At 41.0% G+C, this 72,089-nt stretch overlaps 1 protein-coding gene across 2 annotated transcripts; it reads left to right on the top strand.

The window, feature by feature from the left end:
* The first annotated feature begins 8,797 nt into the window (after positions 1-8,797).
* wnt5a (wingless-type MMTV integration site family, member 5a) lies at positions 8,798-49,200 on the top strand. 2 transcript variants are annotated; one of them, XM_070895294.1, is made up of 6 exons: positions 8,798-9,231; positions 15,670-15,784; positions 19,013-19,143; positions 20,599-20,846; positions 24,127-24,419; positions 46,855-49,200. In XM_070895294.1, the coding sequence occupies exons 2-6, from the start codon at positions 15,716-15,718 to the stop codon at positions 47,311-47,313; spliced, it is 1,200 nt and encodes a 399-aa protein (XP_070751395.1). In that variant the 5' UTR covers positions 8,798-9,231; positions 15,670-15,715; the 3' UTR covers positions 47,314-49,200. The 2 variants fall into 2 exon arrangements, with proteins under 2 accessions (XP_070751395.1, XP_070751396.1); XM_070895295.1 differs by lacking the exon at positions 15,670-15,784.
* Positions 49,201-72,089: the final 22,889 nt, after the last annotated feature.

Raw genomic sequence — 72,089 nt, forward strand, 5'->3', positions numbered from 1 at the left:
ATGGTGGAGCAGGCTCGAGGGGCCATATGGCCTCCTCCTGTTCCTATTTCTTGTGTTCTTATGTTCTTATGTATGACTCGTTCAACTATTTTGGTGGTTGTAGTTAAGGAATTCTGGCCAGGACACTGAGAGAACTTCCTGCTCTTCTTTGAATAGCACCATGGATCCTCAATGTATGATAAGAGTTGCACATTGCCCATTGAACCCATGGCTTTCAAACTGTCAGTAACAATGGACAATTGTTCTCTGTCCTTTTTGGAAAGTATACTTCCCAGATAGGAGGAGAGTTTTGAATCTGCAGCATTCTATTTACAAATGACAATTGGTTATTGAAAAAGAAACGATGTTTTCTAAATGGTAAGCTCATTATTGTTATAAGCAATGTCTTCCATGGCAGCTGGAGTGTGTATCAGTCAGAAAGAATATAACAGTAAATGAAGATGTTTAGGGAGAAGAATTCATTGGCAGGATGTAACTAGTGGTGTCCCCCAGGGATCTGTTCAGGGATCTATAGCTTATCACTATATTCAGAAATGATTTGGATAAAAGTCATATCATTTCAGCCATGGCTCAGTTGGTAGCACCCTTGCCTTTGAGAAGGTTGTGAGTTCAAGTTCCACTCCAGGGACTTGACCACAAAAATTTCAGCTGACACTCCATTGCAGTACTGAGGGAGCGCTGCACTGTCTGAGGTGCCGTCTTTCAGATGAGATGTCTGTCCTCTCAGGTGGGCGTAAAATATGCTATGGTACTATTTTGAAGAGTGGAGTTATCCCCGGTGTCCTAGCCAATATTTATCCCTCAATCAACATCACTAAAACCAATTATCTGATCATTATTACATTGCTGTTTGTGGGAGCTTGCTGTATGCAAATTGGCAGCCACGTTTCCTACATTACAACAGTGACTACATTTCAAAAGTACTTCATTGGACGTAAAATGCTTTGGGACGTCCGGAGATCGTGAATGGCGCTATATAAATGCAAGTCTTTCTTTCTTTTAGAGAGTCATATATCTATGTTTGCTGACAACACCTTGTTAGGTGGCATATTAAATTGCATAAATGGAAGCAGAAAGATGCAAAGGGACATTGATAGATTAAATGAGTGGGCAAAACTGTGGCACATGGAGTTCAATATGGGAAAGCGTGAGGTCATCTACTTTTGACCTAAGAAATATAGATCAGAATATTTTCTAATGGTGATAAGTTAGGTACTGTGGATGAGCAGAGAGAATTAGGGGTCCAAGAACAACAATCACTAAAAGCTACTGGAAAGGTACAAAATATGTAATGTTGGTCTTTATCTCAAGAGGACTGGAATACAAAGGGGTGGAAGTTATGTTACAGCTGTACAGAGCTCTGGTTAGACTTCATCTGGAGCACTGCGTTCAGTTCTGAGCACGCTACCTCAGGAAGGATATATTGGCCTTGGAGGGCATATGGTGCAGATTCGCCAGAAGGTTACCAGAGCTACAAGGGTTAAATTATGATGACAGGTTGCATAGACTTGGCTTGTAGTCTCTTGAATATAAAAGATTAAGGATTGATCCAATTGAAATGTTTAAGATGATTAAAGGATTTGATAGGGTAGATAGAGAGAAACTATGTCCTCTGGTGGGAGAGTCCAAAACAAGGAGCCAGAACTTTATAATTAGAACTCGGCTGTTCAGGGGTGATGTCAGAACGCACGTCTTCAAGCACTATCTACAAGGCACAAGTCAGGAGTATGATAGAATACTCTCCACTTGCCTGAAAAGAGTAATGGAAATCTGGAACTCTCCCCCCCCACCCCCCAAAATCTATTGAGGCTAGGTCAATTGAAAATGTCAAAACTGAGATTGATAGATTTTGTTAGGCAAGGGTATTAAGGATTACGGAGCCAAGACGGATAGATGGAGCTTTTATTCATTTAGGGGATGTGGGTTTCACTGGCAAGGCCAGCATTTATTGCCCATTCCTAATTGCTCTTTACAAGGTGGTGGTGAGCCAACATCTTGAACCACTGCAGGTACTCCCACCGTGTTGTTGACCCAGCGACAATGAAGGAACGGTGATATATTTCCAAGTCAGGATGGCGTATGACTTGGAGGGGAACTTGAAGATGATGATGTTCCCATGTGCCTGCTGCATTTGTCCTTCTAGGTGGTAGAGGTTGCAGGTTTGGTCGAAGAAGCCTTGGTGAGTTGCTGCAGTGCATCTTATAGATGGTACACACTGCAGCCACGTTGTGTCGGTGGTGGAGGGAGTGAATGTTTAAGGTGGTGGATAGGATGCCAATCAAGCGGGCTGTTTTGTCCTGGATGGTGTCGAGCTTCTTGAGTGTTGTTGGAGCTACACTTTTCCAGGCAAATGGAGAGTATTCTATCACACTCCTGACTTGTGCCTTGTAGATAGTGGAAAGGCTTTAGGGAGTCGGGAAGTAACTCATTGCAGAATACCCAGCCTCTGCCCTGCTCTTGTAGCTACAGTATTTATATGGCTGGTCCAGTTAAGTGTCTGGACCAGCTCCAGGATATTGATGGTGATGCCATTGAATGTCGAGGGGAGGTGGTTCGACGCTCTCTTGTTGGAGATGGTCATTGCCTGGTACTTGTGTGGTGCAAATGTTACTTGTCATTTATCAGCTCAAGCCTGAATGTGGTCCAAGTCTTGCTGCATGTGGCCACGGATTGCTTCATTAACTGAGGAACTGTGAATGGCACTGAACACTGTGAAATCATCAGCAAACATCTCCACTCTGGTCTTATGATGGAGGGAAGGTTACTGATGAAGCAGCTGAAGATGGTTGGGCCTAGAACACTGCCCTGAGAATCTCCTGCAGTGATATCCTAGGGCTGGGATGATTGGCCTCCAACAACACAACCACCTTCCTGTGTACTAAGAGTTACTCCAGCCAGTGGAGAGATTCCCTCTGATTCCCATTGACTTCAATTTTACTAGGGCTCCTTGATGCCACACTTGGTCAAATGCTACCTTGATGCCAAGGGCAGTCACTCTCACCTCACCTCTGGAATTCAGCTCTTTTGGCCATGTTTGGACCAAGGCTGTAATGAGGTCTGGAACTGAATGGTCCTGGAGGTACCCAAACTGGGCATCGGTGAGTAGGTTATTGGTGAGTACATATCGCTTGATAGCACTTTCAATTACACCTTCCATCACGTTGTTGATGATGGAGAATAGATTGATGGGGCGGTAATTGACCGGATTGGATTTGTCCTGCTTTCTGTGGACAGGACATACCTGGGCAGTTTTCCACATCGTTGGGTAGATGCCAGTGTTGTAGTTATACTGGAACAGCTTGGCTAGAAGCGCAGCTAGTTCTGGAGCACAAGTGCTTCAGCACAACAGTCGGATGTTGTCTGGCCCATGGCCTTTGCTGCATCCAGTGCTCTCAGCCGTTTCTTGATATCATGTGACGTGAATCAAATTGGATGAAGACTGACCTCTGTGATGGTGGGGACCTCAGGAGGAGGCCAATATGGATCATCCACTCAGCATTTCTGGCTGAAAATGGTTATAAATGCTTTAACCTTGTCTTTTGCACTCACATGCTAGGCTCCGCCATCATTGAGGATGGGGATGTTCATGGAGCCTCCTCTTCCCGTTAGTTGTTTAATTGTCCACCAGCATTCGAATGGATGTGACAGGACTGCAGAGCTTTGATCCGATCCGTTGATTGTAGTATCACTTAGCTCTGTCTATAGCATGCTGATTTTGTTGTTTAGTATGCATGTAGTCCTATTTTGTAGCTTCACCAGCTTGGCACCTCAGTGTTAGGCAGGCTGGGTGCTGCTCCTGTCATGCACTTCTACACTATTCCTTAAACCAGGGTTGGTGGTAATGGTAGAGTGAGGGATAGGCCGGGCCATGAGGTTACAGATTGTGGTGGAATAAAATTCTGCTGCTGCTGATGGCTCATAACATCTTGTAGATGCCTAGTTTTGGGCTGCTAGATCTGTTCTGAATCTATCCCATTTAGCACGGTGGTAGTGCCACACAACATGATGGAGAGTGGTCTCTGTGTGAAGACGAGACTTTGTTTCCACTTTGTGCAGTGGTCACTCCTACCAATGCTGTCATGGACAGATGGATTGGTGAGAACGAGGTCAAGTAGTTTTTTCCCTCATGTTGGTTTTCTGACCACCTGTCATAGGCCCAGTCTGGCTGTCTTTCAGGACTTGGCCAGCTCAGTCAGTAGTGGTGCTACCAAACCACACTTGGTGACAGACATTGAAGTCTTCCACCCAGAGTACATTCTGTGCCCTTGCTACCCTCAGTGCTTGTTCCAAGTGGTGTTTCACATGGAGGAGTACTGATACATCAGCTGAAGGAGGGCAGTAAGTGTTAATACAGCAGGAGGTTTCCTTGTTTGACCTGAAGCATGAGACGTCATAGGGTCCAGTGTTAATGTTGATGGCTCCCAGGACCAACCCTTCCCAATTGTATACCACTGTGCTGACACCTCTGGACATACCCAGAGATGGTGATGGAGGAGTCTGGGTCTGGGACGTTGGCTGAAAGGTATGATTCTGTGAGTATGACTATGTTAGGATGTTGCTTCACTAGTCTTTGGGACAGCTTGCCCAATTTTGCCACAAGTCCCCAGGTGTTAGTGAGGAGGACTGGGTGTGACTTTGCCATGTCCGAATCCGGTACCTAGGTTGATGGCAGATGATCTGTCGGGTTTATTCTTATTAGTAGCGGTTTGTTAGCTTGCTGGGCCATTTCAGAGGGCAGATTTCCTTCCCTACAGGACATTAATTAAACAGATGTTTTTTTATGACAATCCGGAAATTTCACAGTCACCATTACTGATACTAGCTTTATTTAATTAACGGAATTTAAATTCCCCAGCTGCTGTGGTAGGATTTGAACTCATGTCTCTGGACCATTAGTCTGGACCTCTGGATTACTAGTCCAGTAACATAACCATTATGCTACCCAACCCTTAATATTAAGATAAAGATCAGTCATGATCTAATAGAATAGCAGAACTGGCTGGAAGGGTTGAATGGCCTATTCCTGTTCCAATCTTAATTTCAGCAAATTATGTGTAGCATTTATATATGTATATTTTATTCTCCCTCATTTGCAAATATATATTTGTACCCTGAAAAGGTGCCACTGCTACTGTCCAGATAGAATGGGAAGTGTCAGAGCATCCACTCAACACTTTGGATCCTATGAAAGGAAAACATTGGACAAACCTAGCACCAGGTGAAGAATTGCTGGGTCGGCAGTGAAATATTTTCCCCACGTCTCCCAGTTAGCACTGTGAAACTGATGATAAAGTAGAATGCCACTCCACTACCAATCCATTAGCCACTTCAAAGCTTAAACTAAAATAAGTTAAAATAGAGAGGATTTGTGGGATTGTACCTGGCCTGATCTCACATTTTAGGTGAACATTATTTTTGTGTTCTTTTTCCGTCTGTGAATTTTTGAATAAAAATTGAAGGTTTAGTGGTTTCCATTCTATCTCTGATTTGACACAAAAGCAAAATACTGCCAATGCTGGAATCTGAAATTAAAACAGAGAATGCTGGAAATCTCAGCGGGTCAGGCAACATCTGTGGAGAGAAAAACAGAGTTAACATTTCGGGTCGACGACCCTTTGTCAGAACACTATCTCTGATTTGAATGGATTTAACACAGTTTGAATGCACAACTGAAAATATTAGAATAAGTAACATAGTATTATAATATTTTATGGACATTTGTCTTTTTGCAGTTCTTGCTTCTATATCATTCCAATGTAGTGTTCCTTGCACATCCTATTGTGTAGAAATTGATTTATAAACACCAAGATACCATTGTTTTTTTCACACCGTCCGAAAAGGCCTCAAGCCTTTTATTGGTTAATGCAGGTATTGTATTACTGGTTTGCACTGTGATTCGCCTCCCTTAGAATTATGCCACAGTCTTCTGATGGAACACTTTGGTAACCTTGTCCCACCCTGTATTCCGATTGAAGAGTGATTAGTAAACAGGCTATTGGAAATAATGTACTTCCCAACAATAAGTATATGAGGCGATTCATTATTTTATCCTATAGAGAATCCAGTTTCTAAGATGAGTAATAAAGTGATCCTCTATAACAAGGTTACACTGTATCATGAACGGCGTAATATTCGTGTTACTATTCATAGCAATAAACACATATGAGGTCAGCGATTAAAAACACAAATGCTGCACAGCCCTTTGACGACGATTTCATTCAATTCCTTAGTTACAAAGATAAAGACAAATGCAATTGGTTGTTTTGCGAGCCAAATAATAATGACTTAAAGAACCGTTTTTTTCTTCATTACATATAATGCTGGTGATTAGGTAAATTGTCTAGCAGCAACTGAAGGGTTTAATATTTATTACGCGTTTCCCTTGAGAAATATTTTTTGAAGTGCTGACTGATTATGTGGATTTCAATCCCACGAGGTTAGGCAACGAGAAATGCCTTGATCGCTCTATCCGCGCCTTAATGCTAACACAGCGACATCTCTGCAATTGTGAACGTTTTGTTTCGAACATTACACGCAGTTTATAGAAATTTAGGTAGATTTCGCCTGGTTTCAGTGTATCCATTAGAAGAATCAAACCTCACGAAAGCTCGCATTCACAAACAAATAATTGCAAGGGTTTACATCCTGTTTAGAGATACGACTATCAACTGAGCAGACTGTGTCTTCCTGAAGGCTTCCAACAACCATTAAACCCGTTAGTTTCATTGGAAACGTCTGTTTAATGTAACATATCATCCTTCTAATATTCTGTTGCTGTGAACCCGAAAGTGTTAGCTTCAGGGGAGAAGATACCACAACGCTCTCTCCCTCCCTCCCTCTCCCTCTCCCACCCTTTCCGGACGCAAAACCGTCAGTAATTACAGCACTGTAGTTGCATTCGGAACTGAATGACACTGAGAGAGACCAGAGTGTGATAGTTGGACTCTTGTAAATGAAAGAGGATAAGAGATCCAGCGATTCCTTGGCTGCAATGCTGAAGTGGGTTATATGAAACGATTGTAATCTGAATTCAATCTAGCGGTTGTGTATTGAAACTGCCGGCTTGTCCTTGTTGCGGTTTCATAAATAACAAAGCGGCGCTTCCCTGGAAGCCACGGAGGCCCGATTTCCATTATTTCCTATTAATCTCATTTGCTTCTTATAAAACTTCCTGGATGTTGGGAAAAAACTATCAGTGGTCAGAGTCGCTGGCTATCGGGCAGCAGCTTTCGCTTGTTCTCTCATGCAGTGTTAACCGTGAAATGGAGCTGTTTTGCTGCTCTCTAACATAAGATGCTGACCGAGAATAAACACGGGGGTGCTTTTGTTGTATTGTTTATTCCCGACTAAAATCGAACCAGTCACGGGGGCGGCGGGGAGACAGCATGTTTTAGCAAGTGGCAAACACTTTAACATGCTAATCGGTTATGAGCCTTGATCTAGGTTTGATATGGGATGACATTTGAAGCCAAGGATGTCCAGCGTGCGGCCCACACGCTCTTGCCCTCCAAGCCCAGGCAATGCAGTCTGACTTGGATTTACATTTCTTGCTTGCTGTTGTTTGTTAGAATTTTGTGCGCCCGGAGCTTTGGAAAACCATTCCTTATTGACGCAATTGCCATCACGGTAGATAAATCTTAAATCAGATCACCATTTTCTCTCATTATCAGCAACTTGATATATATATGCAAATGAATGATTTCAAACTTGATATATGTCCCCAAACTCCGGGTTTACAGGCGTGTGCAGCGGGATCAAAGCTTCGACCCCTATAGTCTAAAGTGCCCTTTCACTTTCGCATGCTTTGCCTGTGGATTTACATTGCAATGGGTTTCATTCCACTGTATTATACCAGAAATATAAACCGATGGTTCCATTATATTTTAAATCAGCAATAGCACGCATTCCTCCCCAGGCCAATTCGTAATAAACACTATAATTATCTTTTCATAGATTACACCTAATTGTAATTGAGTGAACCTGTAAGCTCCCTTCAGTATTGTTGTGGTTTTCATTGTTCATTTTTAATGAGCTTTATTTGAAAATGCTGAATCATTGATAATCGATTGCTATTCTTCGGCAGATGTAAAATGACAATTTGTGTCGATGCCTGGTTTTTATTTGGGGTGGGGGGGGGGGCGGTGGGACAGGACATCCAGCTTTAAATGTAGGTCTGCCCAAACTTGGGTCGCGGAGTGAGCGACGCATGCGCGAGTTGCAGAGTCGGTTGCCCGCGGGAGGAGTCAACGCTTCGAGTTCAGGAGAAGAGCCAGAGTGAGAATCCGAGCGGACAGGTGAGACCGAGGGACCCCAGTGACGAGAAGTGAGAAGGAAGGCTCTGCTGTGGATAGTGCTTCTCTCCGAATCCTCAGCTGCCGCGTCCAGGCTGTCCTCGCTGCAGACGCCAGTGGATTGTATGTGAAGGGTTCGGGGGGTTCCTGGTGCAAGTCTGAAGGGTGAGCCGCAGAGTGGAGCTCAGGAAATACTTAGCGGCTGCAATCAGGGAGAGATCTCCCAACTCTTCAGCACAGGCTTCTGACCACAGCCTCAGAATGCCAGAAAGGACTTTTGAACCATGTCTGCAAGACACTTCGCTGCCAGCGACTTCGATTTTCTGAACGCTCAGAAGACTGTGGAAAATAGGGCTGCAAAATCCCAACCAAAGTTCGAAGCAAAAACTTTTATTTGGACTTGAAAAAGGAAACCTTCCCGAAGTTTGCCTATTTGAAAGCGGTGCCAGTGGAGATCAGAAGTGTGTGTGTTGGGGGGGGGGGGGGGGGGGGTGTTGAAGCACTAGAAGTTTATTGCTGACGATCTGGCCAAAGGCATTTTGTTCCTGAATATTTTATTTCTTCCAAAGTGTTTCCGCACATCACGCCCACAGTTTGTTAGGAGCACTAATTATTTCTATTGCAGATGGACATTGTTGTAAATAGCCTTCATTCCTTGGAAGAGAATTAGTGCCGTTATCCTTTGCTTGGATCAGTTAACGAGGGAATGCGGCTGAGACGATTAATTCATTGATCTGGGTTTAAATAATTCGATCTGAAAGCCAATTTTCATCGTGTTGATCCTCGGAACCCTTACTCCAAGGACATCTCGTGCTTAACCCGTTTCATGCTTTGATGGTAGGGATCAAGACGTTAAGCACAAGATCACCGCAGAGGAATTACCTGCTTGATGCTGTAATCTTGGATTACTTGGTGACTGCTTTGCCAAAGAAATATGGGGGTAGGTCTGCAATGAGACTGCAGCATCGTTCGTGACTTTTTTTTAGGCGGAGATATACGTTTTGTTATTGTTCCCTTATAAAGGAACCCCGCAAGTATACTGTGCGCAACATTTTGTAGCTGTGCCAATAGTGACCATTTCTAAATTCGGATACGTTAGTAAACTAATGTTAGGTTCCACAAGTGTGTGTGTCTGTGCGCGCGCGTGTGCGTGTGTTGTCTTTAAGTTCAGTCGGGAACCTTGCTTCTTCAGTAAAAACTGCAGAGCCTATTACTGACACAAAGTGGCTTTTATAACTTGCCCACAGGCAGATTGCGACAGATAGGCCATCTAAGACAGCTTGATATAACTTTGATGCGTTACTAAAACCATCTCAAGGGATGCAAAGAGTAAACTATTTTACTGTAAACTATAGACGCGTACTTTTATACGGCAGGATATATGACTGAAGTCCAGTGCGTATCGGAACTAGTTTCGACGTGGATAACATGCATATTGTGTCAAATGGTAGTGCAGGCACTGCTCTGTTCGCAGCGTGTAAATATTGGATGTACAGTGACGTGAAAACACAAGAGTATGTGCTTAATTACATTTCTAATATTTTAAATGTTACAAATATAATTTTAAATCCGTGTGGTGGAAACCTAACTAGACGTTCCAAAGCGATGTGTAGCGCCATCTAGCGGAGTTGCCTTCGTTTGACTCCAAAAATCTAATTTTAAGCATGCATGATTCAAAAGCATGAAAGCCAACAAAAGCTCTTATTAAAATGTTACTCTTTAAAACGATTTAAAAATATTACCGTTAACATCCTAACGCCAAGGTATTGTATGCCAACAACGCGAATCTAATGCAGACAAGTTTTAATTTTCCATTCGAGACCACATTTATACCACGTTGAAATTCAATAGTGATCAGAGTGGTGCATTTTAAATCACATTTAAGCAACCCGTGTCAGTTTGGTGGAATGACGCCTGGAGAATGTGGAAAAGTACAACTCCAGGAAGTATGTTGAGCTGCTCCCATGTAAGGATTCCTAGTTCTTGAACGTACACACTTCTGCTGAAAAGAAGCAGTAATCCGTGACTAGAACGAATATGATTTGATTTGCAACCTGTTAAATTCACGATTTTAATTAAGTGCCAAAGAAAATCGAGCCGTAGTCTCAGATGGCCAGTGAGCTGAAGGCTTGTTAACCCCAACCACTGCTCGCTGACCCGGGCAGGGAGAACTTCTGAAAGATGGCCAATAACATGTATCTGTTCGAAAGCTACGGTATATATAAACAAACTTTGGCGAAGTCGGTAAACGCAAGACCCGGATTTTCGAGCGGCATCAAACTTCAAAAGTGAAAATAAAAGTTAAATTGGTGCATTTGACAATTCCTACTGCCGCAGAAACAAAAGATTGAGCGAAAACATAGCCATTTAGAAAAACAAAGCATGCAATATTTTAATAGATTACATTCATCGCGTGGCTCGAATTCCACACTGATCAGAAAAGCACCACCATTATGTCTAAACACTGACTGCGGAACCAAACGATTGAACTAAGTAGAATGAAGGGTTTGGCCGAACTGAAAATTCGCACACTAAAAAGAGCAACAGCAATGTCCAGGACAATTCAGACTTTCTGCGTTTAGAATCTTGAGTTTGTTTGTCTTTAAGACTTCCGGGAGATCACGAATTTAATGAAGCAGCTCTCCCACTCTCCATGCCCTATTTACAGAGGCGGGGTGAGTTTAAAACTAAAACATCTTGCATTGTTTCAGACTGACGTTGACTATTACAGTGTCCATAAATTTACATTGGCCGACTCACTTTTAACGGGGTCGTAGTGGCACAAACGATTTCTACATCCCTAACATTAAAGGGGTGCAGACATTAATGGGGAAGAGGCGGTAAGTATCAGAAGCAGCGAGTTGCTTGCCCTTGGGGCGAGGAGTACAAAAGCAAAACAGGAGCAGTATATAACCGAATGGTGATGCTCAGTCCCTGAAATGATAAGCTGCTCTTACTGTTGAAGGAGGGGCGTGGATGTCAGTGGAAGCAATAAGCTATCTGCTGTGGGCAGAAGTATAATGTTATACTTCTATAAGGGATAACGTGCTATAATTGGCTGGTGATTTTGAATCCCTCAAAGAGAAGGGGGCACTCACACCGGAGAGAGGGGAGAGAGATAAGAGCAGGGCGAAGAAGATGCCTGCCGTTGGAAGAGGCTGAATGTCAGTACTTGCGGGCTATGGAGTGTAATGCTGGAGGTGGCAGGCTTTCTGCTGCTGGAAGAGGGTTGGAGAGTGAATGTCAGTGGACACGATGAGATTTGGGTTTGTAGTGATGTTCATCTTGTCTTTTTCTCCCAATTTTATAAAATGGAGCACAAATCGCAAGTGAATCGCCAATAAGGGGTCACATTGATTTTTTTGGCAGAAATTAAGTAGTTGAAACTAATTTTTCCCCAAAAAATGTTTTAAAACACAAATTTATGATTTATCAGTTCTGAGTTTCCTATTAGCCGATAGCTGCTGCCAAAGTTCAATAGCTTATTAATAATTTAAATAAAGATTATTGTCCAGTCTTGTAACAATGCTTGAGACGTGTTTCTTTTTTGGTAAGTGAAAAAGCATCACGTCCCATTAACCACCCGGGCTCCTTGGCTCTTTATATTAAAGTTTTGACTGATTTGCGGGAAACGTTTCGCCTCATAAGACATTTAAAACGATGCAAGTGAAGGTCTTTCTAAAATGCAGATTCAAATGATTAGTGTTCGTTATGTTGAGACGGAAACGACATTGTACCAATGAAAGAATGCGATGTAACCAGTATACTGCAGCAATTACAGATAGATTTTAAAAACCGAGTCTCAGTTCAAGCCGTGTGATATGTCCATTCGAACCAATGCAATCTAGTCCCCAACATTAAAAAGGAAATTGAAAATGGTTATTTTATGATTGTGCAGCAATTGCGTTTAATTCCCCATTTTTGGCGAAGACTGCTGGACAGGTAACTTTTCAATGAATGTTGGTGAAAAAGCAGCGGAAACAATTCCGGAGTTACACAGCCGGGAAGTGCGCAGGGTTCTCGCTGCCTCGTTAGCTTTCAGATGCTTTGTTTTCGGAGGAGCGCTCTGCTCCTTCACTGTCATTCAAGGGGAAAGAGAGCCCCCAAGTGTTGAACACGGGACCTTTGGAATACCAGCCCCGAGCTGAGTTTGAAAATAGGTCTTTGCCTCTTTAAAGGGAAGTTTTTTTTGCGGAGGAAGGGGGGGAATTTCAATTCCAAACTTTGAAACTTAAGTTTCGATTTTTACACCCACCGATTTATAATTAATTGTGGGTGAAATCCTTTGCATTCGCTTTAGGTCGAATGCAAATCCTGTACGATCCTCGAGCGTGCTGATTTCAAATCTTAGCTCCTTTCTCCAACTTCTCCTTGTCTTGGCAGTGTCATTTCGGCGTCGTGAATTTAAACTAATCATCGATTTCAAAACGGCGAAATACTGAAAGAAAATGGCTGTAGAACATGTAAACAAATACCTGCAGGATCTCCCGCATACAACCCCCGAAATAAATACAGCTGAATTCGCGTCTCTTATTTTGATCCTTATTGTACAACCGTATTAGGAAAGTAACGTTTGTATTGTAAAGAAACCTCATCCGCTTTGTGTGAGGTGCTTCTCTGTCCGCGCTGTACCACTGGCTGCAATCCGCAATGAGCTGCAATCATTTCGTATAAAGTTATAGCTGAGCGCCCCTAGTTACCCGGCACCTTGTGTACATACACAGAGGATGGTTTGGATGTTGCTTTTCAATTTGGCTTTGGACATTGGAATTTTCAGATAAGTAAGTATATCTCGAGACAAGTTTAATGACAAATGAACAGTCTGTGACATCTTGGTGATTGATGTCGGGATACGGATATAAGGTGAGGCTGCTCTGTGCTGCATCATGTTTGGGCACTGGACAGGGAGAAGCTCGATAAAGATGTCTGGCCCGCTGACTGTCATCTCCCCCCACCCCCCTCTCCGTTTCTCCGCTTCTAAAAGGGCATCTTTAGCTTGGTATAGAGAAGAACTGATACTTATTTGCATTCTAAGAATATAAAAAGATAACAGAAAGGTCAGAGGAATGGGGTTAGAGGAGAGAGCTCCAATTGAACAGTAGCAGGGCTAACAAGTGGGCTCGAATTTTATGATAGTCCCGGTCGCTTGTAGAAATAAGTGGTTCCTATTCCTATTCCCTACTGACACCGATGGCAGTAAGACAATACTAATCTGAACATATAGGTGTAAATAATTCTTGGTTCCATGTCTTACAGTCGGTCATTATTCTCATCTCCCTCTGTCACTGGTACTAATTTGGAAATCAGGGTTTTAGAAGTATATTGTAGCCCAGCCCATGTGATTGAAACTGTTTCCTGTTTAAATATTTCTGCTTAGGAACACATTTACATAACTTTTTGATGCTATACTAACATGTACTAAGTGCACTTAGTCCATTTTATATAAACAAATATTGTGACTACTAGCGGTAGTGCACTTATCTCGCATTGATTATCATCAAACAGCCATAGCAGGACGGTTGACTCCACACAATCCTATCATCTGTTAGTGTATCAGATTGCAGTCTGAATATTTCAGTGATAAAACATGAAAAGCAGAACAGAGCCCACAGGACATTTTATTTTATCTATCAGTCTAAAGACTGGAATTTAACGTGAACCGTACTGCTCATTAAATAAAAAATAAGGACATGATGAAACTGGATTTCCTTCTCCACATCTTTTATGTTAATATCTTCAACCTCCGTTACTGTAAACTGCCTGCGGAAACCCAGTCAAATATTTCATTTCATGCTTCATCACTTTATGTTTATATTTCTGTTTATTTTTTTACCATAAGGTCTGTTTGCCCACAAAACAACTTTCTTAATTCTTTTCAGGGTGAGTTAGTTTGTTAAAAGCAACTCTCAGAATATTCTGCTATTCGCAGTTTTCCCCTCAACACCACTGTTCTTACAGAAGCGGCAAATTAAAACCGTTAGCTCAACAGCATTGGGCCAATTTTAATTTTAACCTTTCCAAGATTACATTGGTCTTCGTCATTGTGATCGGATGCCGATACGGTTTGCTTGTTAAAGAAGTGTATTTGAACATTATGCAATAAACCCTATAATAACTTTAACAGTATGTCTGTGTGATCACACAGTTTGCTTTATTTTCACTAGCTTCAAAGGAGTTTTCGTGTTGCGAATCAAATTTACATTGTACATTGACTAGGATATATCCATTGATTTGGTGCTATCATAAGTTTTTGATGTAAAGTTCTTACTTGATTTCGCAATTTGCTTCGGGAATGTTTAATGATCTTTCTAAAAATAGAAGCCAGAGCGGGCGTTTGAAGCTTTATTGTAGTCAACCTGCAACAACAGATCGGTAGTTTATGGCATGTGGACATATTGATGCATATAATTCGTTCCTCAAAACGAAGATCAGCTCAAGATCAGCAAACTTTGTGGCTCCATCTATGTTTTGCACTAACTGATTAAATGTTTTACATCTTGCTGTCCAGTCACTTCTGAATATCCTAAAAAATGCCTTTTGCTTCAAACTAGTTTACAGCATGGCAGTTGCTATGGAAATTCCTATCTACCAGAATGCACTCTTAATAAACTTTTCAGTTCTTGATCTAATACTTACTATATTTCAACACCTATATAAAATGCATGTCTTCAGTTTCAGCAGTTTGAAATAATCATAATCAACATCTCGAATACTTCAAATTTTTTTCCACTTTTATTCTTATTAGTGAATATGGCCGATAACTGAAGGTACGTAAGACAAAACTGCTGACAGATTTTTAACCTTTCGATGCGCATTTGTATTATATTTTTGCAGAGAGGAGGACACGAGCACCTGCCCCTTACAAGCAAGCAACCAGGTCTTGCGCGCAGCAGGCGTTTGAGTAACCTGCAAATGGTAGCTGAAAAGTGGGTGGAGAATTCCAATCAATTTTGGGCGCAAACGACTGTCCTTAGGTTTACCTTGGAGGAGGATCTGACGGTTCTCGATTCTAGACGTTTAGAGATATTTACACAAGTGTGCTTCATGGAGTAGGTTAATCTTGTTCGACATACTAGATTGCTTTTCGATCCAAATGAAAGTTGCCCGAAAATGGACTATAACAAACACTGCATGTAAGTGGAGGTAATAAAATATCTAATCTCCATACTTAAATTAACTTTCTGTAACGCTTAGCAATATTTAGTGAGGGTACCTGTTGAGAGCAGCTGACCTATTTGCTGCATAGCTTCCGACACATTTACTTTCAGACTGAACCAGACCAGACGGTATCTTAAAGGGATACGAGACATAACGTTATCTTTTTTTAAGCCATGGAGTGTTCCCTTTTACAGATGGTAATGTTATTTCCTCCATACAGTATTCTTGGGTTGACCGAAGGCTGATTTACAGGACGGTTGCTTCAGATGCTTAAAACTGGGAGACCACTTTCAAGAGGAGATACACTGATGCATCACCTCAGTATTGTACCACGTGTAGGTACATTTATGTGACGTTAATTGTTAGCCGTTGGTAAAATGAAAATTAATATATTGGCAAAATACTGTTGCCTCCTTAAGTTTAAGAACATTTACAAGTTGTATTGCCTCTGTATTGGCTAAGAGAAGCAGTGGCCTCGGTATATTAATAAATGGCTGAGATGAGTGCAACCAATTCCATTACTTAAATTCGATTATAACTAGTAGGTATCTATTACATGACATGAGAAAAAATGGATACTAGAAACGTTTAATCTGGAAACGTCGACTTTGTGTTCATGTTTTAGATTAATAGAAACGAAACAGTAGTTTCCTTCTCAGTTGACGGGCCCTTTCTTGATGCAGTTGCGTTACATCGCGCTGTCACATTTTCATGCGTGTTCAGCATGATTGGTCGGTTGGCAGTCAGTTATCCTACATATTCACGCCAGAAGAGCAACTCGTAGAACAATGCAATCATATCCACATGCACGATTCTGGCAATCAATCTAAATGTATTACATTGCAAATGGATCGTACTTCACTGCTCTTTTTGTACTTTTGATTTTTTAGTGGGATTCTTTCAGTTGAAACCCAAACATTTTAAATGTCACCCAGGTATCCAAGAAAGTCCGCGGCTTTAGATTGTAATGTGCTTGCAAAACTTCTTTGGCTTTGTACAGCCCGAAGATGGGAAGAATTACAAAAGATTGTTTTGCTATCGCCTGCCAAAAATAGAATGGGATGTCAATATCAAAGGACTGAACGGAAACATTTAGAATATGTAAATTGTTGATGAAAACTTATTTCTAATAATTTGATATCATGCTTCACAAATAGAAAGCAGCAAGAGGAGTTGTACAACTCCTGTAGAACTGCAGTCTGAAATTGGAAACAGGAACCGAGCTAGGCTGGAAATTGCAAGCGTCTTTAATTTATGGGCGCGGTGCAGTTCTATTTAGGATTTTAAAAAGTTAGATACACTGCAGCCTAGTAACATAGAGAACAGATGTTGCTATGGTCGGATTTGATTAAACATTGGTGACGGAAGTATTTATATGGCTTTGTAGAAAATAAAATACTTTAGAAATGTCATACTTTGACAGTTAACTCGAGGTCGACAAAGTGCAGGGAATAAACTAATTATGAAACCGACCAAACCCCTTCAAGTGTTGGCTTAAGTTCGCACTAAGTCAATATATTTTGGGTGAGTACTTTGTCAATAAATTTAATTTGTTCTAACATTGCGAAATATAAAGGGTCGTTTGGAGAATTGCGCTCAAAGTAAGGTTTGTGTCTGGGATCCGGTGCCTGCTTTGGGATGTAAGCTGTAGTGGAGATTGGGTTGATTCCTATTATATTCAGCGGGTAAATTTTAGGGGTTGTTAAAATAAGCTCTTCTTTGTGTGAGGCTTGGCAGATTGTATTTCAGAAAGTGTGTGCATTTATTCCACTACAGAGAACCCTAACATTTGTACATAAGACTAAAAGCTAGTTGTGTGTCTGCAGGTAAAGGAGCTGAATTTGAATCTAGCTTTAATGGCACGAATCAGAATGTTGTGTGGATCATTCCATTGCAAAGGCAGCAACATGTTCTTTCGGATGTCCCTTAGTTCGACGTGTTCTCAATTACCTGCATTCTCCGTGTCTATCGCATGGATTTCTTTAGGACGTGTGACGTGTGTGCACATTAGAAAGTTAATAAAATTACTTGCTATACTTTTTTGTATAATCTGTTTCAGTATCTGTATTGCTGCAGTTTAAAGTAAGGTCGCATCACTATAGACGAATTCGGTTTTTAAAAAATACATAAATCATACCTAGATAGACAGTAATGCTGGCCGGCCTTCCCTAGAATTTATTTATTTTAAATCGTTCGGGAAAACGTTTTAATGTTTTCTAAGTCGTTGCCACCTGTTAGCGAAGTGTTTCTTCCCGGGGGAAATATCCTGCAGTCAGTTGAGGCATGAATTCAAGTCTTCAGATCTACTTAGTTCGGCAAAGCTGCGTGTCTAAATGGAGTTCATCTTTACAGTATTTCACGTGTAATTCCTCAACATTCGCCTTTCAAAAAATCGTATTAGATCCTGAAATCAGAATTCGTTTTTGAAGTTTTTAAAAGGGGCTGTATTCTTACCCAGGGGGTATAAAGTAGTGGAAATATTATTTGAATTAGGACATCTGGATGTAAGGGACGGCACAGCCACTATACCGAATAACTAAAAATACAGCCGATGTGTTAAGGAACAGCTATTTAATCTCCTGGTAATAATCAAGCGGCTACTTTCTTGTAGTAGTTGTGCTTCTTGTACAAAAACGGGCTATGCTTTCGGCCTTCGTGAATATAAACTTGTCTGGCGGCGCGGGCTCCCACCTAATACTGGACCAGTTCTCATAGCGAGCAATGTCACGACTAAGATGTAAAACGGGCAATTGGAAGACATTACAAGCGAAAGTAGTTGCATGATCATTAATATGTATCGTTTCACGGAGATTAGAATGATTCAGGATGTTTCCCGCTTCAGCATATGGACACATTCCTTCCGACGATCACCTCTCGTGCTTTTGTACTCCAAACCCAAACTAGGAGTTACTACCTCTTGGCAAATATTGACACTTAAATTATCACCTCCTTTGAGAATAATTAAGGAGACGTCTCCTTTTTCGTTTGGTTACGTTGGCAATATTTCAAAACTATCAAAAGCAAACCCATACATGATCACTCGAGTACAGTGGTCGCAAACAGGGTGTTTAAAAGCGTGAAGTGATATTAAAAAAAATGACACCCACTCTCCAGAGTTAAAGAAGGTGGTTTGCCTAACTATGATTTATTATGAATCAAGCTATGCTAATCTTACTGCTGGTAATTATCCCAAGTAGGTGATCACGTCATATATTAATCTTTGTTTCTGTGCATAATATCGCGCTCTTGTTTGCCTCACTGAGGCGTAACAGCAACTTTATGACCAAATGGTCTTTCTTTTAAGACTATCTTGCCTGGACTGTAATTGTCCACCAATTACAGTGATTCAAACACATCTGGTAAATTATTCCAGATGTGTGTAAATCAGTGTAATTGATGGTCAGCCAATAGGAGATTAGAGATGGTCCTTGAACACAAGGAGCCACCTTTTCACCCAAAGGTTCGTGTTAGCATTATTGTTTTACTCGTCGAAATTCTTGTGAACTTTTGTCTATCCTCCCTGGCTTCCTTGATGTGCATCAGTTCTAATTTATGTTGTGCAGAGTGGAGGAGAGACAGTGCAAGGAGCGGTTTACTCAGCTTTGAAAAGTGCCATGGCCTGGAGGTACCTGCTGGTTACTGCCACTCTTCTATCGGGCTGCAAACAGGTCCTAGTAGAAGCAAGCTCGTGGTGGTGAGTCCATTTAAAAAAAATCTAACTCGAAAATGCGTTCATTATAAACGTCATCGGTGCATATGTGTGCCCGAGTTGAATTATTTCGGGGCAAACTCGTCCAAACCCTCCGATGTTATAGTGGTAGACATGTCCACGTGTAGACATAAACCAAGTACAAAGTCCTTTCATGTATACTTATCTGTGTATAGTTTGCCTTTAGTAAATTTTAACTGGCAAACAATATTCATTTCCCGATGTATACTTACAATTGCTGAACTCCACGTTCATTCCCCCAAAGTGTTGCACCCTGAGATGGAGAATTTGGAAATCGGACTGTGCGTTGTAAAACGGATGCTGCGGTAGCGATGCTTTGTGCAATTTGGCGGACCCGTTATACAGAGAATGGTGGTTCAGGTGACTTCAAAGCAATTGTCAGAATGCAGGATTTCCCTTGCACAGATAAATCTTCCCATTGGTGTCTTTTTTGTTAGGAATTCTGCCCCATCGGGGAACTGAATTCCTCTTGAACAAAAGAGTCATTATACCCCTCTGTTGTACCTGGACGGTAGAGTTTTAAGAAACCCGTGCTGGGATAGTCATTCCATTTCGAGTTTCACCACGTCTTTCCTCACACCGATGGTTGTCAACACAACTGGTAACCGACTTGCAGCATTTTCGTTCAGAGCTGATTCATTTGAATCGCATGAAGTATTATGATAGGATTATTTCTGTTGCACACGACTTGACATTGTGCAATGTCGGTGTTAGATCGAAACACCGGTACAAGACACGGCAGTTTTTCAGCCAGCGCCAGTTACCCACACGAGAGAGCGATTGGATTTCCACAGCCAGGTTTCAATACATTTGTCCTCTTTTTACACACATTCACACAGTATTCTCAAAAGTAATTGCACCTTTATTGTAAACGCTACTGAAATACAATTATAAACACCTTGGATTTTAGTCAATTTTTCTAAGTAACACAACCCGAACTGTGAAAAAAATGCTGAGATTTTTTCTATATTAATTAATGCTTTCCACTTCTGCACTATATCTATTTTGGAATGTTATAGCTGTTGTTTTCATAGTGGAATGGCTGTAAGCAAGGATATTTGCAGAATTACAATGGTTCATCAACACTTTCTAATTATTAAAAATAATTAATTTTCAAATGGTAAAATGTTTAATTAAACTTTTCTGAATGTCTGAGAGTTGATGTGTACTTCGATTCAATTTTCACACAGACTTTCTTGCTGTAGGCAACATTACAAGTTCATGTCCTGAATGATTTTAAGTGCTTTGTCTTCACCATTTACTACCTCTCTCCTCAAGACAGTGCCGTATATTTTTTGCCTTCCTTTTGCTCCTTGGCCAGTTCATACAATGCTTAGAGGTCTTCCTTATAGATTGTAGCCTGTGAAATGACTGTGAATGGAGATGCTATCTTTTGCTAACCTTTTTTTTCTACTTCAGGTCATTAGCCATGAATCCCATTCAAATACCAGAGGTATACATTATAGGAGCCCAGCCTTTGTGTAGCCAGCTGGCTGGGCTTTCTCAAGGCCAGAAGAAGCTTTGCCAGTTGTACCGGGATCACATGCAGTATATTGGAGAAGGTGCCAAAACTGGCATCAAGGAATGTCAACATCAGTTCAGACACCGGCGGTGGAATTGCAGCACTGTTGATAACACATCTGTCTTCGGCAGGGTCATGCAGATAGGTACATTTCCCCCAAAAGTTTGCAATGTCGCCTTAGGAATTGTAATATGTGTGTGTACGAGTGTATGTGTTTGTGCTGGTATGTCTGTGTTTCTGTTATTGCACGACAGAAATATACAAATTGCCACATCTTGTGTGTGCGTTTGTTCACATAGTTCCTTCCCGTTGCACAGATTGCCTTGCTGTTTTCCTGACTGAATTTCCTGAAGTCTTTCCATTCTTGTTAGTTAGCTTGCTTTTTATTTTTTCTCTTTAAATTATAGTATCTGATGCATTTTTATGTTCCTGTCTCATCTATGACTAATTTTTCTTCACTTATCCATGAAGTCCCGTTTGAGAAAACAATCTTAATGACAGCAACTCTTTACTAAAACAAAACTACACCAGAACAGGTAAGGACATACATTGACTGCAAGTAATGGTCCATTGTATTTAAAGTAAAACAAATTCATTAGATATAGTCAATCAATTTCACATATTCCATTCGGTGGCAAAGCTCACCTAACATAGACTGCAGTTGCACTGTGCTGCCACTCTAAGACCAGAATGTGCAAAGTACAGTTTGTAGTTGGCAAGACCCTGGTCACATTATCAGTTTGCAAATCACACCCTCACCACCAGGAGAGATCTTTGCCTACATTTGTGCAGAGCTCTGCTCCCTAATAGTAAAGTATTAATGTTTGGCGAGTATGGATAAAATGTCCTATTTTAACTAGTAGTTGAATTCTGGTTAAAGAAATGTATTAGCTAAAATAAATAGGGATTTGTACTTCATGATTTAATTTGGTTTTTAAACCCAATCCCTTCAACACGATTAACTAAAACATGTGGATTCTGCATGTATTTCACATCTTGATGAGAGAACTTTGAACTTTTTAAGAGCAGCATAGTTGTAGCAGGTAAAGAATGTGGTTTGATGACAACTAGGTCTTCAGCTGGATTTGGGTTGACGTTGGACTGGCCACACATGGTCACACCATGCTCAAAACTGCCAGAGATTTATATTGATTATGTTTGAAATGGGATTTTTTGAATCTTTCATACAAACTTTCACATTTATTGACTCTTCAAGTTTGCTAGCTCGATGCTCTAATTCAATTCAATATTTATCCCTCAACCAACATCACTAAAAAAACAGATTATCTGGTCATTATCACATTACTGTTTGTGGGAGCTTGCTGTGAGCAGATTGGCTGCCGTATTGCTTACATTAATACAGTAACTACCATGACTACACTTCATGAAAAGTAATTCATTGGCCGTAAAGCGCTTTGGGATGTTCTGATGTTGTGAAAGGCGCTATATAAATGCTTGTCTCTTTTTTACAAGATATGAGAAGTTTGACTTCTAGTCTCGAAGTACTGTTATGGAACCAAGTTGTATGTTTAAGGCAACTTTCATCCTAATTAACCGCAGCATATTCAAACCTATTAAACATTACTGTTAGCAACACTTTTATTCATGGGCAGGGATTGTGTTCTTCACACCTTCAGTTATCTGAACAAATATTGCCCATCCCTCATGTCCTGTGCAAGAGCTGGTATAATGACTGAAACTCATTTTATTTCTGTTTCTGTAAGCTTTTTGATGTTACTTTGTTATTGCTTTCCCTTTTCACTTTAGCCTTAGCTGTTGTATAGTACCACTGGCAATGTGCCCCAGGGCTAATTACTTTCCAGCTTTGACCAGCTGAAAAGCATAGGAACCAGCTTGCTTTCAAGTTGCATTCCTCCATCTGGAATCCTTCATAGACTCTTTGCTTTTCTTCTGCATCTGATCCTTATGTGGCCTCTTGTAGCACTTCTCTAACCAACAGACAAGCTCCTTGCCTATAGTAAAGCTATATTTTATTCAATTTTATTTCCTCTGGTTAAAATGACAAGTGAAAAGTTAATCTAGACTTTTATTACTCCCAAATGGCAAGTAACCTTTTCAAACTTCTTTTCAGTAATAACTGCACTATATTCCTGTACCAATGTTAAATGGAGTTACTTTTGTGTATTTTTTTATTATTGAAGTTTTATTGAATAAGGGGCAGGAGTTTCCGCTAGGTTGCACAGTTTTTTCAGCACAATTCACCCGAAATTGGCCAAACCAGTGTAAAAGATCAAGTAATTTCAAGCGCAAATTAAGCCCAACACAAGTTCAGTTTCCGCAATCTTTTACGCTGTTTTAAAAAACATCGTGCTGGAAGCTGGCCCTGCCCATAAAACTGGCCGCGTCCCTGATCGAATTAATCACCATTGCGTGTTTCTGCTAATTGTTCCTGTTTGTGGACCTTCGAAGAAGCTCTTAAAATTAAGCTTTTTTTAGGTGCAAGGAAATTTTAAAAGCTTTGAAATATTGGCCCAGAATTTGCAGTCCGGATGACAGCAAACTGGCAGCGTTTGCCATCATTCCGACTTTAGAACTGGCCGCAACTTTGGGGTTTAGCGCAGGCGCAGCCTAATGCGGAAATCCTGAGGTTGCGGTCTGTCATTCCCTGCTCTGACACAGGCTGTGTTGTGAGCCCTTCCCAGCCTCCACCACAGAGTTGGCAATCAGCAAACTCTCTCAAGTCAGGGAAGCTGATGGAAACTTTGGTTCTTCCACAGTAATTATGCTGTTAAATTATCCACTAAAAGTTAGACACAAAGGGTTGGGTGTAACTGGGGTTTTAACAGCCTGATTGTGCTGGTTCATGGAAGATTTTACATTTGGCAATATGCAAATGAGTTTGAGGGGAAACTTGAGCAAAAAGTACTTCTTAAAACCAGTGCAATTTTGAGCACAATTCGCGTCTTGGTTTGCCAATTGCGCCCTAAGTGGAAACTCTTGGCTAAGTTGACTAACAATGATGCAGACCTATCCTACATAAGTAGTGCTTTGTACTTTTTCAAAGCGGTTTTCAGAGCAACATTGCAAATTGCTCCACGTGATTTTATTGTGCATTTTTTTCTTGCTTTAATTCCCCAAGAAGATCTAGGTTACAGCATTACTTGTAAAAATTCTACAAATAATTTCCATATTCTTAAATGTACTGCAGAGTCGTGCTACAATTTATTTGAGAGTCAGCCATGCGGTATTAAACTGCCATAAGTAGGCTGTTTCCCCTTCTTTGGATAGCATGTAGGATGTACGACTATTTCATCTTTCTAACTACTAAGAGCCTTCTGGGTCTTCCCACAAATAGCCATGATATTATGTAGGAACTAGGTTATCAAACTGAATTTGAATGTTTTTTTTAACACAAAGTGATTGATTTACTCTTCTGCATTGAAGCCATTTATATTTTTCGTTAGGAAGCCGAGAGACTGCCTTCACCTATGGGATCTCTGCTGCTGGAGTGGTGCACGCTATCAGCCGTGCTTGTCGCGAGGGGGAGCTGGCCACATGTGGCTGCAGCCGTGCTGCGCGGCCCAAGGATTTACCACGTGACTGGCTATGGGGTGGCTGCGGAGATAATGTAGAGTATGGCTACAGGTTTGCAAAGGAGTTTGTGGATGCCAGGGAGAGGGAGAAGATCTATCAGAAAGGAACTTATGATAGTGCCCGGACATTCATGAATCTGCATAACAACGAGGCTGGAAGAAGGGTAAATTGATCTTTCATACATTTGAGTTTATTTATGATATAAAGACCTAATGTACATCTGCAGTAACAGATTGAAGAGATTTTTTTAATATAATTGTGCCAATTTGTTTTAATATTGCATTTAAAAAAAAAAGGCTAAAATCCAGTCCTGTATTGTATGTAGAAACTAAGGGCTCAATTTTCCACGTTGCAGGTTTTTGGTGTAGTTGAAGAGTTACGGCGATTTATTTGTGCCCAACTACGCCAAAAAAAAGTTGCAAGTTTCCCCGTTTTAACTTGTGAATGTGGCCTGGCATAGATTGTCCTTAAGCTCTGTGGGTGGAGCCTAAGTTCTGCGCCAAAAAGATCGGGTTGCCAGGGTAACGAAGGACACACTGAGGGCTGAGGCTGGAAAGTGAAACATATAAGACATTCTGGCCAGCTCACAGCAACCTTCACAAGCACCTTGCAGCTCTTTAAGGCAGCAGCTTACCAACATGAAAATATTAAAGAGTCTTTGTGCCAAAAGTCTATCCTGTAAACTGTAAGAATTGGAAAGGACCCCCCCCCCCCCCCTGCCCCCCCCCGTAAGTGCCTGGTGCTGCTCCTAGCCTGGGGCGAAAAGCCTCTCCTCCCTCTGGAGCTGGTGCCGCTCCTAGCCTGCACCGAATGCACCCCCCGCCAACCCCACCCATCCTCTGCTGCTGCTGTCCCGGCCATGGAACTGGATCTTCTGTGCTGATTCTCTTACCTGCACTGATTTTATTAGCTGCCCAGAAGGTTTTTCAGAGTGGTCATCTACGCCGTCTTTAAAAAAAATCATAGTTGACCAAATTTGCTTAAATGGCTAGAAATGGTGCGGGTGGCAGGTTACGCCCCCAATGAGGTAAAAAAATTGTAGCCTAACAAAATCGTACCTAAGTGAATTATGCTGGTGCAGAAACTTTGGGGAAACATGTTGCATGCCAAAAAAACGGCGCAGATAATTGGGGAAAATTGAGCCCATACAGTTGGGAAATTGTCGTATCGGCAATTTATTCCACAAGTAAAGGGAGTGTTTCAAAGATCTTCCAAATGAGTAGATAAACTGAGTATTCCAATGTCTTCTCACTATGAATATTAGTTTCATGAATATGGCATTAATATAATAGTGTGTATGAGCAGGAACCTCGCAGAGATGAGGATGTTCTAGGCCTCATTCATTGGTTGGTTTATTTCACATAAAGCACTGCGGCCAAATTATGTATCCTGTTCCATGCATTAAATTCTTCGCCTGTATTTAATATCAGTTTGATTTTATTATATATTATTGAAAGAAATGCTAGTCCTTGGTGCTTAAGTAGTACAGGGATGTAGTCTATTGCTGGTTAATGTAATACCAAAATGTCTGATTTGCATAGTCCATTTTTCACACTACTGATTATTGAGCTCCAGAAAGGCCAGAGGATTATGAGCAGAAGTGTTAAAAAGGTCAAGTGAGACTAGAACAGTTAAGACACATTTAAGAGAATTTTAGCTGGGCAGGTTCAATTACTTGAACTGGAAGGAACAGGGTTCTACATCATCTTAGTGGAAATAGTATGGGTCACGATTTAACCACCAATTAACAAAGTAGTCAAGTACTATCACCATGGCGAAATGGATGTCCAGTGAGCTGCCAGGTTTGTACTGTGCCACTGGCGGGGGCGGGGGGGAGGGCACAAATAATTATAGGTGTTTTTTCACAAGTACTTGTGAACAATTTTAGAATGCAATAAAGCATTACATTTACTCAGTGGGTAGTGTTTAAGTCAAAAATGGAGGGGTTCAAGCCCTACTCCAGAGTTGACTTCAGTGTGGTATTGTCTAAATGCAACATTGTCAGAAGTGCTGTCCTTCAGGTGAGATGTTAAACATGGCCCGTCTCTCATTTCTAGACATTCAGCTGGATGTAGCAGATCTCAAGGCAGGGATTTCTTCTGATCTTTCACTAACATTTCTCCCTCAACCAACACCACCAGAAACAGATTATTTGTCCATTAATTTCATTGTCAGCTTGTGGCTTCTTGCTGTGTGCAAATTTGTTGCCACATTTACTACATAATAGTAACTGCACTTTAAGGTTAGATAGAAGGTTGTCTTGAAAACTAACGTGAAAAATGTTAATTACAATTATTACATATACGTTTTAAGATGTCCATAACTTGTGATACATTCATCAAATAAAGCTTTCATCATTGGCTTGCTATTGTAGTGTTATCTATATTACTTTATGAAGCAGCAGAATGTGTGTGTATATGTGTATATACATAAATCTGAAAAGTTCTCTCACTTCACTATATAATTATATCTGAACTGGGAGAATCTTGCAATTTTTTTTGTTCAACATTATTTTTTTAAGAACCGGGAAGTAATGCTGGCGCTGGGGAATGGAATACTTTTTGGTACTTTGTTAGCATAGCATTGTCCTAGGTCAGATATGGACAGCCAGATGTGGAGCAAAGCTCCATCTGCTCTGTCGCTACACTACCCTCCATCAATGAAATGTTCTTTTTATGTGTTGGGACTGGCACCTTTTTTAAAATAGAAGGATTTGCCTTGCTTTTCTGTTTTTTTAACACCTTAAGTTGCAAGCCCCTCCTTTGTTTAATTGAGCATTCTTACATATTTGAGAATGCAACATGAAGGGGTTAAGTAATATGCTCAGTTGGGAATATTTAATTTCCATGCCTCAGTTTTTGATAGTGTGAGATTAAATAATACCAATCTCAATGTTCGGTGAGAGATTTTTATAATTTCATGTAGTAAAGATAACTGTTCTAATAATTTTTATTTACATATTTTATTCAGAATTCTAATTTAACTATTCATATTAATGGTTAATGTACAGCTTAGGGCTGGAGCATGGGGAAAAACTGGCTAACTAAAGAAATAAAGGACGGTATCCAATTAAAAACAAGGGCATACAAAGTGGCCAAAACTAGTGGGCGGACAGAAGATTGGGAAGCTTTTAAAAGCCAGCAAAGAATAACTAAAAAAATGATTAAGAAAGGGAAGATAGACTATGAAAGTAAACAAGCACAAAATATAAAAACAGATAGCAAGAGTTTTTACAGGTATATAAAACGGAAAAGAGTGGCTAAAGTAAATGTTGGTCCCTTAGAGGACGAGACTGGGGAATTAGTAATGGGGAACATGGAGATGATGGAAACTCTGAACAAATATTTTGTATCAGTCTTTACGGTAGAGGACACTAACAATATCCCAACAGTGGATAGTCAAGGGGCTATGAGGGGCGATGGGGGGGAGGTACTTAACACAATCACAATCACTAAGGAGGTGGTACTCAGTAAGATAATGGGACTAAAGGCAGATAAATCCCCTTGCATCCTAGGGTCTTAAGAGACATAGCGGCAGGGATTGTGGATGCATTGGTTGTAATTTACCAAAATTCCCTGGATTCTGGGAAGGTCCCAGCAGATTGGAAAACTGCAAATGTAATGCCCCTATTTAAAAAAGGAGGCTAACAAAAAGCAAGAAACTATAGACCAGTTAGCCTAACATCTGTGGTTGGGAAAATTATGGAGTTCATTATTAAAGAAGCAGTAGCAGGACATTTGGAAAAGCAAAATTCGGTCAGGCAGAGTCAGCATGGATTTATGAAGGGGAAATCATGTTTGACAAATTTGCTGGAATTCTTTGAGGATGTAACGAACAGGGTGGATAAAGGGGAACCAATGGATGTGATGTATTTGGACTTCCAGAAGGCATTTGACAAGGTGCCACATAAAAGGTTACTGCACAAGATAAAAGTTCACGGGGTTGGGGGTAATATATTAGCATGGATAGAGAATTGGCTAACTGACAGAAAACAGAGAGTCGGGATAAATGGTTCATTCTCTGGTTGGCAATCAGTAACTGGTGGGGTGCCGCAGGGATCAGTGCTGAGACCCCAACTATTTACAATCTATATTAATGACTTGGAAGAAGGGACTGATATAATGCAGCCAAGTTTGCTGATGATACAAAGATGGGAGGAAAAGCAATGTGTGAGGAGGACACAAAAAATCTGCAAAAGGACATGGACAGGCTAAGTGATTAGGCAAAAATTTGGCAGATGGAGTATAATGTTAGAAAGTGAGGTCATGCACTTTGGCAAAAAAAATCAAAGAGCAAGTTATTATTTAAATGGAGAAAGATTGCAAAGTGCTGCAGTACAGCGGGACCTGGGGGTACTTGTGCATGAAACACAAAAGGATAGTATGCAGGTACAGAAAGTGATCTGGAACATCAATGGAATCTTGGCCTTTATTGCAAAGGGGATGGAGTATAAAAGCAGGGAAATCTTGCTACAGTTCTACAGGGTATTGGTGAGGCCACACCTGGAATACTGCGTGCAGTTTTGGTTTCCATATTTACGAAAGGATATACTTACTTTAGAGGCAGTTCAGAGAAGGTTCACTGGGTTGATTCCGGAGATGAGGGGGTTGACTTATGAGAAAAGGTTGAGTAGGTTGGGCCTCTACTCATTGGAATTCAGAAGAATGAGAGGTGATCTTATCGAAACATATAAGATTATGAGGGGGTTTGACAAGGTGGATGCAGAGAGGATGTTTCCACTGATGGGGGAGATTAGAACTAGAGGGCAAAATCTTAGAATAAGGGGCCGCCCATTTAAAACTGAGATGAGGAGAAATTTCTTCTCTCAGAGGGTTGTAAATCTGTGGAAGCTGCTGCCTCAGAGAGCTCTGGAAGCTGGGACATTGAATAAGTTTAAGACAGAAATAGACAGTTTCTTAAACGATAAGGGGAGAAGGGTTTGTGGGGAGTGGGCAGAGAAGTGGAGCTGAGTCCATGATCGGATCAGCCATGATCTTATTGAATGGCGGAGTAGGCTCGAGGGGCCGTATGGCCTATTCCTGTTCCTATTTCTTATGTTCTTATATTCTTATAAGTTATAAAAAAAACTTGCGCATCACTCCATAAAAGGTGAATTAGTGCTCTGTGTATTCCAAGACCATAGAAATTGATATAGTGCTGTACTTTACTGATTTCCAGTTATGAAAAGAGCACTAAAGAGAAGCAGATTATTATAATGCAATATAGCTTCTTCACTGGCTTGAGCTACCTGCTCTGATTGTACTTAAATGCTGACAAACTTTAATTGATGTTGGCAGGAGCAGAACTTGCTCAAATTTCAACATATGGAACATTACAATTGTTTTTACATTTCCCTGTCATCCATTCCAAATAGTTTATAGTTTGTCTCCATGGGCACTAATGTATACAGCCAGCTGTCAAAAGACCGAGGCTGAAACTGACAATGACGGCCATAATCCTTGGTAGTGAAATATGGTTTAATACTAATAAAGTAAACTCAAGGCTTACTTGAGTGAGTTGTCATAATAGTTTTTTTAAAACTATACCCATAGACACAATTTTTTTTCTGTATTGTACCCGTTCACACTTTAATTATACTGGTAGGGCCAGTGATTGGAAACTTGTCATTGTGACAAGAGCTTCTTATTTTTCTGCTCATTTGCACTACTGTACCACATATAACTTTTCAATCCTCAGATTTCTTTTAGGTTAGATGGTGCAATGCTGAACAAATTAATATATTTAAAATTAAAATAGGCATAAAGGGTCAATTGTTAAAAATTGCACACACCAATAGGGAGATTCGACTGTCAGGGGCACATATTGGGAAATTATGGACACAAGCTGCACTATTTCCTGTTCATTCTGAATGGAGATCATGAGATTTCCTAATATGTACTCCTGCAGGAGTTACTGGACTGCTGATCCAGAAGCCTGGACTAATGATTCAGAGAACGTGAGTTGAAATCCCAATGTGGCAGTTTGAGAATTTGAATGAAGTTTTTACTAAAATCTGAAAATAAAAAGCTGCTATCAGTAAAATTGACCATGAAGCTGTTGGATCCTTGTAAAAATGCAACTGATTCACTAATGTCCTTTAGGGAAGGAGAGCTGCCAACCTTACGCAGCCTTGACTGTATGTGATTCCAGTCCCACACCAACATGGTTGACTCTTAACTACCCTCTGAAGTGGTCTAGCAAGCCACTCAGTTGTATCAAACCACTAGAAAGAATACTTCCATCACATAGATTGCAATGGTTCAAGATGGTGGCCCACCACCATCTCAGGACATCAGCGATGGGCAATAAATGACCTGCCAGCGATGCTCACATCTCGAGAATGTCGTGGGTCCCTGCTGGAAGTGAGCATTTGTAAAATTGGTCCCAATATGCAAAATATGTAAATCTGTTTAGAAATTGACATAGGTCGCACAGTGTTCCTCTATTAAATAATACATGACACAAATGTGTAATAGTGTCTTGACACTTTGGATATATATAAGATTTAGTCTTCATCTGAAGCCTTCAGACAAAGTGATTTGCAGTATCTCCTTAAAAGCAGCCAATATTGACTGGTATATTCAGATATATTATGGGTTATTATTGCTAAAGTTGATATTGTTTATGGGTTTTAAACACTTTTGGGGTGATATTAGCATATTAACATTAATGGTATGTATAAAATTGCTTTGTCCAATACTTTAATGGAGATTCTAAGCCATTTGAAAGTTGTTTTTCCAGTCAATGCATAGCTTAGGTTTTATAGATAGCTTTAATTGCATCGTAGATACAATCAGGTCCACCTTGTTATGAAAATGGCATCAAAAACCAGGAGGTGCTTGTTACTGACGAGCAAACTTGGTGGCAGCTCTAGTCATTTGATAGCACGCAAATAAATCAACTTTGTAGTGGTGTTCTAAGAGTTAAGATTTAATATTGCTTCAGAGGGCCAAAATGGCTTGAGTTTTGCTTTCATGGTTTAGGTTATCTGAACCTCTTGATTGGATTATGGTCTTAACCTCTGAGATCCATTTATTTTCTATTCAGTGCAGGCTTTGTGCGCAGCAAAGTTGAATTGATACTGTAACTTTATATCTGGTATAGAAGAAATCTCATCCAAACTGGATGGAGCAGGTTATAATAGTAGCTTTTATACAATGCATGTGGATCAAACAGCATATGATACATGCTGGTAATCTCAAGTATATGACATGTAGAGTGATTTCAATGTACATGAAATAACCTGATTCAAGCTACTTTTCCATGAGCCATTGATATATAGCAAACAGCTATCTGCTTGCTGTTCCCATCAATGAATATGCAACTGTAACTATGGCAATTCCTTTCTCGTTGCCATTTCTGTGCATTCTCATGTGTCTGTGGAGGGCGGGGGGGTGGGGGCGCGGGGTGCGCGGGGGGGTAAAATCCCTGATTATTGAAACACAGCCAACTCACTGAAAAAAACTTAGTTATATGAGTATCACTTAAATAAAATGGAACCTCCCAAAAAACACCAAGCATGAATGAAGAAAGCCTAAATACTCAATAAATGCTAAATTCAAATTAATGTCCATTATCCTCTCTCCTTCACAAATGCAGAATTTTGAGTGCTGCTCTAGAACAAACGTTTACTGTTTTTAAAATAATTCCAAGCTGGCTAATGTACATGTATAAAATACAGACTGATACTATATTAATAATATAATAATCCTATGAGGAGAGATTGAGTAGACTAGGGTTAAATTCCCTAGAGTTTAGAAGAATGAGAGATGATCTCATTGAAACATATAAAACTCTTAAAGGGCTTGACAGGGTAGATGCTGGGAGGATGTTGCCCATGGTTGGGGAATCTAGAACATGGGGTCATAGTCTCAAAATAAGGAGCCGGCCATTTAGAACTGAGATGAGGAGAAATTTCTTCACTCAAGGGGTTGTGATTCTTTGGAATTCTCTACCCCAGAGAGCTGTGAATTCTCAGTCGTTGAGTATATTGAAGACAGAGAGTGATAGGTTTTTGGATACCCAGGGACTCGAGGGATATGGTGATAGTGCGAGACGATGGAGTTGAGGTAGATTAGCCATGATATTATTAAATTGCAGAGCAGGCTAGAAGGGCCAAATGGTCTACTCTGCTCCTATTTCTTATGTTCTTTTATCTCTACTTCCCAGTTGTCTCCTTTCCTGAAGGTAATGACTCATGTTAGATTAGAGTCTGAGAGGTGTTGACATACCTCCAGTACTTTACCCAATTGATCATTCTTCAGAGTCTTAGCAAACAAGGTATTAATTACAGCTATATCAACCTAGAGGCCTGTGGATGCTCAGTTGTTGAGTATATTCAAGACTGAGATATAGATTTTTGGACTCTCAAAAGATAGGGGATCGGACGGGAAAGTGGAGTTGTAGTCAAAGATCAGCTATGATCTTATTGACTGCTGGAGTAGGCTCAAGGGGCCACATGACCTACTCCTGCTCCTATTATGTTCTTATGTTCTCCTCACCAGCACCCACATGAGCACTTTTTAGCAGGGCTCATTGGATTCCAATGGGAAACAGTAGCTGATTTGTTTTTCTTCCATTCCTTCCCACCAAAGCCTGGAGACACCAAAGTTGAATGTGAATCCATTGTGACTCAGTACCATACCAAACTCTGCATTTACTCACTTAGACATCGGGGACCTATTCTATCCTTTAAAAACTAACCAAATTCTCGTATTAATATCAATTTCCTGCCTTCTATAACGCAAGTACATGGAAGTACTTACAACTGTGACAATTTATAAAAGAACATGTAATTGCATAAATCTGGCCTCTGTTAATGTGAATTTTTTTCAGGGTTGATGTTCTAATGATTAACACACCACCATGGACATTGCATTGTTTATACATTAATTGTAGTACTGTACCCTGCATTTGATCAGAGTAATGTGGTTTATCTGGGTACAAAATGTATTTTAATAAAACTTTTCATGATAAATGGATGCCATATTTGCACAGTAAATGTGAACTCTACCAGCATGGAAACAATCTGCTCCTTTTTAATTCTCTGTAGTACTCACAGGGCTGTACTGCAGTGTTCATAAATCAAGCAATTGGAATCCAATCTCATCAACTAGCTAAGCACAAGGACACAAATATGTGCAGTTCTTTTTTTTGAGATGCAATAATTTGTACCCATTGGAAATGATTAAACTTGCAAGCTTAGTAACTGCAACAATTGTGTTGGACTTTCAAAGAAAAGGTACTAAATTCAAATACTCTTCTAAATCACCATTTACATTTATCTATCCCCATTTGACAGTTATGCTGCAATTCTTGTCTGGGCTTTTAGAATTGGAAAAACGATCAAGTTCTGTTATATCTTTACAGAAGCACAGCTTTTCATGGTGGATTGTTGAGCAGCAGAAATAGTGTCCCCAGAGAGGCCTGCGGGCTTTTTTTGAAGGTGTGGATGGCAGCTCTGCATTTCTCTTCAGAAGAGAAAAAAAAATGCAGCTTGATTAGATGTTTAAATCACAACTATATGCTACTAATTGCTCCATGTTCAGTATAGAAACTGGGCAAGATGTTATTTTTAAAGTGTTAACCTTTAAATTGTCAGTAGATCCAAGGACATTCCAGTCTTCAGAGGCCAGCCATTTTAAAAGAATGTTTTAAGTTCACTCACTGACACTTGAATCTGAAAAATAGTTTTATTGGACTTTGGACAAATGAAATAAATATTTAAACATTTTAATAACATCTGCTCAGTGTCTTTGCTTTTCTCACGTTCTTTTTTATTGTCTAACCATCATATTACATTTAATTGTTTTTAACCTCAATACTTTCCTTATCTATTGTTTTCTTTCTCCTGGATCTCTAAGTTTTAGAATTGGGGCCTATATTTGGAAAAATGTCCCTGAAAAAAGCCTTTGAAGCCTAATGAGTAGCGTAAGTTAAGGCTGACATGGTTGCATCATAGACACAGCCAGGTCGACCGTTGAATTTTTATGTTAGAAGGGCAAGATTATGGGCCCGGAATTTGCAGTGGGTGATAACAGCAAACTAACAGCGTTCACAGTTATTACACCTTTGAAACTGACCGCAACTTCAGGATTTAGCGCATGCGTATCTAAAGGTGGAAATCCTGAAGCTGTGGTTAGTCATTCACTGCTCCGACACTGGCTGCGCTGTGAACACCCTCTCCCCATGCCAGCTGGCAATCAGTGTAATCTGTGAAATCAGGGAAACTGACAAAAACTTGGGCTTTTCTGCTGTAATTTTTTTTACATTCGTTCACGGGATGTGAGCATTGCTGGCAAGGCCAGCATTTATTGCCCATCCCTAATTGCCTTTGAGTGGTTTGCTAGGCCATTTCAGAGGGTAGTTAAGAGTCAACCACATTGCTGTGGGTCTGGAGTCACATATAGGCCAGACCGGGTAAGGACAGCAGGTTTGCCTTCCCTAAAGGACATTAGTGAACCAGATGGATTTTAACAACAATCCGGTAGTTTCATGGTCACAGTTACTGATAGCCTTTTATTCCAGATTTATTTAATGAACTGAATTTAAATTCCCCACCCATCATGGTGGGATTTGAACTCTTGTCTCTGGATTATTAGTGCAGGTTTCTGGATTACTAGTCCAGTAACATTACCACCATGCCTCTGCTCACCCTAATATCACTGTTAAATACCCCATTAAAAGTTATGCCCAGTTGGGTTATGTGCAGCTGGGGTTTTTAACCGTGTTTTGACTGCTAAGCAAATGTTATGGCCCTGAAAAACTCATTTTAATTCCATTCATAAATTGAATCCTCCTTTCTCATTGGAGCACCTAGCCCATGTGAGTGTCAAGTTTATCCATTATAATAATAATAAACATTTTAAAGAAACTTTTAAAAGAATTATGGCCTTGAATTTGTGGTCGGAGGCGTACCTCTGGAGTACACCTCCCACCCGCAAAAGATCTACGAACATACCTCCTGGCTCCAAAGTTACAGTGGGTTCAGGTCCTGGGTCTGCAGGCATATGCCTGCGTAAAGGCCCACAGATCCCAGGAATGCAGGCGGTTCAGAAGCATTCCTGAGATCACATGGGCTAGGTGCTCCAATGAGAAAGGAGGATTCAATTTATGAATGGAATCCCCTTAAAGCCTAATGGAATCCTAAGATAATTAAATAATTTAGACAACTGCAATAAAAATAAATGTTCTGATTTTCAAATTTAATTATAAGTCCCTTCAACATAGCCAGTACAATAAAAAATTTAATTTGTCAAAAAATAATTGTAAACATTTTAATCCAGGTCATTTTTTTCATGAACTAATTTTAAGTGTTTGTCATTCATTTTTATTTAAAAAATTTAAAGTTATGATTTATATTAACCCTAACACTAGTGAAAGCAGGCCCTATGCCAGCTTTTACCAGATGCAAGAGTATTCTGGGCATTTGCTGGGCAGTAGTTGGGCAAATAGTCCAAATCTGTGCCAGTGAAAGTGATTTTCCAGTCGGTTCGGTAGATCTGATCGCAAGTCCGTGGTTTTCGCGAATGCGCAGCGCATGCAGAAACCCAGAAGTTGCGGGGCCTTTCAGAAGGCTTATGACAGCGTACACTGACGCCGTGATCGGGATCGCAAATTCTGGGCCTATATTTTATAAAAGTTTGTTCATATTTATTACAGGTTTACCTTTTCCCCATGTGAGAGCCCCAATCTGTGTTTTGCCCTCTAATATTTTTAAGAAGTTCGAATAAAGCAACTTCTTTACCTCCTGGTTCCCTGTCTGTGAAAATTATACATTGTGATTGGCTGCTTAGACAGATTGTTGATATCACAGTAGCTTGCACTATGGGATTCTCACTACACTACAATTGCACAGCGATCACAAGATCTCTGTGGGCAGCTTTCTTTGGGGCCAGCAGCGAATGGCTTTGCTTTGTCGCTGACCACAAATTCCGGGCCATGGTCTGCCCATAATACCAGCAGGCTTATCATGCCTAGATGAGAATCTATTTGAAGTTCAGGAAGGATTAATTTAATCTTTGCTCTACAATCTTTCGTTACACTGCTAAAATAGGTAAGAATAGATAATAGCAAATTTGTGCTTTGTTCATCTTCATCCAATTGCAACCTGATCAAATTTGTTTATCATTTAATAAACTTTGATTAGTTCATCATTCAACTGTCAAAGCTCAAGGAAATACAAACCAAGTTTATGCAACGAGTCCTCATAATTTAACCCGTTAAACCCTGCTTTCATTCTAGAGAATCTACACTGCATCCCCTTCAAGGCCAATGGGCCAGATTTTGCTGAAAAAAATGATGGCATATGAACGACATACATCATTTTTAAATTGCAAACCAGCCAGCAAATTATAGTGAGGAAGAGATACCCCGTGAATTGTGAATTGTCACAAGTTACTGGCCAATTTGCGCCGCTTCTCTGTTAGCTTCACAAAAACAGCATCTCCAACATGGTTTTCATGAAGTTAGGAACATAGGAACAGGAGGCCACTTAGCCTCTCGAGCCTGTTCCGCCATTCAATGAGATCATGGCTGATCTGTGACCTAACTCCAGATACCCGCCTTTGCTCCCTATCCCTTAATACCTTTGGCTAATATCAATCTATCATAAGAACATATGAACAAAAGAAATAGGAGCAGGAGTAGACCATTTGGCCCCTTGAGCCTGCTCCACCATTTAATAAGATCATGGCTGATCCGATCATAGACTCTGCTCCACTTCCCTGCCCGCTCCCCATAATCCTTTATTCCTTTATCGCTCAAAAATCTGTCTATCTCCGTCTTAAATATATTCAATGACCCAGCCTCCACAGCTCTCTGGGGCAGGGGAATTCCACAAATTTGCAACCCTCTGAGAGAAGAAATTCCTCCTCATCTCAGTGTTAAATGGGCGGCCCTTTATTCTGAGACTATGCCTCCTAGTTTTAGTGTCCCCTATGAGTGAAAATATCCTCTCTGCATCTCCCTTGTCGAGCCCCCTCATTACCTTATATGTTTTGATAAGATCACCTCTCATTCTTCTGAACTCCAGAGTATAGGCCCAACCTACTCAACCTATCTTCATAAGTCAACCCCCTCATCTCCGGAATCCACATAGTGAACCTTCTCTGAACAGCCTCCAATGCAAGTATATCCTTCCTTAAATACCAAATTTAGACGGTTAAGGTGTTAAGGAGACCAAAACTGTATGCAGTACTCTAGGTGTGGCCTCACCAATATCCTGTACAATTGTAGCAGGACTTCTCTGCTTTTATACTCTGTCCCCCATGCAATAAAGGCTAGGATTCCATTTGCCTTCCTGATTACTTGCTGTACCTGCATACTAACTTTTTTTGTGTTTCATGCACAAGGGCCCCCAGGTCCCCTGTACTGCAGCACTTTGCAATTTTTCTCCATTTAAATTGCAGATTTAAAATTAACAATTGAACTCACATGAATTTCCGTTTGCAGAAGAGAGATCCAAACTTCTACCACCCTTTGCATGTAGAAGTGTTTTTTAACTTCACTCCTGAAAGGCCTGGCTCTCATTTTTCGACTATGCCTCCTAGTCCCAGAATGCCCAACTAGCGGAAATAGTTTCTCTCTATCTATCCTGTGTTCTCCTTAATATCTTGAAAACTGTGATCAAATAACCCCTTAACCATCTAAATTCCAGGGAATAAAACCCTAGTTTGTGTAATCTTTCCTTGTAATTTAACCCTTGGAGTCCAGATATCATTCTGGTAAACCTATGCTGCGCTCCCTCCAGGGCCAATATATCCTTCCTAATGTCTGGTGCCCAGAATTGCTCACAGTACACCAGGTGTGGTCTAACCAGGGCTTTGTGTAGCTGTAGTATAACTTCTGTCCCCTTGTATTTTAGTCCTCTAGATATAAAGGCCAGCATTCCATTAGCCTTTTTGATTATTTTCTGTTCATGATATTTAATGATCTATCTACATGGACCCTCAAGTCTCTTTGGACCGCTACTGTTTTCAGCTTTTCACCATTTAGAAAGTACTCTGATCTATCCCTTTTAGGTCCAAAGTGGATGACCTCACATTTGCCCTCATTGAAATCCGTTTGCCACAGTTTTGCCCTTTCGCTTAATCTATTAATAACTGTAATTTTATGCTTGCAACTATGCTACTTATAATGCCACATATATTTATGTCAGCGTCAAATTTGCGTATCTGGCTTTCTATCCCATCATCTAAGTCATTAACTAAGATGTTAAATAGTTGAGGCCACAAAACAGATCATTGTGGGTCACCACTAGTCACATCCTGTCAATTTGAGTACCTGCCTATTATCCCGCTCAGCCAATTTCCTAACCAGGTCAATAATTTGCCTTCAATTCCATGAGCTTCAACTTTAGCTAATAGTCTCTTGTGAGGGATTTATCAAATGCTTTCAGGAAGTCAATATAAATAACATCCATAGACATTCCCCTGTCCATGACTTTAGTCACCTTTTCAAAAAATTCGATCAGTTTCGTCGGGCATGACCTACACTTTTCAAATCCATGCTAACTCTCTCAGATCAGCCGAAAAATGTCAAGGTGTTCAGTCACCCTATCCTTAATTATAGACTCTAGTAATTTCCCGACCACAGATGTTAGACTGGCTGGTCTATAATTCCCTGGTTTCCATCTCTTACCATTCTTAAATAATGGAATGATGCACAATTTTCCAATATAAAAAAACGGTTCCCAAATTGAGAAAACTTTGGAAGATTATGGTTAGGGTATCTGCAATGTTCTCACCGACATCGTTTAAAACCCTGGGATGGAAACCATCTGGTCCTGGGGATTTATTAATCTTTAGTGCCATTATTTTCTTCATTACTGTTATTTTACTAATGTTAATTTTGGTGAGTCCCCATCTCTGATTCAATATTAGTTTCCTTGGGAAGTCTAGCATGCTATCCTCTTCCTCTAACTGTAAATACTGATGCAAAGTAATTATTCAATATGTCCGCCAGTTCTTTATTTTCATTTACAATATCACCATTATCAGTTTTCAAGGGGCTCACATTGCTCTTGATCACCCTCTTTTTCCTAATATAATTATAAAAATGTATTGTGTTGATATGCCTTTCAAGTTTCTTTTCATACTCCCTTTTTGTAGCTCTTCCTATCTGTTTTGTCACCTTTTGTTGTTCTTTGTTTCTCACTAGGATCTGTGCTAGTTTTTGCATTTTCATGTGCTTTTTCTTTAATTTTATGTTGTCCCTTACATCTTTAGTTGTCCGTGGCTGTTTTTTGGCAAGTAGAGCTCTTGCTCCTCAGGGACATAATCTGGTTCTGTATCACATTACATTTTTTGAGCACCTCACACTGATCTTCCGCTATTTTACCCATTAACAGATTTACCCAGTTTAGTGTGAACAGTCTCGTCACGTTGAAGTCAGCCTTACCTAAATCTAGAATCTTGGTAGCTGTTTCACATTTCTCCCTTTCAAACACTATGTTGAACTCGATCATATGATCGGCATTAGATAAATGTTCATGCAAGGTTAGGCGCTGTTAACTAAACCTGGCTCATTACTCATTACTAAATCTAATATGGCCTGCCCCCTTGTTGGTTCTGGGACATATTGTTACAGAAAACTATCCTGGACACATTCAAGAAATTCACTATATTTCTGGCATGAGCTAATCCCCCATTAAAAGCACTCTGTCTTTGCTACATACTTGCCAAATTTCTGCATTTATACATTCTAACACTTTACAGCTGCTACCAGGGGGCCTATACACAACTCCCACTACAGTCTTAAATCCTTTTCCATTTCTTAATTCTCCCCATAAAGTCTCCACTGTCTGCTTACCTCTTGTTATATCCTCTCTTATCATTGAAGTGGTTTCATCCTTAATCACTAAGGCTACTCCTCCCCTTCTGCCATTGTCCTTATCTTTTCTGTTGACCTTTTCACCTGGTATATTTAGTTCCCAGTCCTGACTGTCAGCCATGTCTCAGTAAAGTTATTGCATTTGCACATTAATTGCATATAAAACTTGTCACAGAAAGTTACGTCTAGTAATTAATAGCAAAGTTCCCTTTTAATAGAGTGATAATTGTTAATGATTGCCAATCAATTTCTCTTGCCAAGAAACTAAACAGTTATAAGTGTGGAGTCTCATTCCTTCAGGTTGTGAATTGGTTTAGAAGATTTTTAAATGATCAACTTTCAGTTTTTTTCTTACTTTTCCTTTCTGTCTCATTTTTCTCTCTCTTAATCCGATCTTTCTTTTCCTCACTTTATTTCTCTTTCTGCACCTGATTTGACATTGAATTCACCCACTCTATCCATCCTCCTTCTCAGTGCTTACTCTGTTTATTTCTCGATCCTTAAATCTGATTGGTTAAGGAGATGTAGTGTTTTTCCTGTTGTTCACCAAGCTCCCAGATGCCTTGGTTCCCTCACTGTGCCATTATCAGCTTGTACTCTGTGGGGGAAAAAAATTTAAAAATGTAAGATGTGCCCAAACAGGTCTAACCAATGGGGGTATGCTACAAAATTGAGCAAAATCTGGCCCAATATATCCTTGTTGAAGTTTGCTGATCAAAACCAAAATCGGTACTCAAGATAGAGTCTGACCAGGGTGCTGTACAACTGAAGCATCACTTCCTCACTTCTATATTCCCCTTGCGATAAAGGCTAACATTTCATTAGCCTTTTTATAAATGTGCACTAGCTTTTAGTGATTTGTGTATATGGACAACAAATCCCTTTGCTCCTCCACAGATCCTATTTTGTGATCCTTAAGCAAATATTCTGATTTGTCTTTCTCGGATCTGACCCCACATTGCATTCCATCTGCCATAGCTTGTCCACTCACTTACTCTGTGTTCCTTTGTAATTTTCTTTTCCCATTTTGAGAATAATATATCATTTTGAAATGAACCACACATAAAGGGAAGAATTATAGACTTAACAGATGATTTACAGTGTAGTCCTACTAGGGTCACTTCTGCTTTTAGCCAAATCAGCTGGTGCAGGAGACAAACATAACTTTAGCATAACATAGAGCAGCTAATCTTATGTGTTGTGTGTATTTATACTCTAAAAAATTGATAATAAGATGATATAAAAATACAGTTTGTTTGTTTGGGGGTCGCAGAAAGGAGCAGACTCTACAACCTTTACAGCTGTGCAGGTTTGAGTGATTTCTTACAGTTTGTTCAATGTGTAATATTGTCACTTTCTCAGAAGCTACAACACCATGAACATTCCAAAAAACAGTCAAAACTGATACCAACAGAGATGAAGTGCTGGCTTATCAAGCCCAGCATCATAAGGATTGTGTCTGGAGTGTTGCCTGCCACCATCACTGTTTAACATTTAGATACTGAATGAAGAGTTAAATTCTGCATATTGTTCTTTCCATTGTAACTTGGAACGATTCAAGCTTAGATATGTCCATTCTATGGCAACAGTATTTTGGTTCAGCCTAATGTAATTAAAGTAGTTAAAATAATTAAACATAAAAGGTTCCTCTTGCTCATCCGCCATAACTTGGGGCAAAGAATTGCGGAAACCCTGGAAAAACTGTCATTCCGGTGTTTCCACGGACCATCCACCAAAGTTACAGTGGACAAGCGAGATAACCCCTGTGGAAATTCAACCCACAGTATTGCAGGTTAGGCATCATAAAACTGAAAGACATGATATTTGATGTATTCAGTAAACATCTTAATATTATATTTTCTCAAAGAAATACTGGATAAATGGAACTTCCTATTTTAATGCTGATTAAGAGCACTTCCCATAGTTTTCTGTTTTCCCATAGATGTTATATTTTTGCACCTTCACATAACCTGAGTACAAAATATTCAAGTAAAAATGTGTACTCTTTGTTACTGGACATATCATTGTCTTCCTGAGCTTAGTTTCTGGTGTATACTAGTGCATGTACTACAGCCATGCAGAACATATACGAAAGTACAGAAAACAAGAGTGAAGTTTAACTATTCCCTTAATTTGTACAAGTTTGGTTCTGAAGTTATATTCGACTCCTGCACCAGCTGATCTGGCTAAAAGCAGAAGTGATCCCAGTAGGGCTGCACTGTAAATCATCATTTGAACTGTAATGTTATGTGTTCCATCCAGGAGGATTACAGCTAGATTGCTATTCAAAACCATGTTTTCTTAATGAGTTGCAAGAAAATGCAATTATCAAGGTACAACTAACTTTATTTTCAGGAAATGTTTTAATCCAGTAGATTCTAAAACTTTATGGCCCAAACGTAGCCAAGTTTGCCGATGATACAAAGATGGGAGGAAAAGCAATGTGAGAAGAACACAAAAAATGTGCAAAAGGACATAGACAGGCTAAGTGAGTGGGCAAAAATTTGGCAGATGGAGTATAATGTTGGAAAGTGTGAGGTCATGCACTTTGGCAGAAAAAAATCAAAGAGCAAGTTATTATTTAAATGGAGAAAGATTGCAAAGTGCTGCAGTACAGTGGGACCTGGGGGTACTTGTGCATGAAACACAAAAGGTTAGTATGGAGGTACAGCAAGTGATCAGGAAGGCCAATGGTATCTTGGCCTTTATTGCAAAGGGGTTGGAATATAAAAGCAGGGAAGTCTTGCTACAGCTGTACAGGGTATTGGCGAGGCCACACCTGGAATACTGTGTGCAGTTTTGGTTTCCATATTAATGAAAGGATATACTTGCTTTAGAGGCAGTTCAGAGAAGATTCACAAGGTTGATTTCAGAGATGAAGGGTTGACTTATGAGGAAAGGTTGAGTAGGTTGGTCCTCTACTCATTGGAATTCAGAAGAATGAGAGGTGATCTTATCGAAACATATAAGATTATGAGGGGATTAGACAAGGTAGATACAGAGAGGATGTTTCCACTGATAGGGGAGACTAGAACTAGAGGGCATAATCTTAGAATAAGGGGCCGCCCATTTAAAACTGAGATGAGGAGACATTTCTTCTCTCAGAGGGTTGTGGATCTGTGGAATTTGCTGCCCTCAGAGAGCTGTGGAAGTTGGGACATTGAATAAATTTAAGACAGAAATAGACAGTTTCTTAAAATAGAAGGGAATAAAGGATTATGGAGAGCGAGCAGGGAAGTGGACCTCAGTCCATGATTGGATCAACCATGATCATATTAAATGGTGGAGCAGGCTCGAGGGGCCATATGGCCTACTCCTGCTCCTATTTCTTATGTTCTTATTTCTAATCGAGAACTGCTTGCTGAAGTGGTTCTCCAGTGCTGACTCATATTCCCTTTGATGTTGAAAGAATTTGCATTAATATAGCACCTTAGCATGTCCCTTATGAAGCTGCAAAGCATTTCATGACAGATAAATTACTTTCGAAGTGTAGTCATAGTAAACATGACAGCCATTTTGCGCATAGCCAGATCCCATAATCTGTAAATTAGACAATCTGTTTTTTGATGGCATTGATTGTGAGAGATATGTTGTCCAGAACACCAGCAGAATTCTCTGCTCACCAAATAGTTCCATGGGAACTTAGTTATGAAAATTGATCAAAGAATTCATCTTATTTATATTACAGAGTTTAAAAAAAATAAACCTACATAATTGTTTATGTATAATTGTTTTGAGTTGTTGCTTGAACAACAACATTGTGTTTTTTGCAAGTACTTTTCACATTGGCTGGGAAAGGTTGAGCAAGGTCCATATGGGTCAGTGGGAACAAACCTGCTTCACTCACTATGTAGAGGCAGTTAGTTGTTCAGCCATTTATTCCAGCTGCCACTCGCTGTAGTTGTGTTTGCACTGATGCTTGAGGCAGTATTGTTGTCAACCTAAAAACAACCCTACTCTGGTGCACTCTGCCATCTCTGGATGGAGTGCCATTGCAGTTCCCTTAAGAGTTTGCCACTGACTGGTCAGATGATCAGGCCTCTGGAAACAAAACTTAAATGACATCTCTATGTTGCTCCCTCTGTTATTGTGTTTGCTCATGTCTTGGCACTGCTTTCCCTGTAAGCCTGTTGGAGGTAAATTTCACAGAAAAATGTGATAATGCAAGGCGGCCATGGGATTAACACAGAACCAGTTCCGAGCATTTGCGTGCTTGTTCAATGGTGCTATTTCGCATAATTTGACAAGTATTTAGATGCATAGAATACCTTGCTTGTTTTATTGCCCCAAAACGGATGTACAATCTTAAGACAGATTGCAAGACCATGAAAATGGGAGTCTTTGATCCTATCCAGACTCCAAACTGCCTATATTTGCAAATGCTGTTGACAGTAATGCCTTTAGGTAATCCTCAAACTTGGTCCTATTTGAATCATCGTTCATGTTGCAGAAATGAATGACCTAACCAAAATAGATTTGGACTAAGTCTTAATATACTTTGAGGATCTGTAGGGAGAGCCAGTAGATGCATTGATTGAATAATTTTTCATTTGAAAAGCTTAGTGGTATTCATAGATTGTCTTCCATTTAGATTTGAAGATTGTGCATTGTTATCTGGGAGAAAATATTTGTAGTTTGTACCATGAACTGTTTCACATCTACAGTACTAATTATGTCACAATTACTTAACACATTCACTCAAGTATCTAGAATATTAATCAAAGCATTTATAAAAACAAAGAAGCTGTATTATCGTACTAAATAAGTGTATATTTAAATTCTGATCAGTTTTTGCTTATGGTGAAGAATGATTGGGGTATTAAACATTGAGACAGAGCTAAGTATTGGGGCACAAATAAAACATATGACAGTGTGACTCTTATGGTGGTTGGTATTGTAGAGTTTTAATTAAGTGTTTTGACGAGGAATTTCATATACCTGTAACCAATGTCAGAGAGTCTGTTGGGCTGGGGTGTGAGATTAACGGTACGGTGAGGTAACAACATCTCTTTAACTGCAAACATCCACATTAATTGCCTGACAAAATGCTGCCCTGTTTTCACCGTACCTGGTTGGATGCGGTTTCTGCATTCGATCTTGCCTCTAGTTTGAATTTCTTTCTAACCCTCTCAGAAATTGAACACAATTTGTACAGTGACAGTGTAAGGCAAGTCTTTATACTGCATGACCATTTGGAGAGGGCTAGCTGTAGGGAACGGGTTGCAGCCATCAGAGAGCAATGTACATGCATAACTCTCTTGCATTCAGGGATTTTGAATTGTTTTGAAAGGACAGGTGGGAAGTAATTTTGTTCATGGAATGAACTGATGAACAGGCGGTGCTGAGAGAGTCTGTAGGGCTCAGGGTGACAGAGAGTCTAGGGCTGGGGGTGTGAGAGAATCTAGGGTTGGGGATCTGGACAGACATGTCACTTTCGCCCAGTTGCGAAGCAGCTAAAATTAACTGTTTCCTGAGCTAGTCTTTTCTTAAAAACACAAAAACACAAAAGCAAAACACTGCAGATGCTGGAAATCTGAAATATAAACAGAAATTGTTGGAAATACTCAGCAGGTCAGGCAGCTTCTGTGGCGAGAGAAACAGAGTTAATGTTTCAGGTCGATGACCTTTTGTCAGAAAAGGAATTAGTTATATAACAGGTTTTAAGCAAGTATAGAGGCAGGGACAGGGGGCAGAGGAGGAAAGAGCAAAAGGGAAGGTCTGTGATAGAGTGGAAGGCAGGAGTGATTAAAGGACAAAAGGGATGATGGTGAAAGGCAAAAGGAGATGGTAATGGGACAAACAAAGGAACAAACAATGAGTCTAGAAGAGGTGCAAATGGGAATAGCAGAATCATCATCAGCTGCTGTCTGAAAAAATGGGGCAGAGGTTATGACCTGAAATTGTTGAACTCGATGTTGAGTCCGGAAGACTGTAAAGTGCCTAATTGAAAGATGAGGTGCTGTTCGTCGAGCTTATGTTGAGCTTCATTAGACACAGTGTAGGAGGCTGAAGACAGAGAGATTAGAGTGGGAATGGCGTGGAGAATTAAGGTGACAGGCGACTGGAAGCTCAGGGTCACGCTTGTGGACTGAACGAAGGGGATCTGCAAAGCGCTCACCCAATCTGCATTTGGTCTCTCCAATGTCGAGGAGACTACATTGTGAGCGGCGAATATTGTATAGTAAATTACAAGAAGTACAAGTAAATCACTTTTTCACCTGGAAGGAGTGTTTGGGGCCCTGGACCGTGGTAAGGGGAGGGGGTGTTCGGGGTGATTAAGGAGTTGACCAGGGTGTTGCGGAGGGAACGGTCCCTTTGGAATGGTGGGAGAGGAAGATGTGTTTGGTGGTGGGATTATGCTGGGGGTGGCTGAAATAGCAGTGGATGATCTGTGTTGAACGTGGAGACTAGTGGGGTGGAAGGTGAGGACAATGGGAACCCTATTGTGGTTCTGGGAGGGAGGTGAAGGGGTATGTGCAGAAGTGTGGAAAATGGAAATGAAACGGTTGTGGGGCCACTGTCGAGGGGCATTTCAACCACGGTAGAGGGGAATCCTCATTTGATAAAAAAAGGGAAGACATATCGGAAGCACTGGTCTGGAAGGTGGCATGGTCAGAAGACGGAGAGGGAGAAACTGGAATGGAATAGAGTCCTTACAGGGAGCGGGTCAGAGGAGGTGTAGGCGAGGTGGCTGTGGGAATCAGTGGGCTTATAATGGATATTGGTCGATGTCCCTGTTAACAAGGTTCTTCATGCGTTTCTTGCAGACGGTGTATAACCTGGCGGATGTGGCCTGCAAATGTCACGGGGTGTCGGGCTCTTGCAGCCTGAAGACTTGCTGGTTGCAGCTGGCCGATTTCCGGAAGGTGGGGGACGCGCTGAAGGAGAAATACGACAGCGCCACCGCCATGAAACTGAACGGGCGCGGCAAACTGGTGCAGGTCAACAGCCGCTTCAACCCGCCCACCACCCTGGACCTGGTGTACGTCGACCAGAGCCCCGACTACTGCGTCCGCAATGAAAGCACCGGCTCCCTGGGCACCCAGAGCCGCCTCTGCAACAAGACGTCGGAGGGCATGGACGGCTGCGCGCTCATGTGCTGCGGCAGGGGCTACGACCAGTTCAAGACGGTCCGCACCGAGCGCTGCCACTGCAAGTTTCACTGGTGCTGCTATGTCAAGTGCAAAAAGTGCACCGAGGTGGTCGATCAGTTCGTCTGCAAATAACCCCCTCCCTCCCCCTCAAAAACTGCAGCTACAGAGAGAGAGAGAGAGCCCTGAGAACTTAGAGACAACTCCTTAGCTGCAATACTCGAATTGCCTCTCAATACTTGAGCTAACCGAAAGTAAACTGATCAAACCAAAAGCAAAACTTTAATACCACGTGGACTCTAACCCTATCGCAGACCCATCAAAGTAGACTTAACGCTAAACACTGACTGATATGGAAGTACAAAGCAGTAATAGAGGTCGGTTGGGTGACCTGAAACTTATAGGCACCCACAGAGTACGAACAACATTTAGGGCACTGTTTCATATACACTGTGCAATGACTGCACTCACAGGAAGGCCTCGCCTCCATCTCCTTCACGGGCAGACCGATGGGAAAAAGTTGAGGGTTATCCAGCCACCCCGACCCCGTCTGTAACCAAGCCCAGACTGCACAAATGAAATGACTGCCATTGACTAGTTTGAAGGATAAATGACTGAGCACCCTTTTTTTGTTATGGGTACAGAAAAGACCCGACTGAACGCTCTTAACTGACTCGCTCTTTAAGGAAAACGAGGTCAATCCAACATCCTGGAAAGTGAATTGATTATAAAAAATATATAAATGTGACAATTTATTAAGATATATTTCAGAAAATTCACGAACGCACGCAAAAAGCCAACCTTGCTAACAATCGCCCATTCGCCGCTCTGGGACTTAAACTTACAGAAAATGCCCCGGATTCACGTCATCTGACGGAGAAATCCACTTCTATGTCGCTTTCTAATATTTAAAAGCATGGTTTAATTCATCGCTTGTCATGTATTTATTTTGCGGAAAATATTGGCTGTGGTGGCAATCTGGTTTCTGTGTATTTGAACCAACGAATCTCCACCATCAATGAAGAGATTGAGAGAGCTGCAGCACAGATGGACAGTAATCTAGAGATCATCCTTAATTGCAATATTTTAGTTTCCAAAATAATAGATATATAACTGCAGGTCGAACACGGGAGGACTTGCTGGGATGGTAAACTATATAGTACGGGCAAACTAAGGTTTATTTGGTGTCTAATATTCCAACTTTGTATATACGTCTACAATCAGCGATTTAAATTGTATTTATTTACAAGTTATATCTAGAGTAGGGTGGTCCACCTTTCTGCATTTTAACGGATTTGCTGTATTAGTCGTCATCTAACACTTTCAATTGGTTCCTTTTTTTAATCCGTGGAAATGTCGCGCACAGTGGGCATTGCTAATGTTTGTAGGATGTGTTTTTTTCCCCAACCCCAGACAGTTTGGGGGCATTCAGTTCCATCGGAATGTTGCACTGACATATGTTGTAAAATTGTTACAAACAGCACTTGTGCACCATACCATTCCCATTTATTAAATCGTTTGGGGCACATTTTGGGTTTGAATTGGTTTATAATTTGTATTGCGTTTGTTCCAAAGAAACACGAGACGTTTAATGTCGCACACAGAAACTTGCATACACGGGAAATATGACAACTACACTTGGTGGTTTTTTGAATAGGGCAATATTTGTCTCTGTGGTACTGCACCAACTCACGTTTCTGGCAGGATTTCATTATAGCAACGCATTTGACATGTCTTAAGTGTTTTACATTTTAAAGTGGATCTTTTTTTTAGTATACGGTACAATGTTGCAAAAATAGATATAACCCAGGCCAGTAAAAAAATGTCATTGCAATTAATTTAACCGTGGATAACTTTAATCTAGTGTATAGTGTTGTATACTTTTGGTGGTCTGACTATGGAACCGTACTTGACCAGGGTTCATTGAGTAACCTTAATCCTTATACCACCCCTTAATGTTTAATGGCTATTTATAAGGAGAGTTATTTTCAATGTTGAAAATAAAACTGCTATAGTTGGAAATGTGTTATTATTTGTACATCAAGATTGTGTTTGTTCCAGAAAGTGCATTCAGTAAGTCAACGTTTATGTTAACTGTTTGAACCACGAATTGATCTTAAATTGAGGTATACGTTTTTTAATCGTATTATTTTAAGTCGGCATCTCCAGTGAAATTTTTGATTTAAGACTCGAGGCATAAGGGGGAGATAATTTCCTTCTCTTATTGGCTGGAAGTACCATCCGTTGAAGGCCCTGGTGTTACCAGGCTTCATTATTTAGCAAGTTAGACCAGCGGCGGGGAGACGTTTTCTATCGTTTTCTGGAGGATCCAAGTACAGACATCAGTGAGTTTTGACAAGGCCTTCTGAGGAATCGCACTAGATTTTTTTTTACTGCCCTCTATCACTTTGAAGGAAGAAACGGAACGCGTTTCAAATCCTTTGTAGTTGAATTTGAGAGTTGCTTCCCCCTCATTAATTTGAAGACAGGAAGACATTAACCGAAGGAAGGATAACCCTGTTACATTAAAATCTTAATTCATGTCCCGATGCTCCAAAATACAGCGGCTCAGGGGGTGCAGGCTCTCCATTCGCACGCCATTCACTCCATCTGTTTCCAAACCTTGCTAAATGAGGACATTTTGCTCGTCTTACTGGAACTTGGTATTAACCGAAAGTAAGACGGCCAAAAGCAATCCCATATGTTCTAAAACACCCTGAGCTATAAATCTGAACTAGCCGGGGTCTTCCTTTATTGGCCGTCGCAACCCGTCTTTTAGCTCAAATATTTCCAGTTTACTTTGTCAGCTTTATTTCTTGTATTAGCAGTTTGATCTGCCGGCACTTTGAAGGAAAATGTTGTATCTGGTCTGGAAATATCCATCGGCATCAATTTGAATGCAAACCAGATCTTCTAAAATCAGTTTGCAGTTCCTGTTTCGGGTTTATCGCAATTTCAAAGCCCCAGAACCTGCCTGTCAGAATGGGACTTCCGTAGGGGTAAAATACAGAGGTCCAGATTAAAGCATCCCTGCTTTCGGTTCGCTGAACGCTTGACCGTGTTTTATATCTCTCCAAACCGAATATGTTTCCTTCTATAATAACTATTAAAATCTTCCCCTCCTCCAACAGAGCCCCAACACATGACTTCATGCACTGACTTCATCAATAAAAACGCCACTCTGACTTTTGTTCAGTACAGAGCGGCCATATTAATGCTCCTAAACAACGTCTTTTACCAAAACCGTCCGTTTTTTTGACAATTTTGTGATATTTACCAAACGTCCACTTGGTGATAAGAAACACTCGCATTCTGCAAACTTCCTATGCTTGAGAATGGACCACAACAGGCTTCATGACAAACTTAACTTCGCCATTCGAAACGGCTTCGCTGCAAGAAATTAATTTGTGGTATTTCGACAGTGACCATCTGTTTCAGTCCCCCCACCCACCATCATATTATTGATCAATGCTCTCTTGTTTGGGAAATTGTGCAAATAATTTTAAAATATGTCAGAATGTTTCTGCTGCATCTGTTCAGATGGCCGGTTTATATAATAAAGTTTCTACTTCATTGCCAACAGCAGAGCTTTCCTCTTCCAAATAGTGCTCTTATGTGCATTCCTTCAAATCAAAGGCAATCTTTTACACAGAGAATTGCTTTGCTCGCTGCAATTATTCCAATTGTTCCCATTTTCCAGAAGTATACAGTCCAGTACATAAATCGTAAAACTCTTTTAAAGCATGTTCATGTAATAATGACGAATTGTCTCGCGTAGTTACTGTCGATCTACAAGTTTCTTCCACTTTGGGTTGCAGGTCAAAATCCAGATCACCAGACAGAGGAGTTGACTGGGAAATAATTGGGCTTTGACTGTGCAAAGAGTCGATCGGCACATCTCCAGCCTCGAAAAGGTTCCGTTCTCTTGAATTTCGTGGGACAAGTTATTTCCCAGAAAACTAGAGCGCATGACTCTACATTTAAAAAAACAACCGCCCACTTGTATTACTTCATGCTATATATTGCTTTCAAACTGAATCGGTATGCTTTCAATACAAGTACAGCCGAATTCAAATATTCAACATTTGACACCTTTTGTGAACAGTTAAGATATTGTGTTTAGTTTTTTTTCACTCCATCTTCGGTCTGAGGAAGCAGAAGTTGGTAAATGGGCAGCGAGCCTAGGTTCTGATTATTCTGAGCCGGCAAGTTTTGGAATGAATAACTCATCTGGACACCCCTGGGGAATCTGTGGGACCTTGCTGCGTTTCCCAACATTACAGCAGTGGCTACACTCCAAACGTCATTGGCTGTAAAGCATCTGGTGGCGTCCGGAGGTCGGCGTTATATAACTTTAAGTTCTTCCTTTTCTTTCTATGAATGATGTATCTATGTCGGAAGCTTGGTTACTGACAGTTATTTCATGGCAGTAATCGGGAGACACATTAACCAATTAGGTCAATTTCCCACTAAAAGTTGCTGCAGCTCAAAATCGTCAGTTTTTTTTACAAAGACACGATTCACAGGTAAGCAGTGCTTCACTGTATAGTGGAAGGGAAAGGGCTTCAGCACCCTTCTTGATGGCATTCATATTCCTTTGCCAATTCATAGTAAGTGGGACAGCTAATGACCTTTAAGGGTAGGAAGGTAAAATGTATTTATTTTATATAAGTACTGTCATATTAAAATGGGTTAATTGTTGTTGAATATGCTTTATACACACAAAACCTTAATAGTTAAAGTAAGTGTTTATCTCAAAAGGTAGTATTCAAAAACATGATGGAACAGACACTTGGTTTAGATGGCATGCATCCTAAAATGTCCAGGGATTCAGAAAGGAATAGCGGAGACTTTGACCACAATCGTTCAAATATTCTTGAATATAACAGTTGTGGCTGAGTACTGGAGGGCCGGCAATATAATTTCTATTCAAAAAGGGAGAAAGGGATAAATCTTTGCACTATAGTCCAACTATAGATACTGGTAGTGGATAAATGTCTATGAGCCATAATGTGGGATCAAGTTAATACTCACTTAGAAAGACATAGCTTAGTTAAAGACAGCCAGCACACATTTATAAAAAGCAATTTGGATCTTTCAAATTTACTAGAATTCTTTGAGGAAGTAACAGTGTATTGAAAAGAAAATGCAGTAAAAGTTGAGTATATGGAATTACAAAGGTGTTTGATAAGAAGCTGCAAAGCAGGCTTGTTGATAAAATAAACTCATGGTATTGAAGGAAATATAGCAGCATGGATTGCAAACTGGTTAAAGGACAGAACATAGATTGGTAAACGGATGTTTCTTGGATTGTAGGGATGTAAGCAGTGGTGTCTGGCGAGTGGTTTTGTTAATATAACCAAATCATTTGGAGTTGCATATTGGGGCTACATTGTCCAAATTTGCAGATCACAGAAAAATAAGGAGGTAATTAATTGTGAAGAGGACTGTACGTGACTTCAGATAGATGGGGACAGGTTATTCGATGGGGCAGGTACATATTGGATAAAATTTAATGAAGAGAAACATGAGATGATACATTTTGGGAGGAAGAAAACTTTAAAAAGAGCAAAGGAGTAGAGCAACTCGGGGGTTCAGATACACAAATCTTTAAAAATGCCAGGAATGGTTGATAAAGCTGTAACAAAGACATTTGGGATCATATGTTTTATAAATAGGGGCATCAAGTTCATAGAAAAGAGGTAATGCTAAACTAATATAAATAACTGATTAGAATAATGGGTCTAGTTTTGTGTGCCCTACTTTAGAAATTATGTTAAGGGCATGGAGAGGGTACAGAAGCAATTCACTAAGATTATACCAGGGAAGAAAGGTTAGTTATGGATAAAGAGTAGGGAACCCGGGGCTTCTCTTCATTAGAATAGAGAAGATTAAGAGGAAATCTGGTACACTTGTCCAAAATCATGAAAGGCTTCAATATGGTAATTCATGGAAAACTATTTCCACTGCTTGGTAAGTTAGTTAATAGAGGGCATAAATTTAAGGTCATCACTAAAAGAATGAAAAGAGAAAATTATGAGAAATTGTTGAACACAGAAGGATATGGAATGCTGCATCAGAAACAATATGGAGTCAGAATCCAAAATAGCTTTTCAAAAGGAAATGGATATTTAAAAAAACAAGAAAGAATAGGAGAATGGAACTAAGTGGAGAGCTCTTTTATATAGTCAGCATAGGCACAATGGGTCAAATGGCTTCCTATGCTATAAAATTCGATGATTCTGTATTGGAGCAGATTCTATAGGTTTAAGTGCTGTTTTGTGTTTGGAGATGGAATGTTACCAAAACATTGTCACGATGATGTAATGAAAAAGTGGTGGGCATTTTGTCTGTGGTGTAATTATTTGTTTCTTCTGTCTGATACAATCCCATATACTTGATGGAATGTTTAAAGGTTGTTTCCCAAATTATGTACAAGAGTATTCTATTTATTCAGTTATGTAGACAGAGTGGAGTATTGGTTTGACCTATTTAAAAATCAGTTGTATGTTTTGGTTGGAGGATGGATTAATGATGTGCTGCAGTTAATAGTCTTATATTAGTTTTCTGCTTTTTTTCATATAAGGTTAACCCAAGTACTTCAGTGTGCATCCATAATTAACTGCAGTAGAATTAAAGCACAAATGTTTGTAATCAGGAAAACTAGCCTCGTACTGCCAAAAAGCTAATTAAAGATATAAGGTATGAGCAATGCTAGTATCTTGAAGGAGTTAGCAATTGACAAGTTTTACTGTTCAGTGACCTTCATTTACAAAGTTCTATGCCCACATCTTAAGGAAGTGAAGGTTTTCTCATTTAGATTTTTGCTGTGTGATGGGCTCATCCAGTGAAGCCATACTGTCAGATATTTTGCCTTAATATGGATAAATGAGATAAAATTAATAAAACTGGGACTAATAGTTCCATTGAACCATTTACGATTTTGGTTACAATTTCAGGGAAAGGAAGACACCCATCTATTACTTCTCCAAATGTGATTGTTGGTTTAACATTAATCACTTTGTGAAAATGCTCTAAATTATCACAATGAGTAAACATGTGCCATTAATAGATCTTTATCAGTTTTTTGGAAGTATGAGACTAGCTTTCTTGATTACAAACATTGGTGCTTTAATTCTAGCAGCTAATTTTGCATACATCCTGAAGTACTTGGGTTAACCGTATATGAAAACAAACTAGCAGCAAACTAATACAAGACTATAAATTGTAGCACTTATTGTTAACAAAAAAATGAACAACATTATACATAAACATTCAAAATCTGCTGCAAAACAGAAAGAACAAACAACATCCACAAAACACATCTATAAAAATGCCTATGGCTAACCACTTTCCAAGCTCTGTTCCAAGACAATCTGTCACTATGAAACATAATCACCATTGTCAAGGACATTTATCTTGTTCTGGAAAAAAAATGTAGTTCCAGGGTATGGCGATTACAGCAATGAGTGTTCTAACTGCCTGCCAAATTTCAGTTTCCACAGGCTGCTAATAGTGTTCCAGATTTCTTACAAAAGTCCCAATTTCTGTTTTAATAAACATAGTGGAGAGGATAGAGAAATAAACTATCAACATTAACCAGCTTCAAATCTCATCTGGATATGCTTTGTATTTACTGGAAGTAACCAATCTCAGCCAAGTCTGTATTATAGTGTGCTTCTGGATAAATGCATTCTCAATCCAACCATTTATTCCCATTCCATAGAATTCCTGAACAAAATAATGCACTGAAATACAATCAGGCAGGAACTATCCCTGGATTATCTTGGGTGTAATGTCCAGCATATCAAATAATCAGTACAATGATAAGTTTCACTAAAAGGCAGAAGCATATTTTAGAAACCTGATCACTTTTCCCATATAAATTTATAAGCGACTCTTGTTGAGGTCTATAGGGGTACACTTTGGGTCTGACAATTTCAGAAGCAACCAGTGTTATGTTCTAATGGCTAATGGCCTTGTAGCACACTTAATACCACTTCTGTAACCTGATAGGTGAGAATTGATATCAAGCCATAAAACTCTAGTTAATATTTACTTAGTTATATCTTTCATATTGATTTTTTATTTCTTTTGGTGCTGTTATCATTGTGTTTTCTTGATGTTTAACTTCTCCACCATGCACCATTCGCTAGCTGAAAGCTCTGGGTATCTCAGAGCTCTTCCAATGCTATTCTATAATCAGTTGATAATGGGCTCTGCTTACTGTCTTCCCCTCTTGGCATGGCTAAGATTGAAGCTCACTTCATAGATGGTCATGGGCTCTAACATAACATATTTGAAGTGCCAATGCATTGCACCACCATGCTGGTGAATTTGAATTTATTAAAAAAATGTATTGTTGAACTAAGCTTGATGGGGACGGAGAGTAAAAAACATATTCTATACATACTGACTCAGCAGCAATTCATTGTTGGATGTTCTTCAAAAATGTGTTGTAACATGGCAACCCAATCCCAGGATAGTATGAATGATTTCTAGATTCCCAGATAAGAAGCCAATGGAACAGATGGTAGTATCAATTAGTACAACACTGAACATTTTTTTCCAGATTTAACAAGTAGGTTGATTAAAAATGGTGATCTCTATGGAATGGGTTAATGATTTTTACAACAATTATTTAAGCTGTTTAAAATGAATTTAGGCCACAGGAGCTTAATCAATAAAAGAAAACAATTGAATGATCTGAAAATTGACTGGTTATGAGCAGCATATTTAAGAGTATAATAACGGATTTGGAATTCCAGGGAATCTCTGCCGACTCGATGGTTAGATTTAATATAAAAATTGAATCTATACTTTATGAATACCAGTGCATTGTAGAAAAGTCTGGGCCAGTTCCTGTCAGTGAGTCCTTCTCAATGTCCGCTAATGTTGTCATATGGAAGCACTCTGGAGTTTCCATACCATATAAATGTTTCTGTATGGTTCCTTACCAGAGGTGGCAGGACTGAGTTCCACATATCATGCTGTTCTCCTAACAAGCAGATAATAAGTACTGGAAGATACCTATTGGCAGTTGTGTAGTAATCATCTTCTTAGGCAGTCCCTCGGAGTCAAGGATGACTTGCTTCCACACTAATATGAGTTCTCAGGTGACTGATGTGCCCAATGCGAGACCTACAGTCTCTGTCACAGGTGGGGCAGACGGTGGTTGGTTCGACGGGTGGGTGGGGTGCTTGGATTGTCGTGCGCTCCTTCCGCTGTTTGCACTTGGCTTCCACGTGCTCTCGGCGAAGAGACTTGAGGTGTTCGGCGCCTTCCCGGATGCTTTTCCTCCATTTTGAGAGGTCTTGGGCCAGGGATTCCCAGGTGTTGGTGGGGATGTTGCACTTTTTCAAAGAGACTTTGCGGGTGTTATTGAAATGTTTCCTCTGCCCACCTGGGGCTCGCTTGCCGTATGCGAGCTCCCAGTAGAGCGCTTGTTTTGGGAGTCTCTTATCGGACATGCAGACGATGTGGCCCATCCATCGGAGCTGATCGAGCATGGTCAATGCTTCGATGCTGGGGATGTCGGCCTGAGTGAGAACACTGAAGTTGGTGCACCTATCCTGCCAATAGATTTGCGGGATCTTGCAGAGGTACTTTTGTAGCAAGCTGTGAAAAGGTAGTAGCACAATTTATAGAATTCTGTCAAAATCTATTACTATTAATGAAAACAAAATGGAAAGTAAATCTAGTGGTAGTAGGTAACTTATCTTATTGAAGTATTTAACAGTATTGGGAGCAAAAATTTCTAAATACCAGGCCTGAGAAACATAATCAGAACTCGGTATAGCATTCAGATTTGACGAGTTACTCTCACTTCTAAAAGTATTGTAGTAAAATGGACGTTATTGTGATTTTAATCCATTATTAATTAGTATTGTTAAACTTAATCCACGTAAATGTATATAGTTTTAGTCAAACTAATGGTAAGATGGTTTATTCAATCATCATATAATTATTGGGATTATGAAGGGGTTACATGTGGTAAAACATTTTTTTGAATTTTGAAGTCTCAGCTTTTTGATTACATTTTTATTTGTGTCTGTATTACGCGGCCTCATAAGATGTGTAACCATGATTATCAAATGTGATTGGATAGTTTTGAAATTGTTTTATCAAAATAATGTAATTATGAGTCCCAAAAGTTGAGGGTGACATTATCAAAAAACTGTAAGCACTAACTGTACGTAACTAATTTTCCTAGTCTGCCGTGTCTCTTGATATTGTCAGCAGCATAACTCAAACTAATGGAGTAAAAATGCATAGTTCATTGAATTCAAGAGCTGAGAGGACTTGGAAGAGAAATGTATCAAGGACGTGGATTTTTGCAGTGATTTCTCATATTTTATGTATATACTAATTATTTCAAGATGTAAAATTATTTTTTTATTTTGAAATTTGTGCTCATGAAGGTAAGGGATGTTGGTGCTGGGGAATGGCATACAGTGTTGCCAGCAAACACTGCTATGCTAGGTTAGGTGCAGAGTAATGTCTCACCTGTTCCGTTGCAACAATCTCTCTCAGTCCCAATTTCATAGGAGCATTCCCATTTTTCAATTCCTAAACCGCCATCTCGAGATTGGGGCGATTTTATCTCACTCTGAACAACTGCCAAAGTTCAACTCGCATAAGTTTTTTTACAGCCAGCAGAAAGAGGTGTCTTTCAACCCATCAACTTGAGTAGATTTGAGGTCAGAGCTCTGAGGTAAAAGGCCAGCCTCAAAAATCTGCTGCTTCCCAGAGTAACTGGAAACTAAAAGGTCAGTGCTTCAGCCTGTGAATTAAAGAAATAACAGTGAAATGATGAGGTACAGAAGTTTACCAAGATGAAAAGAAATTCCGCAGAGGACTGTGACCCATTATGTCCCGTTGTTAGGCAGGTAGTTCGAAAATGGAGCAATCCAAATCCCCAGTGCAATCCTGTTCCCAGTTGGTCAGATAGTGGAGACATTTGGTAGATGATCTGCTTTGGAAACTTGGAAAAAGTAGTATTGAAACTGGTGGATGGCTGCCCTCTGATTTCATGGATTCTTATGAATTTATGTAATGTTGTGGGTAAACGGAATAACTTCCAAAAAGATTAAAACCGTGAAAACTGAAATTTCCTCTTCCAGACCACCTCTAATATATCAGTAAGTAACCTGTTAACAGTGTTGTTGCCAAATTAAGTGCATCTAAAGGTTAAGTCATGGCAGGAGAGCTCGGTCACGTGATATGCTCCTCCTGTACCATGTGGGAACTCAGGGACACTTCTGGTGTCCCTGACGACTACGTGTGCAGGAGGTGTATCCGCCTCCAGCTCCTGACAGACCACGTTGCGGAATTGGAGCTGAGGGTGGATTCACTCTGGAGTATCCACGATGCTGAGAATGACATGAGTAGCATGTGTAGCGAGTTGGTCTTACCGCAGGTGAAGGGTCCACAGCCAGATAGGGAATGGAAGACCAGCAGGAAGAGCAGTGCAAGGAAGGTAGTGCAGGGGTCCCCTGTGGTCATCCCCCTGCAAAACAGATACACCGTTTTGAGTACTGTTGAGGGGGATGACTCATCAGGGGAGGGCAGCAGCAACGAAGTTCATGGCACTGTGGCTGGCTCTGCTGCACAGGAGGGCAGGAAAAAGAATGGGAGAGTGATAGTGATAGGGGATTCAATTGTAAGGGGAATAGATAGGCGTTTCTGCGGCTGCAACCGAGACTCTATGATGGTATGTTGCTTCCCTAGTGCAAAGGTCAAGGATGTCTCAGAGCAGTTGCAGGACATTCTGAAAATGGAGGGTGAACAGCCAGTTGTCATGGTGCACATTGGTACCAACGATATAGGTAAAAAAAGGGATGAGGTCCTACGAGACGAATTTAAGGAGCTAGGAGCTAAATTAAAAGTAGGACCTCAAAAGTAGTAATCTCAGGATTGCTACCAGTGCCACGTGCTAGTCAGAGTAGGAATTGCAGGATAGCTCAGATGAATACGTGGCTTGAGCAGTGGTGCAGCAGGGAGGGATTCAAATTCCTGGGGCATTGGAACCGGTTCTGGGGGAGGTAGGACCAGTACAAACCGGACAGTCTGCACCTAGGCAGGACCGGAACCAATATTCTAGGGGGAGTGTTTGCTAGTGCTGTTGGGGAGGAGTTAAACTAATATGGCAGGAGGATGGGAACCAATGCAGGGAGACAGAGGGAAACAAAATGAAGACAGAAGCAAAAGACAGAAAGGAAAATAGTAAAAGTGGAGGGCAGAGAAACCCAAGGCAAAAAACAAAAGGGGCCACTGTACAGCAAAATTCTAAAGGGTCAAAGTGTAATAAAAAGGCAAGCCTGAAAGCTCTGTGCCTCGATGCGAGGAGTATTCGGAACCCAGGAGAGGGCTCTGAGCTAGTTAGAGTGGGTGAGAGCGCAGATGAACAGGACCCCAAGAAAGAATGCAAAAGACAGGAGGCAACAGAGCAGAGTAGCACTGGGGTAAGTGTAAACCACAAGGTGATAGGAAGGGACAATATGTATGAATATAAAGGGGCTGCAGGAGGGGTCAAAACTAAAAATCATGGTTTAAAAACTAGTATTAAAACACTCTACCTAAACGCACGCAGCATTCGAAATAAAGTAAATGAGTTGACGGCACAAATCATTACAAATGGGTATGATTTGGTGGCCATTACAGAAACGTGGTTGCAGGGTGGCCAAGACTGGGAATTAAACATTCAGTGGTATCTGACAATTTGGAAAGATAGACAAGAAGGGAAAGGAGGTAGGGTAGCTCTGTTAATAAAGGATGATATCAGGGCAGTTGTGAGAGATGATATTGGCTTTAATGAACAAAATGTTGAATCATTGTGGGTGGAGATTAGAGATAGTAAGGGGAAAAAGTCACTGGTGGGCGTAGTTTATAGGCCCCCAAATAATAACTTCACGGTGGGGCAGACAATAATCAAGGGAATAATGGAGGCATGTGAAAAAGGAACGGCAGTAATCATGGGGGATTTTAACCTACATATCGATTGGTCAAATCAAATCGCATGGGGTAGCCTTGAGGAGGAATTCATAGAATGCATACGGGATTGTTTCTTAGAACAGTATGTTACAGAACCTACAAGGGAGCAAGCTATCTTAGATCTGGTCCTGTGTAATGAGACAGGAATAATAAACGATTTCCAAGTAAAAGATCCTCTCGGAATGAGTGATCACAGTATGGTTGAATTTGTAATACAGATTGAGGGTGAGGAAGTAGTGTCTCAAACGAGCGTACTATGCTTAAACAAAGGGGACTACAGTGGGATGAAGGCAGAGTGGGCTAAAGTAGACTGGGAACACAGACTAAACGGTGGCACAATTGAGGAACAGTGGAGGACTTTTAAGGAGCTCTTTCAAAGTGCTCAACAAAAATATATTCCAGTGAAAAAGAAGGGCGGTAAGAGAAGGGATAACCAGCTGTGGATAACCAAGGAAATAAAGGAGAGTATCAAATTAAAAACCAATGCGTATAAGGTGGCCAAGGTTAGTGGGAAACTAGAAGATTGGGAAAATTTTAAACGACAGCAAAGAATGACTAAGAAAGCAATAAAGAAAGGAAAGATAGATTACGAAAGTAAACTTGCACAAAACATAAAAACAGATAGTAAAAGCTTTTACCGATATATAAAACGGAAAAGAGTGAATAAAGTAAATGTTGGTCCCTTAGAAGATGAGAAGGGGGATTTAATAATGGGAAATGTGGAAATGGCTGAGACTTTTAACAATTATTTTGCTTCGGTCTTCACAGTGGAAGACACAAAAACCATGCCAGAAATTGCTGGTCACGGGAATGTGGGAAGGGAGGACCTTGAGATAATCATTATCACTATGGGGGTAGTGCTGGACAGGCTAATGGGACTCAAGGTAGACAAGTCCCCTGGTCCTGATGAAATGCATCCCAGGGTATTAAAAGAGATGGCGGAAGTTATAGCAGATGCATTCGTTATAATCTACCAAAATTCTCTGGACTCTGGGGGGGCGGGGGGGGGGTACCATCGGATTGGAAAGCAGCTAAAGTAACACCTCTGTTTAAAAAAGGGGGCAGACAAAAGGCAGGTAACTATAGGCCGGTTAATTTAACAACTGTAGTGGGGAAATGCTTGAAGCTATCATTAAGGAAGAAATAGCGGGCATCTAGATAGGAATAGTACAATCAAGCAGACGCAACATGGATTCATGAAGGGGAAATCATATTTAACTAATTTACTGGAATTCATAACGAGCATGGTGGATAGAGGTGTACTGATGGATGTGGTGTATTTAGATTTCCAAAAGGCATTCGATAAGGTGCCACACAAAAGGTTACTGCAGAAGATAAAGGTACGCGGAGTCAGAAGAAATGTATTAGCATGGATCGAGAATTGGCTGGCTAACAGAAAGCAGATAGTCGGGATAAATGGGTCCTTTTCGGGTTGGAAATCGATGATTAGTGGTGTGCTGCAGGGATCGGTGCTGGGACCACAACTGTTTACAATATACATAGATGATCTGGAAGAGGGGACAGAGTGTAGTGTAACAAAATTTGCAGATGACACAAAGATTAGTGGGAAAGCGGGTTGTGTAGAGGACACAGAGAGGCTGCAAAGAGATTTAGATAGGTTAAGCGAATGGGCTAAGGTTTGGCAAATGGAATACAATGTCGGAAAATGTGAGGTCATCCACCTTGGGAAAAAAAACAGTAAAAGGGAATATTATTTGAATGGGGAGAAATTACAACTTGCTGTGGTGCAGAGGGACCTGGGGGTCCTTGTGCATGAATCCCAAAAAGTTAGTTTGCAGGTGCAGCAGGTAATCAGGAAGGCGAATGGAATGTTGGTCTTCATTGCGAGAGGGATGGAGTACAAAAGCAGGGAGGTTCTGCTGCAACTGTACAGAGTATTGATGAGGCCGCACCTAGAGTACTGCGTGCAGTTTTGGTCACCTTACTTAAGAAGGATATACTAGCTTTGGAGGGGGTACAAAGATGATTCACTAGGCTGATTCCGGAGATGAGGGGGTTACCTTATGATGATAGATTGAGTAGACTGGGTCTTTACTCGTTGATGGATGAGGGGTGATCTTATAGAAACATTTAAAATAATGAAAGGGATAGACAAGATAGAGGCAGAGAGGTTGTTTCCACTGGTCGGGGAACTAGAACTAGGGGGCACAGCCTCAAAATATGGGGGAGCCAATTTAAAACCGAGTTGAGAAGGAATTTCTTCTCCCAGAGGGTTGTGAATCTGTGGAATTCTCTGCCCAAGGAAGCAGTTGAGGCTAGCTCATTGAATGTATTCAAGTCACAGATAGATAGATTTTTAACCAATAAGGGAATTAAGGGTTACGGGGAGAGGGCGGGTAAGTGGAGCTGAGTCCACGCCAGATCAGCCATGATCTTGTTGAATGGCGGAGCAGGCTCGAGGGGCTAGATGGCCTACTCCTGTTCCTAATTCTTATGTTCTTATGTTCTTATGTAGATAATCAAGTGAGGATGTGAGAATATCTATTTAACATTCTTCAGATTATGGAGAAAGACTTTTATTTACATAGCATCTTATGGTGTCTCTCAGAAGCATCTTAAAGCACTTCACATTGAATGAACTACATTGAAGTGCAGGAACTGTTATTTAGGAATACAGAGCAAGATTTCATAAATAGCATGGTTGGCAAGATTGCTGCACTTTTCAATTGCTGTGTACAATACCTGCCTATTTATTTGACCTTCAGTGCTCTGCCTATTGACCTCAGGCCTGTCTTCTTTGTTATTGGTGCTACTGCAAGAACAACAGGGATAATTCAGAAGTTGTTTTCTTTTAAAAAGTGCTTAAAACATTAAACACCCAAATTTGCAAGATTGCAATTGTACAAATTACAGTCAAAGGATAAAAGTTAAGATGCTTCATGTACAAAAGAGAGATGGGTATGAAAAGTTCAGCTTCAACTAACAAATAGTTAGCAGCACATTATAAGTCAAAAGTTTTGTACAGTATTTGTTATTACATGTGGAGACTTATAGCAGAGTGAGTTTTTGGCAGAATAAGAAGTCATTGTCTTATTTAAGGGAGTGGAATGGAAGGAGTTAGAACTGGGAAGACGTTATTCTTTGAATGTACATTCTAAATATTTTTAATGTAAGCACTCTTTACCACACATCTAAATTGAGATTGCATTTGTCAATATTAAGCTGACTGCTTGCATCACATTTATGATGTGGGTCATCCTGGATCTAGGGAAGTACGCTTAAATAAAATGCTTATTAATTGATTACGACAAGAAACAAGTTGGCCAGTTCAAAGACCAACTAGCTACACTGCTCACTGTATGCAAAGAGGAAATGTATCTGGGAAATACTTTCCATGAGGTTGTCAACAATAAGACAGAGAGAAACAGCATAGCAAGCATTAACACTAGACATGTAAAAAGAGTAGACTAAAATAGAGGGAACCTTTTGAATTGTCCTATCTATTTTAAACATTGGAGATGGGCAAAGTTGGAATCACAAGGAATGATAACCTCGAGCAGGTCAATGGCACAGGACTGCAAGAGACTGCCCAAGGGACACGGGCAATAGATAAAATTAAAGATAACACTGTAGTTGTAGGGGACTCCATAGTAAGAGGGATTGCTGGAATCTTTTCCAGCTTGATTGGGAGCCCCAAATGGTGTGCTGCTTTCCATGTGACAGGTTCTGGGACTTCACTGGGAAGGTAGATCAGATTCTGTGATGGAAAGTGGAGAAATCAAAAGTCATGATTCAAATAGAAACTTACGATGTAGGTAGGTATAGAATAAAGGTCGTACAAAGGGAATGTTATGAGCTGGGGTAGAGAAGATTTCCAGGGTATTATATCCCTATACCAGATGCTGGACCCATTAGAATCATATTACTAATTCATTAATAGGATGAATTAACATAGGATGGGAAAGGAAGGTTTTGAAATCTTGACCTAATGAAAACAATTCCAGGGGAAAGGAAGGCTTTATCATCGGGATGACCTTCATTGAAACTAAGCAGATATATTCATAAGAACATAAGAAATAGGAACAAGGGTAGGCTATTTGGCCCCTCGAGCTTGCTACACCATTTAATAAGATTATGGCTGATCTGATCATGGACTCAGCTCCACTTCCCAGCCCATTCCCCATAACACTTTATTCCCTTATCACTCAAAAATTTGTATCTCCGCTTTAAATATATTCAATGACCCAGCCTCCACAACTCTCTGGGGCAGAGAATTCCACAAATTTACAACCCTCAGAGAAGAAATTCCTCCTCATCTCAGTTTTAAATGGGCGGCCCCTTATTCATGCACAAGTACTCCCAGGTCCCTCTGTACTGCAGCACTTTGCAATTTTTCTCCATTTAAATGATAATTTGCTTTTCTATTTTTTCTGCCAAAGCAGATAACCTCACATTTTCCCACTTTATAATCCATCTGCAAAACCTTTGCCCACTCACTTAGCCTGACTATATCCCTTTGCAGATTTCTTGTCTCCTCCTCACAACTTGCTCTCCCACCCATCTTTGTATCATCAGCAAACTTGGCTACATTACACTCAGTCCCTTCATCCAAGTCATTAATATAGATTGCAAATAGTTGAGACCCCAGCACCGATCCCTGCGGCACCCCACTAGTTATGTCAATTGATAGGATGAATAAAAGATTTGGAAAGATTATAAACAAGGGACGCAATAGGGACAGGTAACAATGGGGAGCATTTATTAGGAAGGAGTCATGTGAATAGAGCAAGTAAGAGGGTGATAGAATTGAGGAACAGATTACCAGTGTGACTGGGGGAACAGAAAACCATGGAGGCTATTTTTTTTTAAGTACTGGGTGAATTTATATTAGGAAAGAGGATTTCCAGAGTCTCAGTATGGAAACTGATGCAAGGCTTGGAAAGGTAGGCTAGTTCAATCAATGGTCTTTTCCTGTCTAAAACATTAATATGTTACAACCAAAATACTAGGTCAACTCATCATGGAAAAAAGACAGTCTGTTTTTTTTGGCTTTCACAAATGGTAGATCAGTTGAGCCTTAGAGTAGAGACAAAGGTTTAGATTTTATGATTTCTCCAAACATTGTGAAGTACCAATATTCACACAGTCTATTAACAAATCTGTATGATCAGCTGCACTTTGCACACCGCCCATTGAAACTATCACAACAAGTCCACAGGTAGGAGTCTGCCAGTTAGCAAGCAGTCACTGGGTCCGCTCCTGAATTCCCAAATGAGCAGAATGAGACTGATATAACTAGGCTGCATTGTGCTGCAGGAAAAGATGATGCATAAGATGGAGGAGAGAATATCCACACGGTGAAGCAGTGGCAAACAAATGCAAGTTGACCCCCTATGAGGAGGAGGCACTCAGCATCATCATCATCATAGGCAGTCTCTCGAAGTTGAGGAAGACTTCCACTCCAAAAATGAGTTCTCAGGTCCAATGCAGGAATTACAGTCTCTGTCACAGGTGGGACAGACAGTCGTTGGCAGAAAGGGTGGGTGGGGAGCCTGGCTTGGTGCATGTTCCTTCTGCTGCCTGCGCTTGGTTTCTGCGTGCTCTCGGCGCTCAGTGCCCTCCCGGATGCTCCTCCTCCACTTAGGGCGGTCTTGGGCCAGGGATTCCCAGATGCCGGTGGGGATGTTGCACTTTATCAAGGAGGCTTTGAGGGTATCCTTGAAATGTTTCCTCTGCCCACCTGGGGCTCGCCTGCCATGTAGGAGTTCCGAATAGAGCGCTTGCTTCGGGAGTCTCGTGTCAGGCATGCAGACAACTTGGCCCGTCAATGGAGCTGGGCAAGTGTGGTCAGTGCTTCGATGCTGGGCATGTTGGTCTGATCGAGAACACTGACATTGGTGCATCTATCCTCCCACTGGATTTTCAGGATCTTGCGGAGGCAGCACTGATCTAGTTCTCCAGCACTTTGAGGTATCTACTGTATATGGTCCATGTCTCTGAGCCATATAGGAGGGCGGGTATCACGGCTGCCCTGTAGACCATAAGCATGGTGCCAGATTTGAGGTCCTGGTCTTCGAACACTCTCTTCCTCAAGCGCCCGAAGGCTGTGCTGGCGCACTGGAGGTGGTGTTGGATCTTGTCATCGATGTCTTCCCTTGCTGATAGTAGGCTCCCGAGGTACGGAAAATGGTCCATGTTGTCCAAGGCTGCGCCATGGATTTAGATAACTGGGGGGGGGGGGGGCAGTGCTGTGTGGTGGGGTCTGGTTGGTGGAGGACCTTTATCTTACGGATGTTTAGTGTAAGACCCATGCTTTCGTATGCCTCGTGTTGCCGATGGCTTGGAGTTCAGCCTCTGAATATGCGCAGACGTAAGCGTCGTCCGCGTATTATAGTTCGATGACAGAGGATGGGACGACCTTTGATCTCGCATGGAGGCAACGAAGGTTGAATAGGTTCTATAGTTTAGTTCCACTCCAGCGGGGAACTTGTTGAGCGTGAGATGGAGCATTGCAGAGAGGAAGATCGAGAAGAGCGTTGGTGCGATGATGCAGTCCTGCTTGAGCCCAGTCCGGAAGTGGATTGGGTCTTTGGTGGATCATAGGATCAGCACCATAGGATGTCTGGTGGCAGAAACAGTTAGAAATGGAGGATTCATGGATTGTTGGCACAATGAGATTTGTGCATAGATGAAACATTGCTGACTTCTCAGGCTTCAGCTAGCCTGCTGTGATTGTATTGCACTCTGGAAGATTCATTGCAGCTCGCTGTTGAATGCCTTTATATTAATTTCTGCTATATCATCCTCCATCCAGACAAAATGCAGCATGATAGCTTGGAGGAAGAGGACTTCTCCACTCTGGCTGCTGCTGTGTCTGCACACCATCTCCCACATTGTTATTAATTCCATCACTTCCAAGCACAAGGCCAGAGAGAAACACCCAGGAGCTTCAGATGAGTGATGAGGAAGGTCCTGCACTGGGTGATACACAAGGCCCAGACAGCCAGAAGGAATGGGAGATGGAGGAAGATGATGATGACGTCTCTGATCAGAGGATCTAAAGATGTCAGACTTTGGTTGAGGAGCTTCAAGACACAGGTTTCATTTGCACTGCTTTCAGATGAAGGACGCGAATGGAGCAGTGAACCTATGTGAAGGTGTTGCAGTGTCCCAAAAATATGTTGCACCTCTCTGGTCTGCTTGAGGAATTCATTACCAGAATATGCAGCACTCCTGGGGAGAGGTTCTTGTCCCTGCAGCAATCCCTGGAGAACTCAATGAAGACTTGCAGAGAATGCTCACGTGAATGAGAACCCCAAAGTTTTGTCTGATTTCCGAAAGTTAGCTCACACTGCTGCCAGGGAAACCATGAGTATCTGCATTGAGAGGATAATAAACAGGGGGTTCTTAACCCTGATTGAGACCATTCAATTTGTCTTCCAGCCAATCACTGTCCCATTGCAGAAGGAACCCAGCACCAGTGAGCTACCAGGAATCACAACTGGATTTAACTTTCTCTCAGAAATCCAGGTCCAGTGAGTCTCTGACAGGTCCCCCAGATGTCTGAACATGCTACTTCACAGCTCCAGACCACGTTGCCCCACCATCTGATTGGGAGATACAAACTACAGCTAATCCTTCGTACGACAGTGACTGTCAGAGACACCAACTATTTTAGTCCCATGAGATTCCTATAGGCAAAGAGCAGCCAGCCACTGTCTCCACTTCGGTCACAGGTGGCACCGAGAAGAGGTTCACAGTTGACAAAAAAGTAATAATGCATATGTAGAGGCATAATGGTAAAGACTGAGGAACTTGTGGCTAATGACATATGTTGATGTAATAAAATTGGGTGACACGACATGACCTCTGTGATTGCTGCATGGAAAGAAAGGTCTGGAGAAATTCTACTGGGTGCCAGATATTTCTTATAGGTTAATGCATAATTTGACACTCTTGGTTCAGCAAGTGACTATCTTTATGGGGTTGGATTTTTCACTGTAATCCCGCCCAAAATTGATGGAATATTTGGATGGTAAGGTCCATCTCTGCTTCACCATCTGTCTGTCAGTCTTTAAAGCTAGACCTTTCAGGAGTGAAATTAGGAAACACTTCTATACACAAAGGGTGTTAGAAGTTTGGAATTCTCTTCGCAAATGGTAATTGATGCTAGATCAGTTATTAATTTTAAATCTAAGATTGATAGATTTTTGTTAACCAAAGGTATTAAAGGCTATCATCATCATCATATCATATCATAGGCATTCCCTCAGAATCGAGGAAGACTTGCTTTCACTCTAAAAGTAAGTTCTCAGGTCTACAGTCCAATGCGGGAATTACAGTCTCTATCACAGGTGAAGGAAGGGGTAGGTAGGGAGTCTGGTTTGCCGCATGCTCCTTCCGCTGTCTGCGCTTAGTTTCTGCATGCTCTCGGCGATAAGACTCGAGGTGCTCAGCGCCCTCCCGGATGCTCTTCCTCCACTTTAGAGCGGTCTTGGGCCAGGGATTCCCAGATGCCGGTGGGAATGTTGCATTTTATCAAGGAGGTTTTGAGGGTGTCCTTGAAACATTTCCTCTACCCACCTGGGGCTCACTTGTCATGTAGGAGTTCCGAGTAGAGCGCTTGCTTAGGGAGTCTCGTGTCAGGCATGTGGACGATGTGGCCTGCCCAACGGAGCTGGTCGAGTGTGGTCAGTGCTTCGATGCTGGGGGTGTTGGCCTGAGTGAGAATACTGACGTTGGTGTGTCTATCCTCCCAATGGATTTGCAGGATCTTGCGGAGGCAGCACTGGTGGTATTTCTCCAGTGCTTTGAGGTGTCTGCTGTATATAGTCCACATCTCTGAGCCATATAGGAGAGCGGGTATCATTACTTCCCTGTAGACCATAAGCTTGATGCCAGATTTGAGGTCCTGGTCTTCAAACACCCTGTTCCTCAGGCAACCGAAGGCTGCGCTGGCATACTGGAGGTGGCGTTTGACCTTGTCATCGCTGTCTGCCCTTGCTGATTGTAGGCTCCCGAGGTATGGAAAATGGCCCACATTGTCCAAGGCTGCGCCATTGATTTTGATGATCGGGGGCAATGCTGTGTGGTGTGGTCAGGTTGCTGGAGGACCTTTGTCTCACGGATGTTTAGTGTAAGGTCCATGCTTTCGTACACCTCGGTGAAGATGTTGATGATGGCTTAGAGTTCGGCCTCTGAGAGTGCGCAGATGCAAGTGTCATCCGGGTCCTGTAGTTCAATGACAGAGGATGGGATGATCTTGGATCTAGCCTGGAGGTGACGAAGGTTCACCAGGTTCCCATTGGCTCTATAGTTTAGTTCCACTCCAGCGTCGAGCTTGTTGAGTGTGAGATGAAGCATTGCAGTGAGGAAGATCGAGAAGAACGTTGGCGCGATGACGCAGCCCTGCTTGACCCCGGTCCGGATGTGGATTGGGTCTGTTGTGGATCCGTTGGTCAGGATCACAGCTTGCATGTCATTGTGGAGCAGGCGGAGGATAGTGACAAACTTTTGGGGGCAGTCGAAATGCAAGAGAATTGCCAGGAACAGCACCAACCCTTGTATATGGCCTTCTTTGATCTCTCAAAGGCTTTTGACACTGTTAACCATGAAGGACTATGGAGTATCCTCCTCTGTAAGGGCTATGGGCCAAAGGTGGTTAAATGGAGTTAGGTCGCAGATCAGCTATGATCTCAGTGAATGGCGGAGCAGGCTCGAGGGGCACAATGACTTACTCCTGTTCCTATGTTCCTATATCTTTGAAACAGAGTTCCAGTAATATTACCTGGGAGAAAATTCTACAGAAAGAAGAATCAGTGTGTACAGCCTTACTGCTGGTATTATAATATACTGAGCATTAAGATGTAACTACATGACTTTTGTGTTAATGACATAAGTCTGCCTTAAATGCAAATGCTTCTTGGGCTGGATTCTTCTCCGTAATCCTGTTGAAAACTGATGGAATATTTGGGTGGTAAGGCCCACTGCTGCCTTGCTATCTGTCTTTCAGTTCCCTCTCCCTGCCCCACTAGGACTGCTGCTAGCTATTCTTTCCCTGCCCCCACATGCAAATTACAGTGGAGGGGTTGTGTCCGGGTCCGCAGTGGATTTCCCTTGTTTCCTGGAGCCATGCTGGGCAAAGTGGCGATTAGCCATGGGAGCCATTGATAATGGTCCTGACCTTCTCCCCGGGCTCTCTCATGGTCCCACTGTGCAAACTGGATGAATCGCAACCCAGGAAACTGGGTCAGGGTTGCAGTTGTTTTGGAGGAGCGGCGAAAATACCATTCCATTGGATCACCACAATTGGGAGGGGGCAATTATCATTTTCTGCCCCCCACCAACCCTGCCACCCCCACCACAAGCTGCATGATGCCATCAGCAACTGATATTTTTTTCTATTCCAAGCCCATTCAAATGATAACAAATTAAGTTCCTCATCAGGAGAATGATTCATCTGGACTGAATTCAGTCAGTGAGAAAGGAATTATCAGTAGATGTTAGATAGTAATCAGTTTTCTAAACGACGTTACTCTATTCGAGAAGTATGTCTGGTCAAAGGAGCTTAAGGCACATGCTATCAAATTTTTCCTGTGGGAGGTTCCAACATGCTTGAAATATGGGGCCAATCTGCCATAATTTGTACTGTTCTCACTATCGGTGCTCAGAGACTGATGTGTATAAATAGCTGGTCTGTCAGGATTATCAGAAGCTGAGACACCAAAAAGTGATTGACCTTATGGTGACAATATTTAAGTAACAATTTATGATCTATATGAATGCGGGGGGTGGGGAGTGGGGGGGGAGAGGAGGAATACCTTGCCTTTGGTCAATTTCTGAGTATATTTTTTCAACTGAAGAACATTCCCGATTTATAACACTGCCACTCTTCCACTAATGAAACCCTAATATATTCCTTCATCATGTTAAAGATTGACTTCTTGAATATTCTCCTCACTGGTCTCCCTTCCTGCACCCTTTACAAACTTCAATTAATCAAAATCCCTCCATTCTGAGTCATTTTGTACACTAGATCTCACTTTCCTTTTATCCCTGTCCACTGGTAGTTTGTTCCTCATCATATCAATTTCATGGTCCTTGTTCTCGTTTATTGATCCCTCCACATCTTTGCTTCTTCATGCTTAACTGATCTTCTCCAACAATCAGCACCCCTCTGACTCTGGCTTATTGTTTATTCCTCATTCCCTCCGCTCACGAGCTCACAAGATACTTATGGATGTGGAAGGTCATTTGGCCCATTTGATTCATCCATTCAGAGAAGTCCTAATGTCCCCCTCCCCCTCTTCAGTGTAGCATCCAATTGTTTAAATTATTCCACAGTTTGTGCTTCCACTGCTCCACACTTATTCCACATGTAAAACACTCTTTCTGATATTTGTCTTAAAAAAATATCCTCTAGTTTGAATCTGTGTATCCTAGTTCTATTCCTACAGTTTTATTTAATATTTCAGATGAACTTTTTCAATACTATTGACAATTTTATCTATATCTCTATGAGATCACTTCTCAACTCCCTCCTCAGCAGGCTGAAAAGCCCAAGTTTCTTCATTCTTTGCTCATAACTCATACCCCTGATACTGGAAATTAGCCTAGTGGCTCTTGCTTGCACTGCCTCCTGCACTTGAATGTCTCTCTTGTTTCTTGTAGACCAGAACTGGATGCAGTATTTGTGGTGCGGTCTGACTAGAGCAGTATTATAAAGTTTAATCATTACCTCTTCTAAAAAGGAAGAAAGAAAGACTTGGATTTATATAGCGCCTTTCACGATCACCAGACATCCCAAAGCGCTCTACAGCCAATGAAGTACTTTTGTAGTGTAGTCACTGTTGTAATCTAGGAATCTGACCGATATTGTACTGTTCTGTAATTTCCCAGTTATGTCTTCTGATTCCACTGCCTCTCCTGGTTTGATAACAATTGAAAATTTATCGATT

Source organism: Pristiophorus japonicus, chromosome 12, assembly GCF_044704955.1.
Source record: "Pristiophorus japonicus isolate sPriJap1 chromosome 12, sPriJap1.hap1, whole genome shotgun sequence".
Lineage (NCBI taxonomy): Eukaryota > Metazoa > Chordata > Chondrichthyes > Pristiophoridae > Pristiophorus > Pristiophorus japonicus.

Bases quoted from the DNA above. Each gene is read 5' to 3' on its own strand.
- wnt5a (XM_070895294.1), top strand. From the start codon at position 15,716: ATGCTTAAAACTGGGAGACCACTTTCAAGAGGAGATACACTGATGCAT. The intron at 15,785-19,012 runs GTAGGTACATTT...TATGTTGTGCAG, and splicing joins ACCTCAGTATTGTACCACGT to AGTGGAGGAGAGACAGTGCA. The intron at 24,420-46,854 runs GTAAATTGATCT...CGTTTCTTGCAG, and splicing joins ACAACGAGGCTGGAAGAAGG to ACGGTGTATAACCTGGCGGA.